This window comes from Lynx canadensis, chromosome F2 (genome assembly GCF_007474595.2).
Source record: "Lynx canadensis isolate LIC74 chromosome F2, mLynCan4.pri.v2, whole genome shotgun sequence".
Taxonomy (NCBI): Eukaryota; Metazoa; Chordata; class Mammalia; order Carnivora; family Felidae; genus Lynx; species Lynx canadensis.
In genome coordinates, this window is record NC_044320.2 from 69,316,360 (window position 1) to 69,388,448 (window position 72,089).

The 72,089-nt window shown below is 37.8% G+C and overlaps 1 protein-coding gene across 5 annotated transcripts; it reads right to left on the bottom strand.

Annotated features, from left to right (window-relative positions):
• Positions 1 to 15,960: 15,960 nt before the first annotated feature.
• On the bottom strand, positions 15,961 to 56,188 carry YTHDF3 (YTH N6-methyladenosine RNA binding protein 3). 5 transcript variants are annotated; one of them, XM_030303850.1, is made up of 6 exons: positions 55,858 to 56,055; positions 55,350 to 55,374; positions 51,881 to 52,026; positions 49,486 to 49,571; positions 38,487 to 40,085; positions 15,961 to 19,064 (listed from the first exon to the last, which is right to left on the bottom strand). In XM_030303850.1, the coding sequence occupies exons 3-6, from the start codon at positions 51,936 to 51,938 to the stop codon at positions 19,041 to 19,043; spliced, it is 1,767 nt and encodes a 588-aa protein (XP_030159710.1). In that variant the 5' UTR covers positions 51,939 to 52,026; positions 55,350 to 55,374; positions 55,858 to 56,055; the 3' UTR covers positions 15,961 to 19,040. The 5 variants fall into 5 exon arrangements, with proteins under 5 accessions (XP_030159710.1, XP_032447780.1, XP_030159708.1 ...); XM_030303848.1 differs by lacking the exon at positions 15,961 to 19,064 and adding an exon at positions 31,577 to 31,662; XM_032591889.1 differs by lacking the exon at positions 51,881 to 52,026 and having other exon boundaries at positions 55,963 to 56,188.
• Between the last annotated feature and the right edge of the window lie 15,901 nt (positions 56,189 to 72,089).

The following is a 72,089-nucleotide window of genomic DNA, read 5'->3' on the forward strand; positions in this document are numbered from 1 at the left end:
TCCGTTTGTTTTTTTTTTTAGTTCTGTCAGTTATTGTTTTGTGTACTTTTAGGTCTCCTTCATGAACCAATATTATTTAAAAACGTCTCTCAGATGCCTGGGTGGCTCAGTCCATTAAGCAGTTAAGCATCCCACTTTGGCCCAGGTCACGACCTCATGGTCCGTGAGTTCTAACCCTGCGAGCCCTTTGTCAGGCTGTCTGCTGTCAGCACGGAGCCCACTTCGGATCCTCTGTCCCCCTCTCTATCTGCCCCTCCTCCAGGCTCTGTCTCTCTCTCAAAAATGAATAAACATTTTTAATTTTTTTTAAAAGTCTCTCTTTATCTCTGGTATTATTCCTTTCCTGAGCCTACTTTGTCTGAATTTAATACAGTCACTCCAGCTTTCTTACAATCAGCTTTTTCATGCTATATTTTTCCATATTTTTGTCTTGACCTCTGTCTTTACATATAGTGTTCACTAGCCCTAGAATAAAGATTAATGTTGACCTGCCCTAATAAAACTTGTTAACAAGCCTCCAAAAATCAAGCTAACCCCTAAGTCACATATCCAACCTGTTAAAACAAAATTCAAGTATTTTTTTAAAGAAGACGACAAAATCCAGGAACTTAACCACTGAAGGTTACAATGACAATCAAAACCATTCCAGATAGGCCAAGTAGCAGGAAAATGTTACCTATAACCAGAATATAGATCAGTCAATAAGAACAGTTCCCCCAAATGGCAGTGATAATGAAATTAGCGTAGAAGGACATATTCAGGTACTGATACTGACTGCCTAGACTATACAGGCCTAATCAACCACATCATTTCATTGAGTCTTATCTCAGTATGGATTATTCCCAAGAATGTTCATATGAGATATATAAATGTCCTATCTGACTTCAGCAATGGCTTTCCAGAGCCTATAGCCTCACAGAGATGTGTCTTTAATATACTTAGTCAGTCACCACTCAGGTGCCCAACCAGATAGTTATGTTGCTAGTCATGGCTCAAGAGTCAGTAAAAATAAAACATAACTGGCCCTTAGGAGTTTTGTCTACAGCAACAGAAGGTTCTTTCAATTTAGGCCATTGTGCTGACCTGACCTTATCATAGTCAGTCTTCCAAAATTCTCTTTGGTCTAGCCAGCTGCTGCCATCCAGTAGACACCATTAGCTTTACATTTGGCTCAGCTCTCAGAAAACCAGCTGCTCTTTGTCGGAGGCTCCAATCAGCACTGTTGTTAGCACTAGGTACCTTTGGTTCAAGGACATCCTGGGGCTCATGGGCCCCAAGAGTAGGGTGGCTGGAATAGCCTGCTGCACTGCCTCTATCTTTGCTTGCTGCTCAGATCCCCAGCTAAATGTAGCATATTTTCACGTTGTCTTATGTATTGGGTTCAACAAAATGTCTAAATGAGGCAGTATTGCCCCCAACTCGCATAATCAAAGAAGGAATTGGGCTCCCATTCTGGTACTGGGGGGCAGAAGGTAGATGACTTTTTTCTTTACTGTCTCAGGGGTCACACTTTGAGCCTCATGACACATTGTTCCCCAGAATTGGACTGTTTCCTATATTTTATCAGAATTAACAAGCCACATCTGTGCTCTCATGTAAGTTAGTACGTGCTCTACAGTCACTGCTGCCTGTCCTTTGTGGGGCCTACGGTGCACACGCTCCAAGATGGAACTAAATTCAGCCAACAATGACGTGAACTCGGAAGCACATGCTTTCTCAGTAGACTCTCTCAAGGAGAGCCCAGTCTTGGCCAACACCTTGATTGCAGCCTTGTGACAGATCCTGAGGCAGAGGTCTAGTTAAGCCATGCCAGATTATTGAATCAAAGAAACTAAATACGAAATTTCTGTTATTTTAAACTACTAATGTGTAGCAATTTGTTAGCCAGAAATGAGTAACTAATACAGGGCTTGTCTGCAGGGCCTCATCAACACGGTGAAACTAAGCACTTTGAATGGAGAGAGATTTACTTCATGTCTCAGCCTACCCGTTGGTGGCAAATGACATGAGAATTCACATACTCTTATTGCAGTACCATAAATGTGTATTGAGACCCCAGACAAGTAAAGGCAACTGATCTTGATCTCCTTATGCAAAAAGACTTTGAAAAGGCATTAGCAATGCTCAAGGTGCCACTGTTTTGTTTTGTTTTGTTTTTACCTTATCTGGAACAGCCAGGGCTATAATAATCAAATCCAGTGGCAATAACCCACCATAAGTATCCAGCTTCCACTGGCCTCTTCAATGACCACAATGAACTGTTGTAAAGAATTGCATCCTGAGTACCCCTGCTGCCTTTAAGCCCTTTAAAATTCTTTACTTCTATATTGTAATTCTATATTGTTTGCTGTATAACATGGATGGAACTAGAAGCCAGTCAGTGCCTTCTCCCCCTTACCGCTTCCCACTATCATCTAGGGACAAGCAACTCTTCTCAATTGGGAAAACCCTTTTGCAATTTATAAGCATTTACAGTACAAGCATGTAAGACATCAGTGCAAACTATGCATTCAGCAATGAGAGCAACAACAGTAGTGCCTAACAGTGATTTCAACAGCCCAATCCAGATGATTACAGTTACTTCCACATTTCACTCCTTCAAATCTGGCCAATTGAATATGTAGCTCTCACTGCTCAAAAGAACCTGATAAGAGGTCAGCTACCACCTTGGCATAACTGGGCTAGGGCCAAAAAGTGCAAAGGTGCAGCCCATCAACCCCATCTTCACATACTTGCCAAATAGATGTCAGATTCAGGTGTGGTTTTATGAGCAAGTGAACATGTACATGGAGGGCTGTGTGTATCATTGGTTTCGATGAGTACATGAGCCTTGTATTAGATGATGCAGAAGAGATTCATTCTAAAACAAAGTCAAGAAAACAACTAGATTAGATCATGCTGAAAGGAATTAATATTACCCTGTTCCAAATTGTCTCCAGTGGGAAATGATTGATGAAGTGAGAAGTTCTTGAGAAGGCCATGTAGTTTGGTTTTTTTAGATGTCCTTTGTTAAGAGCATAGTTCTAAAATATTTCTTCATATTGTTTTGATTACATTTAGTTATTACTAGATGACAATAAATGCTGTGGGAAGGTTTACCCCCATTTAGGAAGTGTTGCTTACACTGCCTTTTCTTGGTTAAGCCATCCCAGGGCCGACAACATCCTAAGGAAAGATAAACTCTACATCCTAATCAGGGGCATGACAAAGGAACTGAGGCCATTTTTTAATGACTTTCATGACCTTTTTAGGCTTGTCGGAGATGTACTGTAAGAGGTATTTCCTCCCAGATATATATATAACTTGGTATGCTGACTTGTTGGTCAAGGTTCTGGCTGTGGGGATCTGGAGAATCATCTGACCTCTTTGCTCAGCTAGAGGTCTCTTTGCTCAGTTTGCTAGAACAGTGCATTCCATTAAGAACAGATTTTGCTACAGTTATATGGACACATTTTCACTGACTCATTTCCTGGGACAACAAGCTTAGCTATCAAGAAGAATAGACCTTTAATTTGTTCTTGGCGGTGGTGGGAGGTTTGAAACACAGATTAAAAACAGAAAATAAAACAACACATTTCTCTTGCTGATAAAAAAACAAAGTGTCAAAAGAAACAGAAAGCTAAAACTAAGAGCACTTTCAGCTTGTTGTTGGAAGAAGACAGGCAGCACTGAATTTTTACTGGATCTATTTCTGACATGTATTTCGCTCACCTAGATGCATCACTTTATCACATTAATGCAACACCAACTTCCAGAAGCGTCTTCTAAACAAGTGAACTCTGCCAGTAGGGTTTCTATCTTTACGGAACAATTAGGTTGATCAGTGGTTCTTGCCATATCTAAATACTTCTCAAGAAGCAGAAGAAAATGTTTGATTGTACCTCATTAAACAAATGACATAAAATTAGATGCTTGGGAATATTACCAGATTTGGGCAGAGATCATGGATTAATTTATTCATTCAAAATTTTGTGCTGACAAGACTCTACTAAGGGACAAATACTTCTTACGATTTTGAAATACAACATAATAAAAAGCAGTAGAGGAGAAGTGCCTTTTAAAAAGGGGGAGCTGGAGGGCACCTGGGTGGCTCAGTCGCTTAAGCGTTTGACTTCGGCTCAGGTCATGATCTCGCGGTTTACGGGTTTGAGTCCTGCATCGGGTTCTGTGCTGACAGCTCAGAACCTGGAGCCTGCTTCAGATCCGTGTCTCCTCTCTCTCTGCCCCTCCCCCACTCAAAAATAAATAAACATTAAAAAAAATTTTTTAAAGGGGAGTTGGTAACAGGGGTGACACTGTTAAAATTACAAGACCACCCACTATCTCTGATGCAGGCTAGTGATGCCCTCAGGAGCAGCACCAACTTGACAGTTCTGTGCTCCATGCTGGTCCGATAAAACTCACACTGTCAGTAATATAGAAACTACCTATGCAGTTGGTTTGAAAATGCCGAATCTTCATTGTGAATTTTCTATAAGTGTGCTTGTCCTCATATGGTGTCACCACTAGATTCACCTTTTAGGGGAGTCATTAGTGGACCATTGGAAACATACCAGCCTTTAATATTAGGCCCTAATCAAGATTGTTCATCCATATTGCTAGCTGAGACATAGTACAGGTGTAATTTGATATGGAAGTCTAGAGAATGATGTCATGCCACACAAGAAAATCCCGGTGTAGAAGGCATCGCTGCATTTATTCAACAAAGTGTCAAGACTACCATAATAGAGAAAACAATCTCCATCCTCAAACAAATATGTCACCTCTTGTCGAGCACCTGTATCTACCTGTCATCATGCTGAGCCTTTGCCTAAGTTCACTCTGCCCTGCAACAATCTTGCAATAATGACATCAATATTCCCACACTATTGGTGGAGAAAGTCAAGCTAAAGGAGGTTAAATATTTTGTCCAATATCACGTCATTTTGCCCCAGGTATGCCTGACATCAAGGCCTCTACTGGTTCTATTGCATGAAATAGTCTCAAGTAGAGAAGAGGACCACTAGTCAGTGGTCACAAAGGAAAACCATCAAAGTCAGACCGAAGAGTCATGAAAGGTTTCAGGGAAGCCCTAATGCTGGGAATTCAATCTTAGAAGATCATAGATTTAGTCATTTAAATTTAAATTAGTTTGGGGCACCTGGTTGGGCATCCAACTCTTGGTTTTGGCTCAGGTCATGGTCCCAGGGCCATGGGATCGAGCCCCAAGTCGGGCTCCGTGCTGAGTATGGAACCTGCTTGAGATTCTCTCTCTCGCCTTCTGCCCCTCTCCCCAACTCGCGCTCTCTCTCTATAGAAAAAAGTGCTTTAATTTAAATTAGTTTGCTCATTGTAAGTATAAACTCTTGGTAGATAGTTCAAACAAAGAAAGCTAGAAGCAAAGAGCCAGATCTTTCCTCTTTCCTCCCTCATACCCAGCAAGTCTAGCGCCATAGTTAAGAATTAGCCATTGTTATGAATGTTATGAAACAATGAAGACTATGACCTTGGAGTGGGAGGGGCCTCCGAGGCTGAGGGTCCAGTTAGGAGGCCCAGCGAAAGTAGGCAGCACAAGAAAGACAAAAGCATCAAGAGCAGACGTAGGGCACCTGGTAGCTTAATCAGTTAAGTGTCTGACTTTGGCTCACATCATGATCTCATGGTTCACGTCATGCTCTCGTGGTTCGTGAGTTTGAGCCCCACATCAGGCTCATGCTGTCAGCCCAGAACCTGCTTTGGATCCTCTGTCCCCCTCTCTCTTGGCCCCTCCCCTGCTGCTGCTGCTCTCTCTCTCTCTCAAAAAGTAAATAAAACATTAAAAAAAAAAAAAAAGCAGAAGTAGATCACAAACATGGATGTGACCTAAAGAAGAGGGCGGAGAAAGCCTGAAACAAACTTTCTGCACCTCTGTCCCCTAACCACCATCCACCACATACTACACACATGCACATGCACGCGCGCACACACACACACACACACACACCCCAGCTCTAGTATAACCGACCTCCATTCTAATGAATGCTGTGAATCTTAACCCTTCCACATCTCAGGTGTCACCACATACAACCGAAGCAGGTCAGAGCACTGGGGATTATACAAGCAATCCTGGGAAGACTTTTAAAACAACAGAAGTCCCAGGAAGCCAGACAAACACGGTCCGGGACAATGGCCTGTGGAGCAGCTGACCCTGATGACCTAGATTTACACTAAGGCAGCAGACTCACTGCTAAAACTACCACTGTAAAGTCATCATTATTTTTCTTATACCAACTACCTTTATAGGAGTCCTGGGGATGGTGAGTTCATTGAAAAGGGGGCAGACAGAAAAAGAGCTTCATATTTTGCAGCCCCCCAAACTGCATATACATCCTCCAATATGATAAAGGTTTTCCTGCATATTGATATTGAGATGAGAAAGACTAAGTCAAAATATTAAAGAAAAACAAACAAAAAAATTCCACCAGGGCAATAGAAAATGTAATCGAACCTCAATAGCTCCCTCTGCTGTCATTTTGGGTTACTTCCTAAAATATTTTTGTTTAATCTTTAATTTTGTAATTATTCTATTTGGAACCACATTAAGCTGGGGGGCATAAAAGCCAGTTGACAAAATCCTTACCACTTTACCTTCAATTGAAAGCATCCCTTCTGGGTCATGAATAATGACCATTTTATGATCAAACCTTTCCTTCGTGGTAGAGGTGTTAGTGTCATTTAAAGAAGTGACTACATTTCTGAAGTGAAAGGTGATATATGTGCTTCAATAACAAGGAAACATGAATCTCTAAAAGTAAGACTAATTTTTAAAAATAAGAATTTTTAAAGTTTCACTGGTGTCGGCAATTTTGGGTCACGTGGAAGCTGAAAAGATGGCTTTGAAGACGATTTACAGTTGGACGCAAAGAAGAAACACTGGCCAAATTTTAGGCAAAGTTCTTCCACGTGGGGATAGCCAGGACGGCTGGAGAGAGAGGAGGGAATGAGGAGGAAAAGCTGTCGCATTGAGGGCTTCAAGAGGCCACGCATTGTGCATTTCATTCTCTAACAAATCTGGGTGAGGATATTTCTCATGTTACAAGGAAGACAACAGACAGGTGCATTTAGTTGTTTGGTCCGTCAACAACCAAGTGAAAGGTTGGGGCCCAGATTTAGAAGTGTTTGAAGTGGAAACTAGGAATTCTGGGCTTGAAGTCCTGGTTCTCTCACTCACTGGGATCTTAGAACTAAGTCAGAGCCTCCTAGCCTGTTCCTTTATCTATAAACGGTGATGGAATCATCTCCCAGGTCCTCCTCCAGCAGTCAAAATGATCTCCAAGTAAGTCACACTCGATCTCCAGTGCATTATTTGACCCAGAGAAAAATCTGATTTAATGAGAATTGAAAGCAATTCTAGGAAAAAGCAAGGAAGGAAAGAAGGGAGGGAGGCAGACTTCAAAGGAGCATAAAGAGAATACTAACAGTAAGTCAGGGAGTGGCACCTGGGTGGCTCAGTTGGTTAAGCAACTGACTCTTGGTTTTGGCTCGGGTCCTGATCTCATGGTTCATGAGTTCAAGCCCCGTGTTGGGCTCTGTGCTGACAGCATGGGGCCTGCTTGGGATTCTCTCTCTCTCTCTCTCTCTCTCTCTCTCTCTCAAAATAAATAAATAAACTTAAAAAAAAATAAAGGTAAATGAGGATGTTATGAGGCAGTCAACTTGCTCCTTGATAAGGAAAATTATGTCACGTGGCTTCTTTTCAAGCAATAATCAGCAGCACCAACTGTTTCCTACTCTGTGCCTCACGTGTTCACAGGCTGACTTCCGGTTCCCAAGCAATGAAGACCGCCATTGCAGCATTGATGGCAATGGTTGCATTCATCACAATGTAAGAACCAGCTTGGAGGAGTCAATGACTCATTCAACCAGCAGCTATTGAGCACTTTACATGGCAGGCAGTGTGTAGGGCAGGAAGGAAGACAAAGGTCCCTTAACTTCGTGAATGGCACACTTTACAGAACAAAGACCATACACAAGTAATTTTAGATAAGTTTCTTGAAGAACACACAAGGCAAGAGAGCAAAGTGACAAGAGTAACTACTTCAGATATGGCGATCAGGGACATACTTTCTGAAAGTTATTTTAGCAGAGAAGAAAGCAAATATCCAATACAGGTGGAGGACAGAAAAACTCGAAGGTAGGAATGAATCTTAAGTTTTATGGGAGGACAAGAAAGCCAGTGTGGCTGGAGCAGAGTGACAAGGCAGAAAGAAGGTGGGGACCCCAGCGAGAACCCAGGCTGGTTAACAACGGGAATGAAAATACAACTGAGGAAAGCGGAGAAGAGGAATCACTGATTACTTGGCAATTTCTCCTACTCTGGTTACCACTGGCTGCGCCTGGAGCGTATTAAGTACAATTAGTGGCACTGAACAAAGAGCAGAAGAAAAAGGCAGTGAGAGGATGCTGACTGGATGAGGGGGAGCGGGTGCTAGAGCAGGGAAGGAAGGAAGACCAGGCATAAAGACAAGCATTTCCTTTCAGATACAAGTATCCTCATAAAAACTCCTCACAGATACATAGCAAAACTAATTTTGTGGCACAAATCAAAACTAATTTTTAGTGTTAAACCATCCGTGTTCTTACTGTTATAGGCAAGGAAGTTATCGGATAAGGTGAGGAAAAAGGAAGTTAAAGAGAAAAGTTCAATGGTGACGAAAAGCTATGAATCAATACATCCCTTGTGATGAATATGTTGAGATGTGTACTTGACTTTATGTTCATAGATCGTAAAGGAAAAAGACTGGTGAACGTCTGTAAGAAGGTAAGGGGGTCTGGGAGTGTGATGCTGGGAAGTTGCCAAGATACAACTCCTTGAGAAGTGATTTGTCGGACCGTGTTAAGGACACCTGTTTACACAGAGGAATATGAACACCCCAGACCATCAGCAAAGTGTGTCCCAGTAGAGCAGTTCCCCAAAGGAGTCATCAATGCCAAATGTATATTCATAATCATACTAAGACTTTTCCGCCTTCGTTCTTTCGTAACGGCACAGTCCAGTTTTCCAGAGGATTACGTAGTGATACTGCAAAGATTGAACACAAAAAAGATGAAAACCCAGATGCTCTTAGATGAAACAGTAAGTTGCTTTAAAATGTTTAACTTCCAGTATGGTAAATATAGATAGGACCCACATGAACAAAAGCTCTTTGGGTTCCTCAATAATTTGTGTGTAATGGGGTACTGAGACTACTGAGTACCGCTGCCAAACCTTTAATAAACTTGGTATTATTATTATAAATTATGAAGATTGTGTGTTACAGATAGGACACTTACTGGTGATAGTTGTATTATTGATATATCAGGAGTGTCCATTAAGTACTGGGAAGTATAGTCAGGTATCAAAACCATTCAAAAACCCACTCTAAGGGAGTAAATAGTCTGTGTATCTATAGTGGGCCTGTGGAGTATTCCTGAATGGTGTAAAAAAAAAAACCTACAATAATGAAACAACTGAGGTTTTCCTTGAAAATAGTGTAAGTTGGGGCACCTGGGTGGCTCAGGTCCTGATCTCTTGTCAGTTCAAGCCCCACATCGGGCTCTCTGCTGTCAGTGTGGAACCTGCTTTGGTGTGTGCTTTCTCTCTCTCTCAAAAATAAACATAAAAAAATGGCAATTTCTGCAAGAAAGAAGAAAGAGAAAGAAAGAAAGAAGAAAGAAAGAAAGAAAGAAAGAAAGAAAGAAAGAAAGAAAGAAAAGGGAAAAAGAGAGAAAGAAAAGAAAAGAAAAGAAAAGAAAAGAAAAGAAAAGAAAAGAAAAGAAAAAAGAAAATAGAGTAAGTTCATTGTGAATGGAATTCATTGTGAATGGAATAGGGTTTCCTCACCAAGCTATAAACATCAACTAAAAAAGGAGAAGCTAGGTACCTATATGTGAACAAAACTTAGTATTAATGTGTCTTTTTAAAATTTGAACCTTCGTGAGAAAGCTGTTCAAAGGGTCTTCTGGAAAATCTTTTTAATATCCAGTTGAAGGGGCACCTGGATGGTTCAGTTAAGTGGCTGACTTCAGCTCAGGTCATGATCTCGCAGTTTCATGGGTTCGAGCCCCGCCTCAGGCTCTGTGCTGACAGCTCAGAGACTGGAGCCTGCTTCCGATTCTGTCTCCCTCTCTCTCTGCCCCTCCCCTGCTTGAGCTCTGCCTCTCTTTCAAAAAATAAACTAAAAAAAAAAAAAAATTTAAATCCACTTGAAAATAAATACAGATGCAAATGAGTTTATTTCTACTATATATGTGCTATTGGAAATCATTCCATTGGTTTTTCATTTGTTTTTAATGTGTTTCAAATATTGCCTGGAAAGCAGTAAAAGATAAACAAAAACAAAATGAAAAAACAAGCGTATCTGGAAAGCCTAGGTTACATAATTCCAAAATAACTCTTTAATGGCTGACTTCCTCTTCCTTAGGCATTTTTGTTTTGGGCCTTATTAAAAGAGAGAAATGGGGGGAAAACCATCCATTTATACAAGCTTTTAGAAATTAAACATGTGCCTTTCCAAAGGAGAAAAGATTTACTTTCCAAAAGAGAAAAGATTTACTCAAGGCAATTCCCAAGACTCGACAAGGTTTCAGTGGCTGTAATTGTAGACACCAGTAATTGTTACTGGGTATATTTCTTCTCTCCCACATTTCATACGGGAAACATGCCTTACAGCTTAGATATTTGAAATACATACGTAAGTGCTAGCACATTATATTTTCTAAGTGGTATGAATACTTCTCTTTATTACATTTATTTGCAAAGATATCATAACAGCTTATCATTACACATGTACACATGCAACCACAAGCAGAAAATGGTTAACCTGTTTAATGTCGAGGGAAACAAGTTTTGGGACTTAAAAAAGAGTAATTTAGGTTAAAATCTTAAAAATGAACAGTGTTAAATAATGGAATGGATTCATAAGAAGTGATACAAACTTCAAACATTGTAATTTAAAACAGACGTATACTTTAATTCACAGATTATTTTATATACGTCCAAGACTTTCTGATTCAAGTTCCCTGATGTGTTTCTTCTACGAACCATGCCTTTACCTCTAACGCATCACCTAAGATTTCCCACTGGAGTGAGAACTGAAAACCCACTTGCAAACTTCCACATTTTTGACTTTCCTGACAAGTTTTTACAGTTTTCTGATCTATACCTAATTAGACAACGGCACCTCTATCAGGTGTTTCCAAACTGTCAATTTAGTTTTCATAGAAACAACTCTTTCAGTCACATGCTGTTTTGTTTTTTAATCAGTTTACATATTTAAATTGCATAATAAAAGAAACAGGTACAACTGGAACAGGGATGCAAGTATTATGGGTGGTCCAAGCACTGGGTGCCTTACAGAAGAATGCAAAAGTCAGTTTGTACAGCAAGCCCAAGCAGAAAGAATAAGCTTCGTATATTAGTTGGAGATAACAGTCTTAATATTAGCATGCAACAATATGGAGTTTTATTTGTAACCTTTTTACCTCAAGATATAATCTTTCTTAAAGAGTTAAAACTGCCATCTTATTTCATGGATGTCAAAATACCTCTTACTTCCAAACTGCACCATACCGTTGATGAAATACGGAAGTAACGCATCCACATTGGTGTTCGCGTTCTGACCTGTTCATGCATAATGAACAGCTTCATGCATAATGAAGCTACTACTTACTAATGATAAAGGCAATTTGTACCTTGGCCCCCACAAAATGGAGGCTGCCCCCAGTGGCCAGGCTGTCCCAAAACTAAACCTACATCAGCCTGCACTTAACCTTAAACAACCGGCAAGGAAACCTAACACACACCTATCACAAGCCTCCAAGTCACCTTCTTAGCTAGCTCACCTTACCCGAGAAAACAGGAGCTGCTAACCAGTCATGACCCGTTTCTGCGTTGCCTGTTCTAGCACTCTATAAAAACTGGCACTTGCACAAAATCCTTCAAGAGGAGTAGAGAGTGGAGTGGAGACCCCTCGGGAGGCACTGTACTCACCAATCCACGGATTATGTTCCCTTCAAGAAAGGACATCAAACTCACTGCTAAATTTAGTAGTTTGTCGTTTGATACTAATATACTTAAATGGTATCAATATCAAGGACCATTTGTAACAAAGCAAAAAATTTCTTCTTAGGATATAATTTTCATCTTTGGCTTCATTTTTCTTCTATTGTTTATGGCTGTTCTCATGTTGTTGTTCTCACATTTGCTTTCCTTTTGGCCTCATCTGCCTTTGGTTCTGCCCCACGGCTGAGCACTAGCCAGATAAACTAACTCTATGTTGTTACATCTTACTTATTTAGAAAAAGCGTAACTGACAAGTCACTGAAAACTGGAAACCAAGAGTTGACTTAATGAGTATAAATGATAATTTAAGCTTTTATTCAGGAAGTGACTGCTCTCAGGATCTCAATGATATAACAGTATGAATTGAAAAGTAATCAGCTTTCTACCAACTTTAAGCTGCTTGTAAGTAGTGAAGATTACCCCTGAGAAATCTTCAATGACAATCAGTAAATTCTAAATTCTCCCCAACAAATAAGAGCATAGAACTGTTAACATTTGAAGCCTCGCCACAGGCCCAGGGATTGTGCTAAACACTTTTTGAATGTTACTTCATTTAGTCCTCCTGAAATAGGATCTATATTTTCTTTATTTTTAATTTTTTAATTGATGAGGAAAATCTAGGCTTGGATCTAATTTAGTGGACCCAGGATTCAAGGACAGGTCTGTAGGCCTCCAAAGTCCATGCTCTTGGCCAGAATATGATGCAGCAGCCTCAGAAGTATCTCAAGGGCACCTGGGTGGCTCAGTTGGTTAAGCAACCGACTTTGGCTCAAGTCATGATCTCACAGTTCATGGGTTTGAGACCCATGCTGGGTTCTGTGCTGACAGCTCAGAGCCTGGCACCTGCTTCGGATTCTGTGTCTCCCTCTTTCTCTGCCCCTCCCCGGCTTGTGCTCTTTCCCAGAAATAAATAAACGTTTAAAAAAACAACAACAAAGTATCTCAAAAGAATTCCATCAAAAAACAGATGCCAAGCTATTTAAATCACCCTTCCTTTTTAAAGGAAAGAACCACTGTAACCATAACTGTTTAGCTCCCAACTCAGGGCTTTCAGCCCAGCCAAATCTGAATGACCATCCATTCTTACCTATACATGTAAGACCAAGATATTTTGCCATCATCTAAATCTCCTTTATTAATACACCTTCAATCCCCTTGTTAAAAATCATCTTACATGCACATTTAGAACTTAGAGCAGATAGGAGTCTCCATTAGATTCCTCCAATATGCAACTGTTCTGTAGAAAAAAGCGGAAGGGGAAAAGTGGGAAAAGAGTTCTAAAAAGATACAAGCAAAAAAGAAAATGTATTGACACAGCCTGCTGGGATGAGGCTAAACAGTAATTAACACATTCTCATGTTTCTCTTCAAAAATACATGGAGAAGAGGGAGCACAACTACCCACTCAAAGGTGGACTGTGATTCTTTCCAAGGAGTACAGAAAGGAGGAAAAAGAGTGACTTTGCAATGGATAAACCCAACACTACCTTGGCCAGGTGACCAAGGTCAACATCAACAAGCCTATGTTGGGGCTATGCCTCTTTGATATGTGATGGAAATGGCAATTTCCCTATGGGGTTTTCCTCCCCAAAACCCATAACCTCGATCTAATCCTAAGATCACAAAATAAATTCCAGAGGGGCACTCTACAAAATCTGACCTGTACTCAATAGTGTCAAGATCATCAAAAACAAGTCTGAGAAACTACCACAGCCAAGAAGAAGCTAAGGAGACATAGCAACTAAAAGTAATGCGCTATCCTCGATGGCATCCTGGACTAAAAAATGGACATTTGATAAAACTTTAAAAATTTGAAAAAAAGTATGATGATAATGTATCAATGCTGGTCTATGAATTGTAACAAATGTACCACACTAATGTAAGATGTTAATAGGGAAAGCTGGCTGCAAGGTGTATGGGAACTCTGTACTGTCTTCCCAATTTTTCTGTAAAACTATTTTAAAAATATAAAGCATATTTTTATTTAAAAAACACCCATAAGGATAATATACAATGACAGGATAATGAAGAGGGAAAAAAAAAAAAAAAGACTTGGATTTCTTTGGAACACATAGTCTCTTGTCTCTTTTTATCAATACTATGGAAAAGATGAGGATTTTGTACCAAAGAACTTCAAAAATCATTGAAGGAAAGTAGTAGTCATATACACAATGTATAAAATCTAATTGAGGTGTTCATTATTTATATTCTGTAAATAAAATTATTTTTTTAAAAATTATATCAGTTTCCAAACTTAGTTTCTAAAGACCAAACATTCACCATTGCTAGAATAGGTCATAGTCTACAAAGCTATTTACATCATAAATCACAAAACTTCAGAACTGCCAAGAACCTTAGATGTATTCTATACCAATCTCCTGGTAAGTGCACTGAAAGAAAGAAATGATTCGCTCAGGGTCAATCTACCAGTTAGAAATAACTTGAAGTCTGGTCTTTCTTTCAACTTCCAATTCTAAGACATTCCCTTATAGGATTAATTCCATTCTGATTACAGAGGTGTCAGATATATCCAATGTTTTAAAATGACATTCAACTATCTACATCCCTACGTGTGTTCTATGTAAGGGCGTGGGGAGGAGTATTTGGATAGGCAAGTGGGGTGGCAGGAAGGGATGGGGAACTCATCAGTGTTATGAACTCCACACGTACATCTTCCTTGCATATTGTTTTACAAAAAGTTTGTTTATATTTAGTCCCAAACGGTAACTCAAATTATAGAGTAGACAGATTCTGAACTTAGTGCAGTATACATGAACTGTATTTAAACTGCCACTACCACACGTAGGTGATATTAGTTCTACTTCTCACTACTGCACCAAGAGGAATGAGAAAAGAATACACCTCAAGATTATGCTATCACCAAGTACTGTAATTAGAAAGCTAGTGACTTTGAGTTGGCCAGTTAACTTCTGACTGCAAGAATATTTTGGTTCCAGGGTGCCTGGGTGGCTCAGTTGGGTAAGAGTCTGACTCTTGGTTTCTGCTCAGGTCATGACCTCACAGTTTGTGAGTTCAAGCCCCACATCGGGATTTGCGCTGGCTGACAGTGTGGAGCCTGCTTGGTATTCTCCCGCTCTCCCTCTCTCTCTACCCTTCACTGCTCACGCTCTCTGTCTCAAAATAAATAAACTTAAAAAAAAAAACCAAACAGGATATTTTAGTTTCTAAAGTAGACTTACAAAATCTAGTATCACTAAGCAAGATAAAGCCAGGCTGGTAAGAATTGGGGTAGCCTCAAATATAAATATGCTGATGAAATGCAAACACTCCCTTTAGGAAATGACTGGTAAAAAGGAGGTTCCAAATGATGCCACAGTGTGGGACACCTGGGGATTCTGTAAAATTGTGCCCTCTTCACAGGCCAACAGCGCATCTGGAAAGTTTTAACAGCACAAAACTAAACTCTTTGGTTTCCCCCATCGGGACAAGTACCTTAGATAAAGAGCCCAGCCAATAATCAATGCACCATCCACATTCATCACAGATCGTATCTACACAAGCTCTATCTATCCCAAAGGATAACACACAGACTGTTGGAAAAGCATTCCTTGGTACCAAGGATGGGGGGTTAGGGTTATTAGACAGCTGGTACCACTACTTGCTCCCATTACATGAAAACAAATAGGCCTCTTTCTCTTTTGCTCTAAGTTTAGTACTAAGAGCATGTAATTCAATAAGCTCACTGGAGCAGATAAAGATTAGGATAAACTGTTATCCTCTAATTCCCCCACTTAATTTAAATGGCCAACTAAAACGAGTGATACAATCTATTTGTACTTGAGAGACGTGTCAATCAGGAAACCCACAATAGGACGGACAAAAATGTTGTTTTCTGGCAAGCAATATGTATTTTTGAAGATAAAATGGAAAAAACACAGATATGAGTGAACAATTTTTATTGAAACCCTCAAAGATTAAAGAGGACCAAATGGTGAGTTTGGGTACCATAACAGAAAATCTCACCTAACTGTACCATCATTCACAGGAATGAACAAACCCAAACACGACAAAATTCAAATTCTCATGTAATTGCTACAAGTGAATGTAAATGAACTAATCATTTTATCATAACCTTTCTTTAATCATACGAAAAAGAAGGGAATTTACATGGCATAACAAAAGATATGCAAAACTTAATGAAAACACAATTCTCTTAATTTCTCAAACTTATTTTTATAGGATGCAGAATGCACTTGAAATGATTAAATGACTTAAGCTGATTCTTTTTTATTGCAAACTGTTTTAACATCAGCTTAACCCCCATGCATGGTATTCAAAAAGAACACAGCTTTTGAATTAGAAAGATCACTCGAGTTAAAATGAGGAATTAAGTATTGAAATTAGGAAAAGGCTGGGGTTTCTTCTGAAAGGAATCTTCAAGTACCAATATGTATAGAGAAAGAATACTAATTTTGGTTACATTTTCCCCCTTACTGTTAAATATACAAACTATAATACCTTTCAAAATAAAATACCCACGTAAGATAACTTTAATAAGAAACATTCAAACCAGATTTTGGAAAAATCGGAAGCAAGAAATTGACTGGGCCAATAATGTCTTAATTTGTGATTATTCAAACATTTGATGATGTGTCTCCTGCTGCAGAGCCCAGGTTCTCTCCCTTTTGGTCCCTACAGTTAAGAAATAGTTAGTTGTGCTATTGAGACAATCTGTGATCATTTCATTCAGAGAAAAACCTTTTTGCCATACACTGACAGACCAAGGAGGAAGAGAAGGTAGGTGCTCTGAAGAAAACAATTACCAATTTTGAAAAGACAGAAGTGTTGTTGTTGTTGTTGTTGTCGTCGTTTTTCCAAAGGAATGCTGCACCCATTTCACTTCGTATTAGAAATCCAGGTTAAAGGCACTGGGATGTACTCCTCACCTTGAATAGACTCCTCGATTACATCTGACAGCTGCGTCTGCTACTGCAATCAGCCTGCTCGCTGAGTGAGTGACACTTCTTACATAGAAACCTAATGTAAATTAAACAAGTTTGAATCCACTTATAATGTAACTAGTTTTATAAAAATATTCAGAGTTGCTAATAAAGCACCAAGAAAAAGAGAACCTCAGAGAGAGGACTCAGACCCTTTCTACAAGGTCACCCCTTTACAGTTTTGTCTAATAGGACCTCCAGAGTGACAACAGTCAGCTTTGACACGTCCTATCTATATAATCTTAGGGATACAGAACATTGCTGTGGTGACTATACCCAAATGCCAATTTCAGTATAAATAGTTAAGAGACGTGTTACGAGATTTCATGGCTTACTCTTAAAAAGGTAAAATAGGTGCAATTTTCCTTTAAGAAAGTCTTTTATTCTGTAACATACCACTAATATTTTGATGTTCCCTTCAGTAAACACTGATATAACTACACTGGGACTACGAAAGAACTGTGAAGTAGCTACGATTATCTACAAATACTGTATTTTTTTCACTTGAATACAGTATTTGTACCTTTAAGAAAACATTGTACAAAAAAATTATATAAATGAAAGCCTCAAAGAAATATCCGTCACTAAATTTTTGAACTGAAGTGACCAAAGACCACTGTAAATGAACACATTTCTAAACATGATGTAAACATAAATGGAGTAATGCAAAACATCAAGGTATTCAAATCTACTATATTGCTATTTTCACCCTTAATGTATCTTTCTACATAGTTTCCTCCTTTTGGAACAGTAATATAAGGGGCAGTACATTATCTTCATAACCTTATGCCATCAAATCAGTTAATACAGATGCTTGACACGTTTAATTATACAAAATCAATTTGTTTCAAGTTACAAAATTAATGTTGATATGTAATTAATGAAAAAAATAAGATGTTAAAAAGATAACTATAAGAATACCCAGATATATGCTGTATTCCCATTTATATAGATCTGATCAATAAAACATCAACACATTCACTTAGATACTGATTTAATCCATGGATCAAGGCCATATTTTCAAAGTATTTTAAGGATGCCAGGACACTGCAAAAGCTGGAGAAAAGAGTTGAGGAACAGTATATGCTTGCTAAACAAGAACTATTGTTTATTTAGCTAGTGAATACCTAGAATAATAAATTTTTACTTCATGATCGCAATCAGGCTCGCAAACACCCAGAAATAGGAATTAAGGGTTTTAAATGTAGTTATAAAGGTCATAAAAAGTCTGATTAGACTGAGGTACATTTACTCAAAATTTTGAGATTCATTAAGTGGTAGCAAACAAAATAATTCCTCAGACAAATGCACATTTTTCAGTATACATATTATTGGGGGAAGGAGGGGAGAAGAATGTGCATTAACTGGTGAAGTCCACCAAGCTGCATATCAATATTCTGTTACACCAAACGGTTTGAAGACAAGGGAAATGTTCTAATATAATTTCAGATTATGATTCATTTGGCTAAAATAGAGCTTAAGGTTGCTTTGCCATATTAAAAGTTTACTACAATAATTTTTCACATAAACATTTAGACTTGAACTCCAGGACTAAATATGGCATGATTATTTTGCTTTTAATCTGTCAAATAGCTAAAAATTGACAATTTAAAAACTACAACAAAGAAAAAGTTGAAGCAGTGTGACTCTTACATCATTGAACCACTTCTAATGGTTAACTGTTAGTATTTAACAAATTCAAAGAGTTAATGAATCCTTGCATTCATTCAGTCTTCTGTGCCTTAGCTAGGATGCATAATTACAAAAGACAGCAGATACTGGTAAAAGCTTCAGGACAGAAAGTGCTTGACGAAGTTACAGTTCTCAAGTGTGTTTGGTGAGAGTATAAGGGCAGATGCGCTGATGAAAACCATTACAAGAAGAGTCAATTCTGTGTTAGAGTTCAAAGATGTCACCTTAAGCAGAAAAAAAGCTTTAATAACGTCTTCTTTGACTTATTAGGCATTTCCAGAGTCTACATCATTAGTGTTGTAATTCTAACAGGACATCTTCATACGGTTATTGTTTGTTTCTATTTCTCTCCTGAAAGAAAAGCACAGAGAATTTTAATAAAATACTATCATTATTTAAAGACTGAAATTTTTTGTACTATAATAAAAAGTTATGCAAATACTAATTTGAGTAATTAAAAAAGATTTACTACCTATGCATACTATTGAGGGAGGATTACTACAAAACATTTTAAAACAAAGGATTTCAAACAAAAGACCTATATCAAGAGAGCATGACCTTCTCCACGCCCTATTTTCCCATGAGATTTTAAGGTGAGAATATGAACATCTTTCTAGCCTTTTCATTGAGTTTTTAATGGTGAGGTATTAAGGCCTAAAAGGCCTCTGTGGCAATTTGAACTATTGGCTAGGTAGGGTTATGAGGAAAAGAGATGCATTAAAATGCACTAAAATTGGATTAAATTAAGAATTTAGTGTTAATTAAAAAATACTTTGATTCACAAACTTCCTCTATATCATATTCTCATATTCATCATATTGTACTTTTTTCGTATCAAGAAATCTTTTTTTTTTTTTTTTAACGTTTATTTATTTTTGAGACAGAGAAAGACAGAGCATGAACGGGGGAGGGTCAGAGAGAGGGAGGAGACACAGAATCTGAAGCAGGCTCCAGGCTCCGAGCTGTCAGCACAGAACCTGACGCGGGGCTCGAACTCACGGACTGTGAGATCATGACCTAAGCCGAAGTCAGATGCTTAACCGACTGAGTCACCTAGGCGCCCCTAGAAATCTTAATATTTATTAATCATCATTATTAATTCCGTTAAGAAGTTGGAAATCCCTTGAACAAAAGTTAAACTGAGTTATGTTTTCATTTCGTTTACTATCCCAATGTATATCTACAGTACTTCTGTCTGTGAAATAAAGAATGACTGGCATTTTGTATGCCTGTTAAATGTATGCATCATGTAGCTTGCACCACCTTGTAACTCAGTTCTCAAATTTTAGCATTAGAATAATCTGTAAAACTTCTGGAAACAGACTACCGGGCCCCTAATGTGTGAAGCTGAACCTACGAGTTGTAGTTCTAACAGGTTCACAGGTGATCCAGACACTGCTGGTCCAGAGAACACACTTTGAAAAAGACCTGTGTTTAAACACATTATAAAACTTTTTTGTTTTCACTACTCCCATTTTATTTTCCATGAGTAATACATGCTCTATAATAAACATGAATATTCTTTGCAAATGGTCAATTAGTTTCCAATCCTGTGACACCATCAGAAAACTGTATTTTAAATTCCAAAGAGAACTCTGTAAGTTATCTGTTACTAAATTCCTTTCTTTTTAACTTTAATATATTTCTAGAAGTTAAATAACAGTATTTCATACAGAAAGCTAATAAAATAAATGCCCTCCTATATGGTAACTACAAATAAAATCATTTCACACACACATTTCCAGTGGGATACTCTAAAAGTAAATAAAACTTGGGGTGCCTGGGTGGCTCAGTCAGTTAAGCGTCCAACTTCGGCTCAGGTCATGATCTCACGAGTCGTGGGTTCGAGCTCTGCTCAGGCTCTGTGCTGACAGCTCAGAGCTTGCAGCCTGCCTCTCTCTCTGCCCCTCCCCTGCTCTCATTCCCTGCTCTCACTCTGTTTCTGTCTCTCAAAAATAAATAAAAATGTTAAAAATAAATAAAGTAATTAAATAAAACAAAACGAAAGCACAGAGCTAGCTAAATCCAACAATATGAAGGAAAAAAAAGGGACAAAAAAGAGAATATAGTACCAGGAAGTGTCATCTGATTGTAGAGAATCCTTAAAGCTTTTTAAAAAACATCCTAATCGGGGCACCTGGGTGGCTCAGTCGGTTAAGTGTCCAACTTCGGCTCAGGTCATGATCTCACAGTTCCTGAGTTCGAGCCCCACATTGGGCTCTGTGCTGACAGCTCAGAGCCTGGAGCCTGCTTCGGATTCTGTGTCTCCCTCTCTCTCTGCCCTTCACCTGCTTGCTCGCTTGCTTTTTCTCTCTCAAAAATAAATAAAACATTAAAAAAATAAAATAAATAAAAAACAGCCTAATCATAAAGTTCAGTTCTAAAGAAAACAAATAGATTGTGTGAAAAATTTTGAAGCCTGCTTTAATTAGCCAGATATAAAAGCTACAGAAATTTATCAACCCCATGAAGAACCTTCAAACTACAGAAAAAAAAAAGTCACTATTTATTTTTTATTTTTTTTAATTTTTTTTTAACGTTTATTTATTTTTGAGACAGAGAGAGAGACAGAGCATGAACAGGGGAGGGGCAGAGAGAGAGGGAGACACAGAATCGGAAGCAGGCTCCAGGCTCTGAGCCTTCAGCCCAGAGCCCGACGCGGGGTTCGAACTCACGGACTGCGAGATCGTGACCTGAGCTGAAGTCTGACACTTAACCGACTGAGCCACCCAGGTGCCCCAAACAGTCACTATTTAAGGATAAGTTAGACAAAGGGAAATTTAATTCAAGGGAGATGATCAGCTATAGCAATAAGGATCGTGTGTTATTTAAAATAGAAGTTAGAGATACTATTTCAGTTTCAACTGTAATCAACTATGCACTTTAGCTGAATCAAATTTAAAATATACAAATTACATACGTATTACAAGATAGCTATGTAGTAATGCGTAACTTCTAACTCAGTGGCCAGGAAAAGAGGAAAATAAAAAAAACAAAACAAAACACATACATCAATACAACAGGACAGAAGGGTTGAGGGGAGAGCCTGAATGAACTAGATTTAATTAGAAAGTACAAAATAAGACAGCAGAAATATACATTTATAATCAAGCATCAAAAACTCTGTTCTTCAATGAAAATATAAATAACAGTTCAGATTTTTCAAAAATCCAGTTATACATGATTTACAAGAAAACAACCTAAAACATAAAGTCACAAAGTTAAAAATAATGAAAAGACATATGACAACACAAACCAAATAAAGACTGATACAACGATATCAGTACCAGACAAAACTCATTTGAAGGCAAAAACCACTGTTGGGAGACAAAACGGTCACTCGATACTAAATAACAGATATTTTTAAAATAAGCTGCAATAATATTAAACTAAAAAAACAACTTTACATATATTAAAAGTTGTCAGAATTATAAAGAAAATTTGACAGGTTTCTCATTATAGCAGGAGAATTCAACACACTTCTCTAAGTAACTGGTAAAGCACATATATTAGTAAAAATACAGAGTGAATATACATGCTACAGAAAACCAAACCAATTATAGGGTACACACAGAACAACCACAGAAGGGGACTACATGCTAGACCAGAAAGCAAATCTCAATAAATACCAGGGTCTATGTCATGCACCATCACATTTTCTGACATCAGTTTTAGGAGCAAAACAGATTAACAAAAAACCTTAACCACATCTGGAAATTCTAAAACCACTCCTAAAAAATCTCCAAAAAAAATCATAATGGAAATTCAAAAATGTTTACATCAGTACAATAATGAAAATGCTTAGTCTAAGTCCCAAAAAACACTTAGAAATTTACACATGTAGAACTTTAAAAAAAAAAGAGAAAGTCTGAAAAGTAATGAGCTCATCATCCAACTCAATCTGTTAGGAAATGAGTAATAAGCCCCCAAAAGTAGAAGGAATAAAATAGGATAGCAGCAGAAAATAATGAAACAGAAAACAAGAATAAAGAGAACCAGAGAATAAAAACTGGGTGTTTGGAGGGGGAAATCTATTAGTGTTTGGGAGAAAAAAAAACTACCAAGAGAAAAAAAATCTCTGGAAAGACTGATTTAAAAAGAAGATACATTACTAGCAAAAGACTGATACAACTAAAAAATAAAAATACCATTAATGCCAATATGAAAAAAAGGCTTAAGACAAAACAACCTCCTAAAAGTACAATTTATATACATACAATTTTCCAAACTAAACTCAAGAATAAGTAGAAAACCTGAAGAGACTTGTAATAAAGGACTTTAATCAACAATTAAAAATCCACCCCCAAAAAACCCCACCAGTCTCACATGTTAAGTGTGTGTGTGTAATTACACCCCAACATTGGGCTTGAACTCACAACCCCAAGATCAAGAGCCACATGCTCTTCTGACTGAGCCAGTCAGGTGCCTCCAAGCTCATATAGTTTTAGATGTGCATTTAATTAACTGTCCCAGAACTGATAACTCTAAACTTACACCAACTATTCCAGAGACTAGAAAAAGGGGGAATATTTCCTGACATATTTTGAGGTTAGCAATACTTTGATACTAACAGTATCAGGAGAAGCATGAAAAAACTGTCTCACGAGGATCTCCTAAGGGCCGTTTTGCTGGTAATAGACTGTAGGGGAGCAAAGGTGAGAACAGGAAAGCCAGAAAGGCTAGCACAGTAATAATCCAGTACGATAATAGCTCTTAGGCAGGGCTGGAAGATGCAGAGCTAGTGAAGAGCTTGGATTCCAGATACATTTTGAAAGCAGAGCTGACAAGTTACTTACTGATAGACTGATTAGACGTGAAGTGAGAAAGAGAAGTTTCACAAATGAGTCCAGCATTGTTGGCCTCAACAACTGGCAGGGCAGTGGTGCCCTATACAGAGATAGAGAAGGTTTGGGGCAGGCAAACAGCGTTATATTAAATTTAAGATGCTTATTAGACAACTGTGAGAAGATGTCAAACAGGCAACTGGACACATGAGTTTGGAGATAAGAGGAAAGGTCCAGGGTGGGTATACAAATTTGGAAGTCCTTAGCATGGAAAAAATTCCACCAACAAAACGCAGGTCTTTCTGAATATGGTCAACACCACCTCGGCTTTAAGACAACAAAACAAAACAACCACATTTACATTAACAAGATCTAGAACTGCACCTGACACTGTTAGTATTAAACAAATACTTGAATATAATGAGATATCTATGGGCATGCTATCAGCTATAGACCACTAGAAAAATGAGACTCAGTGATGCTGAGCTATCAGTGATAGCTGGATAGAGGGAGAAAGGAAACCCAAATCATTCAAAGGAAGCCATGGTCCAGTACACCTACAGGACTATGTCTTTAGTGATAGTTCAGAAGAAGGCACTTAAACATATACACTCTTTAGGACACAATCCCAAAGTGACTCACAGAATTTTTATTCTTAATGATTGACAATTCAAAAAATAAGTTGTAGAGGAATGCCCTTCTCCTCTCCTTTTCCATTAACAGAGCTAGGCCTCAAACAGGCAGATTCGGAGATTAGAGGGCTTTGAGTCTGGTATAGGGCTTCTTCCCCACCTTGAAGTGAGTAGACACTGGAGACCAACATATGATCCTAAGGTCAAGATCCACAAGTTGGCATGTGGAGATGAGCTCCAGGAGGAAGGTTACTTGCCAACCCATGTCTTTTTGTTAAACCATGAGTTTCACAGATGAGCTAAGACTTCTGTACCTAGGAAACAGCTTGAAAACAAAATTTTCTTCAGTTTTCTGAGAGAGGCCAACAGCTTGCCTTTAACCTTAGAGATAAATGACTTCCTTTTAATCACTGGTAGGTTTATCATTATAAGCAATATTTCAGTAACCAGACCTGAGGTTTAAAAAGCCACAAGGGAAAAATGTGTATCTAAGACGCCACACCATCCAAAAAGTAAATGAGAAAAAGCACTAGGAACACAAGTAGAGTAACACAGAACTGCAAAAGGAACCAGTGAATACCTGGAAGGGAAAAAAAAAGAAAAAGCAGGCAGGCAGGCACTTGAGACCCAAATGCAAAAAGACAAACACCTTTGTTTACGTTAAAAATCTAATTTTCAAACTGAATATTTCAGTAGATGAATTAAAGGGGAAAATGGTCACAGCCTCATTTAGAAAGTAGAATATTAAGTCTAAGAAATATCTCAAATTACAAATCAGAAAAAAAGAGCTGGAAATCACAAAGAAAAAAAAATTAGAGAACTGTAGGGATCTAAGACAAAAGGAATATTCTAGAAGTAAGAAAAAGAACAAACACAAGAGCTGAATAAATAACAAAAAATTTCACAAATTCTTTAATACTCTTTCCTGCATGAGGTGGAGCTTGCTTTTCCTTCTTTAAAGTGTAGACTGCAAATGTCCTTCAACTGATGAACAGATAAAGATGTCTCACACACACACACACACAATGGAATATTAGTCATCAAAAAATAAAATTTTACCATTTGTAACAACATGGATGGAGCTAGAATGTATTATGGTAAGCAAAATAAGTCAAAGAAAGACAAAGATATGATTTCACTCTTATGCGGAATTTAAAAAATAAAACCGATGAACATATGGGAAGGAGGGGGAAAAGAGAAGAGCAGTAAACAAGAGACTCTTAACTATAAAGAACAACTAAGGGTTGATGAAGGTAGGTAGGTGGGAGATGGCTAGGTGGACGATGGGCATTAAGGAGGGCACCTGTGATGAGCACTGTGTGTTGTATGTAAGTGAGGAATCACTTTAATTCTACTCCTGAAACCAATACTGCACTGTATGTTAACTAAAATTTAAATTAAAAAAATAAAATAAAGTGTGGGGCTAGACATACTGACTTGCTTCTAAGAACACCGTATGCAAAAGGAGAAAAGGGACATTTACATTAGAGAAACCTAGCAGATACAACCTTAACCAAGCAATCAAAATTAATATCACAATAAGTTACATACGATCAGATGAGAAGGACGTATCACTTACGTAGTACTCTTCCCATAAACTCAGTCTAATCATGGCAAAGCATTAGGCAAACCAACATTAAAAGACACCTTATAAAACACCTGACCAGTACCGTTTTCAAAAGTGTTAAAGCCATGAAAGACATAGAAACTGTCATAGCTTAGAGAAGATTAAGGAGACAAAAGCTGAATACAAAACTGGTTTTCCAGATCTTGAATAGAAAAACTGGGAAAAGTGGGGAAATCTGGAAAAGCGTATGTTTCGATAAACATACTATGATTATGTAACATGTCAATATTAGGAGAAACTACATACAGAGAAACATCCTATATTATCTCTGTAACATTTCTGTAAATCTAAAAATTACTTCCAAATGTTTAAAAAATCAGAGTGAAAAGTTAGAAAAATACAACTCCCAAATACATTAAGTATCATATTGGTGCAGTAATATGAAATAAATAGGTATTCTACAGAGTACTGTTAATTTTAATGGTTGCCCAGCTTCTCTTTTTTATTGTTTACGAGAGGGTTAAATTCTGCCCCAAAGTTAAAACCAGTGAATTATCAGACTTAAATAAAAAAGAGGGGCACGTTCCAAAAAAAGACAAGATTTTAGATGTACAATGACTGTAGTTAAAATATGTAATAGATTCAATTCTTCAGAAGGAAAATTAATTATTTACCAGAGTTAAAATCTACTCATACTGGTTTACACAACTGAAAAATTTCACACTAGAGAGTAGAACAAGGGCAATAACAGATGGATAAAAGCCCCAGCTGTTCAAAAGCCTGTACATTTGTCCAGATCCATTAAAGTGTTTTAATACTGAGATAAGCTTCTGACCTGCACTGTCCCAAAAACATGATCATTTTGCAGTAAGAAAGCAAAACACAAAAAATATAAAGGAAATAGATCAATTCTGTACTGTAAAATAAAATCAAAATTTAAAAAAAAATCATCAAGGGAAAAGAGAATGATTATGCTTTGGAGGCTCTGTTCTACAAAGCCAAATCTTCGATTTTTTTAATGTTTCCATGTACGTGAGACTTAACATTCTTGATCCCCTGCATGACCACACTATAATAAAAAACTGCTTTAAGAGATTCCAGTGCCCAAGTTTGCATTTATAAAATAAAGAAATATTTCAGGTTTGAAAAAAAAGAACAGATGCAGTCTAATAATTTATAATCAATTTATCCGTACCAACCAAAGATCAAGTAATCTCAAAGTGTACTATAAAATGAAAGAGTTAGGAGTAAGTTCAAATAGTGAAAAGTGGTGGACAACAGTCATAGCATACGTTAGTTTAGGTCCAAATGAGAGTAAGAATATGATTCTAAGAAGCCTTAGAACTAACTCATGTGTTTGAACTGTGATTTAGTTTCAGCAAAATAACATCACTCACTACACTAGCTTTTTTGTTTATGTGTAGTCTTATTTTGGTTTTAGAGTTTTCACTTAATTTCACATTTAAGCCACACTATATTAAAATTAAAATCACACACAAAAAAGAAGCATAAGAAAAAATAAAATGGTCTCTATTTACAGACACTGTGACTGTCAGCCAGAAAATCCTAAGGATGTTCTATTAGAACTCCTAGAACTAATAGATGAATTTACAAAGGTCAGAAGATACAAAATATTTCTATAAACCAGCAACAAACAACTGGAAAGTAAAACTGAAATTACCAATTACATTAAAAAAATACCAAAATTAAGTTAAATTAAATATATATACACACACACACACACACATACATACACACACACACACACATAAAATAAATTCTTCAAGAGACATGTAGGTCCTCAATACTGAAAAATATAATACTGAGAGAAATTAATTATGTTTGTCCAAGCAGATTAAATTCCATAAAGAAAGGGCTATTTATCTTTAGTGGCTTACTAGTAACCCTTGGTATATATCTGCTGGAATGAATAAGGGATCCCAGTTAAGAAAAAACCATACAGGAACTAAATATGTGGTGATATAGGTTGACCAGAATACAAGATGTAGATGTGTGCTAGTAGATTCCTCACACAAAATGGCTGATCTGGGGACCCAGGAACAGAGGGTCTTAAAGCCAAATAAAAGGAATCCACACACAATTCTATTTTGGAATCAGAGTTTGGTCTGTTTACAATAAAATGAAAAAAATAAAATTAGTACATTCCAGACTTTTAATTCAAAAGTGGAATTGTTAACTAGTAGCTTTTTGTTACCTTAGTTATTTTATTATATATCCTATTATCTTTCCTCCATTCCCTTTTGTTATTTCAAATGCAAAACAGAACACATCAGGATTGAATATGTAATGTCTAAGAGTTGAAATGCCTTTCTATAAGTTCAAAGTTTTCTGTCAAGAGGCAGTGAAGTGAGTTTCACTCAGAAATTAGAGTGCAATATAGCAAGTCAATTTCTAAATTAAGAAATTGCACATACAATTTTTAAAATAAATCATTAAGTAAACTGGAAAGATAATTCAACAATTTAAGTTACTTCCTGAAACTTAAACAAGATAATTCGTATCACCTAAACACGTATGTTCATGAAGTAATAATGTATTTGCTGCTGAAGAAAAATAAGTGAAATACCCATCAAATTTAATGATGACTGTTCATACTGTAATAGGTATGAAAGAAGTATCTCCCAAAGATCTAGCATGAACCCAGTGAACTATAGATAGTTCATTTACTAAACTTCTAAAATTCTTAACCAGCACTGGAACAAAAATACAGCCACTATTAACTCTCCTACGGCGCAAGAACCTTAATCTGAGAAAAAAATAAAAACAAACCAGTACTCTAAAACGTTAATCAGAGCACGTCGTTTCCCCAACTCTGGCTTACAAAGACTATTTACCAAGTGCAAAACACAGTATTACTACACTTAAAACTGTATCATCTTGACTATACAAAAATACCACTCAATATTTTATCAGAGAATTACTTAAATACGTAATATAAAAAGTTTATAGTATTGGGGTGACTGGCTGGCTCTGTCAGTAGACCCATGAATCTTAACCTCAGGGTCGTGAATTCAAGCCCCACGTTGGGCATGGAGCCTAATTAAAAATTTAAAAAAAAGCTTATGGTATCCAGTGTGACACATCTTGTGCCAAAAACTATTTTCCAAAGAAATATTATTCCTCAAATTTTATAGTAAAGATGAAAGGAAAAACAAAATTTTGTTTCTGTTAATCATAATCAACTCACTCAGTATAAAAGAAGTCCATCCATAAAAAAGTTTACCAAAAGGTAGATGAGAACAGACTTCAACTAATTCTTGATCTTAAAGAACTATAATTCGATTAATGGCAAAGCATTAAACTAAATGTTCTACTTGAGAAAAAGATGCATAGAACTGTCAGAGAAATGTTCACTGTTGTCACAGGTAGTGTTACTGTTGAAGTGACTTCTTCTATATTAACAAAAAATTTGGTTACTTCGAGACAGACTATCATCTCATCTCAGAATCAAAAGTATTCCCATTATGAAAAATATTATTGGAGGTACTAAAATTTGCTCTTTCAAAATAACTAACAATATACAATGGTATACATGAGCAAAATGCATAGAAGATTCTAGAAATTAAAACAATTTAATAGGGATTTTATTATCATTATGTCCTGCTTGTTTTGGCATAAACTGCGGGTCTTCATCTGTTTCTGAGAGAACAGGTAAATGCCTTATTTAGGAAGTCACCTCAAAGTTACAGGCAATTGAAAACTCTAATTTCTACAGGGAAATAAAACTAAAAATTTCACTTGGGATTAGGTTTCCTGATAAGGATTTATAACCAAAGAATATCTAGTAGGATCTAAATGACTCACATTCAAGTACAGCAGAAGTAATATTTCAATAAAAAGATTATCTAAATAGTCAAAAGTAGATTCTACTGCTGTGCAGATTACTCATATTTATCTGTACAAATATACTCAGAACATTATTAGTTCTTTGTTTTCTTTCTCTTATTTTGCAATTAAACTAGCTTTATCATTAGAAGTAATATATACAAATAGCAAGTTCAAGTAAAAAGTAAGCTCCTGTACCCACCTCTAGCCCCTTCTAAGTTCCTCCTATGGGTCGCCACTATAACTTTAAGTAGCATACTAACACATAAGTTTCTTGTTCTTTCAATGCAAACACTATCAATTCCCATTGTATATGATAAGTAATGTATTACAGTGGACGTGTTATATTTTCCTTCTCTTCCCCCCCCCTTACACTAGAAGCCACACTATTTTTAGTTTTAGTGATTGTCTTTATGACGTTAAATAATATGCTTGAGGCACAATTGCTTGATATATCATCTTTAAACAATAATCTGTTACCTTCAGATGAGAAAAACAGTGCATTTATTTACCCTTCCTCAATTCTTTCTCTCCTTCTATTCCATCTCATAACATTTTGTTCTAACTATAATTAAATCTTTTATATACTATTGTCCATTTCTACAAATGGGAAAAATAATCAGCAGCATTTATTATGTAACTTGAATAACTGAGTACAGAGTTCCTAAATAAAAAAGTACAGCAATTTAAACCAATAAATAAAAATTCAATGACATTCAAACTTTCCCAAAGGAAAGAGATTCTTCAAAGCATTTACTCCTTCAACAAATATTTAATCAGCTACTATGTGCCAGTCATTAGGTGCTAGGGATTCAGCAGAGAACAAAAGCAAGCCCTGCTCTCACAGAACTTATGTTCTGTGAACATGATTACTTAGAAACGTTTTATTTTCTTTTAGTTAGAATTTTATTTTCTTTTTAGCTTCCTTCACTTCTCCAAGGTCAGTGGTTCCCCACTGAGGGCTCATTTCATCTGTCAGGCTTTAAAGACCACAGTGGAGATGCTTATAGTCCTGAGATACACTACATACAATGAAGACCTGTCTGATACATAGACTCTGCCCCTGCTGAGAGATACTTGTTCTAGTATAACCAGTTACCAGGTATTATCTTTCTTGAATACCTTTTTCATTCTGCTAAAAAACCTCTTCAGGTTACCTTCTCATGAAGGATATGCGGCTACTCTTGTACACCTGAAATTCTCTTTAGCTTGCGTTTCCCCTTCACTGATATAATGGGACACTGACCTTAAGAATATAATTCTATATACCCCATTCCCCTCTACTCTAAGATTTTCCATAGGAGTATCCAGAGTTGTAGATGGAAAAATTCTGATAGTCTGATTCTCCTTCCCTTGTAGAAGGCAGTTTGTCTTTTGCTCAGGAAGTTCAAGATTTTCTCTTTATCCTATCTTTAATTCTTTTCAATTGGAAATAATGCTGCTAGTCACTCAGCTTGAGCCCATTCCCACTGAAAACATACAACCTTTGGCTCTGGGCATTTTTCTCTAACCATTCTTCCCTTTGATGGTTTTTTTCCTATACTCTTTCAACACTCCTTTAGAAAGACAGTGGGCGTCCCCTCTTTCCATCACTTGTTTTTACCTTTTGTATTTTTCATCTCTATTACTCCACATATGGAAATTTCTTTGATTTGAAACTCCAGATAAACTAGCTCTAAAACATGAGCATTTATTTTACTACCTGCTTGCTTGCTGTATTGTTTTTATTTTGACATTCGTATTTCTCATTTCCAAAAACATTTTCTGGCTTTCTTTTCTTTTTACATATGAATCCTAAGAACAAAATAAATTTTGTTTTATATTTTAAATTATCTTCTGTTCCTGAATCCTTTTAGTGAGTTTGCCTTGGTTGTTCTGCCATTAAGCTTGACTTTAATAAAATATTTTGCTATCAAAAGTATGTGTTAAAATAGTAAGAATGAAGAATGAGGCAAATACTATGATAATTAGCACGGATTTCTCTTCCAGTTTTAAGTTTCACCAATATCCCTTAGTTTAAAAGCGACAGCATGACTTTCTCAGTATTATACAACCTGACAGGATGTCTAGCAGGCTCCTCCACTGAGTGCTTTGATGGCAAGACAACCTGGGGAATTCCTCTGTTGTCAAAATAACCACAAACAAACAAACAAACAAACAAAAGTCAATTAAAGACCCAGTGATGAGAAGATGGACTTAGCCTCTTAAAATCCTTCTTTTATCATAAGTAGGCCTAAGAACTTAAATAAAAACATGAACACTAGAAAGAGAAATGAAAGTTATAATAACCACAGACCCAAATGTAAAATTTAAAACTAGTAACTCCCTGAAAAAGCGTAAGAAAAAATCTTCCCAAACCAGGGAAAGGCAAAGATTTGAGGTCAGATTAGTATAAGCTTTCTAAAACTGTTCTTACTATTTAAAATTATTTTGGCTAATTCTATTTAGGCTATTTTAGCTTCTTTACCAGATCTTATACTAGAAAAAAGAAAAAAAATGGCAAAAAGGACAGTGAGAATCAACTTATAATAGTATGGTGGTTATATACCCTTATCCTTAGGAAACAGACACTATACTTTTTGGGGGGTAAAGAGCCATGATATAGGGAACTTACTCTCAAATTTATGAAAAAAGCAAACAGGGAAGAACACTAATAGGTGAATCTGGATAAAAGGCATGTGTGTGTTTCACATATTATTCTTATTCTTCCAAATAAATTAAAAATTATGTCCAAATAAAAAGAAGGAAAAAGATTCACACATACAGCTGCATGTAGCTACAGTTCAATCAATTCTACTCTATCATTATGGCACCAATATATTTTGGTTATTTTCCTGATGATAAACATTTAGGTTGTTCCCAGTCTTTTTACTATTATCTACATTATTGTGTGTCTTCTGATGTATTTAGGAAGTTTCTCTTAGCTATGTATGTGTGTGTGCGTGCATGTGTGTACACAAAGAACTGAATTATAAAATATATGAAATTTTGTTCAGCTTTACAAAAAAATGCAAAATTACTTCCCCACATGGCTGTTATCAATTTAATGGTCCTATCTCCAGCTGTAGAAGAGCTTTTGTTGATCTACAGTCTCATCCCTGATACTATCAAATTTCTCAATTTCACCAAATAAATGGATATAAAAAATTTTTTCATTATACTCCTGATTTGTATTTCCCTAATAAGACTGAGTATCTTTTCATATACTTTTTAGCCATATTTGTTTCAATCTATCTTTTGCCCATTTTTCAACTGGGTTCATCTTTTTTCTTAAACTGATTCACAGGAGTTCTTTCTACATTCTTGATACTAACTAATCTTTGGTCATTTATGTCCAAATTCCTCCTAGGGCCTTACATGTCTTTCTACCCTCCTTAAAGCATCTTTTGATGAACAGATTTTTTTTTTTTTTAAGTAGACTCCATGCTCAACATGACGCTTGAACTCACGACCCTGAGATCAAGAGTTGCATTCTCTGACTGATGAGCCCCTTGATGAACAGATTTTAAACTGGTCAAATTTCATCAATCTTTTCTTTTATAATTAGTGCTATTCTGGGTCTTAAGAAACCCTACTTTACCCAAAGACTGAAGAATTTGCATCTGGGAAAATGTGACCTCCACATATCAGAAGCTTTGAAGAATTTCAGCAAAACACAAGACAGATGGGGTCATGTTAAAAGAGAACACTAAACAATGACTTGCAAATCCTTTTCTTTAACAAATAAAATGGGCATAACAAGTAAAAAAAAAAAAATTCTAGCAAAACACTACTAATTTGTCCTTTTTGATGGAGCCAAGGAGAACCTACAACGGAGGGGGAACACATCCTTTATCACTGGGTTGCCAAGCGTATTTAAAAGCAGTTATGCTGGAAAGCTAAAGTGTAAGCACAACATTATCTAAGAGAAAATCTACAAATGAAAATTTACACATTCCTGCTGGACAAGGGATAACAGCACCAGGAAGAAAACTGGGCAAGGACACGTGATACCCCAAATGCAAAACAGTCAATAAACAGAGAAAACAGTTTCCCCGACATGGCCGTTTCAAACTCAAAGAAAAGTTAAATTTCACCCACTAGCATATTCATTGTACTGGCTCTCCCTTCTCACTCTTCACAGGCTGATGAATCATTTGACTGGTAAAGTTAACAATCAACAGGATTCTCCTGTCTCCACATTTGCAGCAGGAAGAGAATGTGAAACTAACACTAAACATTAAAAGGAAGAAAGGAAAAAAAACAACAATAACCCTGTTTTGGAGCAAATACCTGACCTGGATGATCCTCTTCCAGGTTCAATGATGACAGAAAAAGGTCAAAATGAGTCTTAAAATATCATTTCACAAAAAAGGATACTAATAAAACTACAATGAATCAAACTAAAAAGCTTCTGCACAGCGAAGGAAATCATCAACAAACTAAAAGGTAGCTTACTGAATGGGAAAAGAGATTTACAAATGACAGTTCCAATTAGGAGTTAAGGACATGAATGAACATTTTTCCAAAGACGTGGCCAACAGACAAGAAAACATGCTCAATATCACTAATCAGTAGGGAAATGTAAATCAAAACCACAATGAAATCTCACCTCACACCTGTCAGAATGGCTAGCATCAAAACAAGAAATAACAAGTACTGGCGAGTGTTTAGAGAAAAGGGAAACATTGGGCAGTGTTTGGGCAAATGGGAATTGGTGTAGCCACTGTGGAAAACAGTATGGAGGTGCCTCAAAAAATTAAAAATAGAAACACCATACAATCCAGTAATCCCACTTCTGGGTATTTAACCAAAGAAAACAAAACCACTAATTTAAAAATATATATAACACCCCTAGGTTTATTGCTGCAATATTTATAATAGCAAAATATGCAAGCAATGCCAAGTGTCTATCAATGGATGAATGGATGAAGAAAGATGTGATGTATATACATACACGCACAATGGGACTTTACTTAGCCGTTAAAAAAAATGAAATCTTGCCACATGTGGTAACATGGATGAACCTAGAAGGTATTATGTTAAGTGAAATAAGTCAGACAGAGAAAGACAAATACCATATGATTTCACTTATATGTGTAATCTAAAAATCAACAAAGTTGGGAGGGTGGGGAGGGGTATAAGAGGTGAAGAGGATTAAGAGGTACAAACTTCCAGTTATAAGTACAAAAGCACAGAACAAGGTATAGTGAATATGGTAATAACTCTGTATGGTGACAGTAACTATACTTACAGTGGTGAGCATTTTGTAATGTATGTAAATGTTGAATCACTAAGTTGTACACCTGAAAATAACACTGTATGTCAACTATACTTCAATTTAAAAAGAACTATACTGAGTCCAAATCACGGTTGCCAGAAGTTAGATATGGGGGAAGAATGTTAATATGAAGGGATAGTACAAGATAGCTTTCCCAGGATGATGATATTATTCTGTATCCTGATCATGGTGATAGTTATACAAATCTATAAGTGTGTTAAAATTCATGGAACTGTACTTCTCAAAAAGTGAATTATACTATGTAATTTTTTTAAAACTTTTATCTTTTTTTAAAATATTTATTTTGATAGAGAGCACCAGCAAGGGACAGGAGAGAGAGAGAGGGAGACAGAATCTCAAGCAGGCTCCGTGCTATCAGCACAGAACCTGACGCAGGACTTGAACTCACGAACACCGAGATCATGACCTGAAAAGAAATCAAGAGTCAGATGCTTAACCGACTGAGCCACTCAACTACCCCTAAAAAACTTTAAAAAGGATATATACACAAAGTTATAGGACCTTTATTTACATTCCCCCAAAACTAGAAACAACTCAGAAGTGCTTTAAAGGATGAAAGATAAAAACACTATGGTGAATCCACACAGTGGAATGGTACTTAATAATTAAAAGGTACAAAGAATTGATATATAAAACACTGATACACTGCAAAGATATGCTAAGTGAAAGAAATCTTAAAAGATTACGCACTATGTAATTTCGTTTACATGACATTATGAAAAATGCCTTATAGAGACAGAGAATGGATTGATCAAAGGGGGAGGGAAACACTTGACTACAAGTCAGCAAAAGGGAATTTACAAATTTACAATTTTACTGTAGGTAAATTTTAAAAAACTAAACAAGTTGAAGAGTATATGGAAGGGGCACCTAGGTAGCTCAGTCTGTTAAGTGTCCAACTCTTGGTTTCAGCTCAGGTCAAGATCTCACAGTTCATGGGACAGTGTGAAGCCTGCTTGGGATTCTCTCTTTCCCTCTCTCTGTCCCTCCCCCACTCACTCTCTCTCTCAAAATAAATAAACTGAAAAAAAAATTATCAAATATGTCACATAAGGCTGAACAACAAAAAAAAGATTCAAAATAAGCATGTCAAAGATGGATTATATACCATCAAAAGACTGGCAGTAAACTCTGAAACAATTTAAATGTAAAATTTTTAAGTTTAAAAATTAAGTTTAAATCACTGTGGTATATACGTGATTATAAAAACAATATGTAACTGTCATAAATAATTCCTGAGACAATTATATTAAAAAAAATAATAAACTAGGGCTAAATTTGCAGACCGGGTAGGTAAGAAATGTGGAAGACATACAAGGGTGACCACCCCTTAGTGGTGGGAGAGAAAAAAAAAATTGGTAAATATTTCCTTGCCATGCATCTTTTTCCCCTGAGCAATCTCATCCCACTTTCGTGGAATCAACTATTTAAGAAAAGAAAGCTCCCAAATGTGTGACTCTCACATCTAACTGCTTAATCACAGATTTCACAGTCCATATTTCTCAAAAACACCTTAAAATCACCACCTCCTCAAAAAGAAACCTGCATCCTACTTTTCATACCCCAAATCAGTTCTACTGATCCACTATTGGTCATGGCAGTTACAGTACGACCATTTACTCACCTGCTGAGCTCAAAAGTTCAGAAGCTACTTTTGATCCTCCTTTTTCACTCTTCTCCCACATTTAACCGGAATCACTAGCACCAGAATCACCTAAGGTATCTATTAAAAATGTACACCAGCAGGTCCTTTATGAAATACAGTTGTCCCTTGAACAACATGGGTTTAAACTTGTGTGCATTGGCATATATGTAGATTTTTCTGTTAAATACAGGACTGTAAATGTACTTTATCTTCCTGATGATTTTCTTAATACCATGTTTTCTCTCACTTACTCGACTGTAAGACTACAGTATATAATTCATGTAAGATACAAAATGTGTGTTAATCGACTGTTTATGTTATCAGCAAGGTGGCTTCCTGTAAACAGCAGGCTATCAGTGGTTAAGTTTTGGGTGAGTCAAAAGTTACACACAAATTTCCAACTATGGAAATTGGGGGGTGGGGGGGGCACCCCTGACCTGCACATTTGTTCAAGGGCCATCCATTGATCAGATTTTCCTACAGCGGAAGAACCGCTGCATTCCAAGAAGCATCCCAATAATTTAAGCAGCTTAAGGTTTGCAAACTACTGTTCTAGAATTATTATTTCAATATTATTCACCAGTGAGGAACGTTTGCTCAAATAGTTCCCTTGTCTGCAAAGATTAAGAAGCCACAGATATTTAAGTTCACACATAGAAACAAATTACTGACATTTGCTACGTAAGAGCTTTCCATAGCAACCAACATAATTTCTTAGAAGAGCTTCTAACTTGGGGGACCTGGGTGGCTCAGTCAGTTGAGCATCCAACTCTTGACTTCAGCCCAGGTCATGATCCCAGAGTTGTGAGATTGAGCCCTGCATCGGGCTCCATGCTAAGTGTGGAGCCTGCTTAAGACTCTTTCAACCTTGGCCCCTCTCCCCTGCTTGCATGCTCTTCCCGTATCTCTTTCTCTACCAGTCAATATTTTTAAAAAGCTTCTAGTAACTTTACCCTTGCGGCATTTGAAAAGAAATTTGAATGTACTGTCTATGGAAAAATCTGCTAGTTGTCTACTATATCCATTCTCTCTTTTCCTCCTAAAAATAGGACCCCAATTTTCTTCTGCGGTTTGGAACAGAAAACATTCCCCAGCTGTCTTGCCTTTGTGCCCCGTGACCAAATTCTGGCCTACATGACGCAAGCAAAAACAGTGCATAACTTCAGGAAAGTCTCACGAGTTTCAGAGAGGGTCAATAACAGAATAAGAAATCAAATTCTTCAATCAAAATCTCAAAGTCCATGCATTCCCAACTCTAAACTGCCTTCCTAAAGTCAGATCCTTCCTATACTTTATACAAGTGCTTAATTTAAATGTACAAATTATGAAAATGTTTCAGGAAGGGAGTGCCTGGGTAGCTCAGTTGGTTAAGGGTCTGACACTTGATTTTGGCTCAGATCATAACAGATCACGGTTGGTGAATCTCAGCCCCCTTACCGGGCTCTGCGCCACCAGTGTGTGGAGCCTGCTTGAGATTCTTTCTCTCCCTCTCTCTGTCCCCATCCCCTGCTTGCTCACGAGCTCTCTCTCAAATATTTTAACAAATGGTTCAGGAAGGAGTTTCGGGGAAAAATCTGTTTTCTCACAAATACAAAATAAATTATATTCAAACATTTATTTAAAAGCTGTTTCAAAATCCTAAGCACGTTTTTGCATAAAACTAATGTTTAAAATTAGTGATTAGAGTCCCTCACCAGTTCCTAAATTTGCTTAGTTATAAATGCAGAACTTACTAGGCTTTGATGAATACAACTCAATGACCTTTATCCCCTGAATATAAAGAACAGGCAAATTCAGAGTAAGGATGACACTTAGGAAGGAAAGAGAAAAGGATTTAATGTGCCTCTGAGGCCCTCAAGGGAGTTTGCAGAGTTCTGTTTCTTAAGCTGAGTGGTTGGTTTCCTTCGGAATAAAGTTCCTAAACTCAAAATGTAATATTAAAAGGCATTAAAGAACACCCATCCATATGTACCACCCCAAGAAAAAGACCCTACATACAAAAATCACTGTACTCTTACCCTACGCATGGCTTCCTCCTCTTCTTGACGCTTTTCATAATGTGCAAAGTCATCAAAGATTGAGGTGGTATGCTTGAAAGTAGCAATTATTTTAAGCACTTGCTTAGCTTTTTCTAGGGGTACCTCTTGAGTGTCCCTTGAATTGGTAACTGGTTTGTTGTCATTATTTTCTAAGCGAATATGCCGTAACTGGTTATTGGGAACATCTTTGACAAAGATCCATTTAACTTCAAATTTGCCCTTCCACTTATCCTGAGACCAGACACCAGCATATGCATTATAGTCCACAACAGACTTCATTTCAGCCACTCCACAAAAATGTCCACTGCCATTCACACTGAAGAGTAAATAGAGTGGGCCTTTCCCATTCAGGGAACGGTAAGCTGCATCCAAACGCTTATTACCATGCTCAGTACTACACCAGATAGAGTACTTAATGGATCGGTGTATGTCATCCTCAGAATAGCTTTTAATTATAAACACACGTCCATTCTTCAGGTTCCAGTCAAAGTCTTTGGGATTATAATTGTTTATGGCCTTTAGCTTTTCCAGCACTGGATGCACTTCTACACTAGAAGGTGACGCACTGACAGGAACAACACCTAAACCAAAGTTTTCACCGCCCACTCCATTGTTCTGGTTGAATCCAGCTCCCCTATTCCGAGGAGCTACCCAGCGATTCTGCAGCTGTTGCTGTTGGGGCTGCACTTGGTGAGGCTGGGCCTGTGGCTGAGGTCCTTGTTGCTGCTGTGGTTGTGGTGGCTGAGGCTGCTGTTGAGGCAGTTGGCTTTGCACCAATGTTGGTGGTTGAATTAATGGCTGAGGCTGCTGGATTATAGTTTGAGGAGGCAGAACTGGTTGGGTTGGTGGAGCCTTTACCACTGACCCCTTTTCATCCCAAGTTCCAATATTCATGTTGTGTTTTATAGGAGGTGGTGGCACAGCAGAACCCCCAATTCCCACATTGCCCTTGGGTTTAAGTTTCGGTTGAGGTTTGGCAGGCTTTCTGGCAATGGCAGCCCATGAGGTCGGTTTAGGCGCTGCACTGCTAACTGGGGGCACACTATTGGTTGCAATGCTGGTCATACCACTGCTGCTCAAGGCTGTACCTACAGTTTTTGTCACTGCAGCTGTCAGGTCACCACCAATTTTCAGTCCAGTCATGCCTTGCTCAATACTGCTAATGCCAGGCACCTTACTCAAAGTATCATTGCCAAATCCAGCCTGTCCATCCGTAATAGCTCTCCCAAGAGAACTAGGTGGATAGCCATAACTGCTACTATAAGCAGAACTTTGTGTTGATTGTCCCTGAGATCCACTTGTCCCCCATGTAGAGAAATCAGCATTACCAGGAAAAAAGTTAAATCCATGTTGACCAAGAAATGGAGGGGTATTTCCTAATGCCCCAGGTTGACTAAACACACCATCTGGTATATAATGATGTTCTCCATTACTCATTTGTCCATAGGTTGTCAGATACGGCATAGGTTGGTCTCCAGCCGTGGACCATGCTGCTTCCCCAAGAGAATATGGAAATCCAATGGATGGAGCATAGTAACTAGGCATGTATGGATCTGACATTGGTGGATAGCTGTTACTCTGGAAAACAAAAGATCATAATCAGGAGCGAAGTATCCTCTTAAGACCAGGCGGAAAAAAGGACTCTCAAAGATTAAAAACAAATAGTTTTAAATAAATGAAAACCAAATGCACTTCTTCCAGATAAAATGAAAATTTCAAACCCAGTTTTATCAAAACAAAAATGTGCTGGTATTTTTATTTTAAAATATTCGTTATAAAATTTCAGGGTTTGGGGGAGGGGAGCGAGGAGGTGGGTAGGAGGAGGATTATTTCTAAGAGTCAGATCCTCTGGCACAATTTGAAAAGATCATTTCCACAAAAATCTGATTTATAAACTCTGCAGACACAAATTGATCATTTACAGCCAACTTTATTTTAAACAGTTAATGTATCCAAAAACTTACATGCAAAGATCAAACAAATCTGGAATCTATGCCAAATAATAGAGGAATTTTAGAATACAGAATACCTATCTATATGATGGAATCCAATTTAGCAGTTACATTCTGTACTTTCACTAAGAAACAATAAAAGAAGGGTGGCCTGGGTGGCTCAGTTAAGTGTCCAACTTTGGCCCAGGTCATGATCTCAAGGTTCATGAGTTTGAGCCCTATGTCGGGCTCAGTGCTGACAGCCTGGAGCCTGCTTTTGATTCTGTGTCTCCCTCTCTGTGCTCCTTCCTCGCTGATGCTCTCTCTCTCTCTGTCTCTCAAAAATAAACATTAAAAATTAAAAAAAAAAAAATGCTCACACTATGAGAAGAAAAAAATGACAAGATTATACCTATGGCATGATCCAAATTTGCTTCTTTTTGTTTTGTCTTGCTCATTTTGAAAAAAATCAAAACAAAATCCTTACTGTGGTTTCTAAATGGTGGGATAACAGGTGCCGCTTTTTAGACTCTAATTTCTGAATTTTACCCAATAAACTATCACCTTCCTAATCAGAATTTTAATTTAGAAATAGTGAGTTCCTGCAATTTTTTCCAGAATTACCGCAATTAAATCAATGTTTACTTGTGAATAGTAACTAATGATTCATTTAATGATTTGCCATAAAAGAAAACACGAAATTCCATTTAAAGAAAAAAACCTCAAACTTGTTACTAGCCAATGTAAAAAACAAACATTTTAAGGATTTATTTTAAAATTGGTTTAAGCCAAAAACATGTCTGATAATAGATTTTCACCCTTTGGTTTAGGTATGATTTTTTAAAGTATTGAACAGACCTCTGAATGTATAGAATTAAGCAAAATGCAAGAATTAAACTAATACCTAATCAGGACAACTGGAAGTCACCTTGGGAAGATGAATACCATTCTGAAGGCTGACTGTTCACTTAATTTACATAGGCATTCTTATTCAAAGTTCCTAGAGCAAAGTATTTAGCTTTTTTTGTTGTTGTTACTCTCTTCCACTCAAGAAAGTATTTCCACCACTTCTCTACCACCAAGAAAGTATATCAATATAAACGTGTGACAATAACATCATAGATACTACCTGGTATTCACATGACATTCTTTTAAGGGCCTATCATTGGCAATTGACATATTTTATTATTATGAAGTTACTTGTGACACACTTTGCAACTGTCAAAATTGTCCTCTATGAGAAAGTTAACTTACTATTTTGTCTTCTGCAATGATTCCAATAAAACTGATATAAAAATAAGAGAGGGGTGCCTGGGTGGCTCAGTTGGTTAACCTTCTGACTCTGGATTTCTGCTCAGGTCATGGTCTCACAGTTCATGAGTTTGAGTCCCGCACTGGCCCCTGCAGAGCCTGCTTGGGCTATTCTCTCTCTCTCTCTCTCTCTCTCTGTCTCTCTCTGTGCCCTTACCCTGCTCATTCTCTCTCTCGAAACAAACATTAAAAAAAAGTACTTAAGACAAATAAAAGTTGCATTGAAATTACTAATTATGACACAGATTTATTGAATATTTCCAGCAATGCTTGGTCTTAAAGACAAAAAAACAATTCTGTCACTTAGTACTATTTAAAGAAAAAACAATGACTCTTAAAATATACTTGATATAAGTATATTTTAACTACATTCGGAACGGGAAATAAATGGGTTACTGTTGACTAATTTAGTTGAGTATATTCTTCAACTGTATTAGCTAATTATTACCTATATAATGCTCAGAATATTAATATGAAAGAAATGAAGAACATCTTTGAAACCACAACAGTACTGGCATCGTCGTACAGACCAACACTGGAAATACTGACTGCTATATTTAATACTAGAGAAATTTTCAGGAAAGCTCAAAATCACCAACAATGGTTTGCAAAGAAAAACTTCTTGAAAAAATTAGTAATGATTATTAAACTTGGTAGCCATGAAGATCACACACACTCACGTGTGTATAATCTGATCACTAAATTATTTATTAAAAATAAAAGCACTCATAGGGCTTCACACTGACAAGGACGTCCCCGTGACATAAAACTCCAAAAAGCTTAATAAAAATGAACAGGTCAGCCAATATAACATGCATAATAGATTAAAATATTTTTTAAGTTATCTTTTTTCAGCTTAAAGTTACTAAAACTATCCTTTTATTTATTAGTTTATTATTTACTTCACCCAAGCACTTATTGAATGCCTGCTTCTGAAAAACACAGATACATTCATTCTAAAAGAAAACCTACAGTTAAAAAGACATAAAATACAGGAGAGTGAATAAATTCCACATTAGGGAAGAATACTAGAGTGTGCTGAATAGGGAGGTAATCAGTTTCAAAGTCTTAATTTAGAATGTTGGCATTAAATGTGGACTCAGTAATTCCTTACCTATTGTGGGAGTGGAAAATCAGACCAGGTAGAAAGTTTTTAAAGTTGAACTCTTCATAATCAAATTTTTTGCAAAATTACACCTCTAACTTATGTTGAATATTCTTATTTCACCATCACAGATAAGAAATTTCACACAGTTACATACCAAGTTCCTAACTTATCTGTAACCATAATAATTCAGAGGTTAGCAAACTAAAGGCCAAAGGGTAAATAGGCTGCTAGCTTAGGGGTTTTTTCAGAGTGCAGAGCATAGAGTGGATCTGATCCCTGGGCTATAGTTTGTCCACCCTGTTTTAACTGATGGTCTCATCTGTACTCATTCCTAAAAAACCAGAGCCAATTTTCTTTGGAAACTGGGGAAACAAATTTCGCCAACTCTGTTACCTGTGGGGCTGGAACAGGCCCAAACACTTTTAGGTGTGGGGGCTTTTATTAGAGATCTTTTCCATTGTTCTTTTAATCGTAATTTTTACTACTTCACCTCTCAATTACAGACTTTGTAAAAACGGCAAGTTTAAATTACTTTAAAATGCGTTCGGTTAGTCACGAGGGCTACCAAACAGACAGCTCTGGCTAATAAGCAGGCACACTGCTGTCCCCGATCTGATTATAGAGCTGTCCAGTGTTATTTCCACCACCTACACTTCATCAGTATAGTGGGTAACTGGCCTGCTTTCTGCAGTTTATCAAACACTAACCATTTATTTTTCCAATTCTTTCAGCAGTTTTAGCCCCATGAAAGTACTTAACCAGATTCTAAAGGCAAGGCTTCATTTTGGGTTCTAGTAAGAACAAAACTATAGAGGGGCACCTGGGTGGCTCCGTCGGTTAAGCATCCGACTTCAGCTCAGGCCACGATCTCACAATTTGTGGGTTTGAGCCTCACGTCGGGCTCCATGCTGACAGCTCAGAGTCTGGATCCTGCTTCGGATTCTGTATCTCCCTCTTTCTCTGCCCCTCCCCTGCTCACACTGTCTCTCTCAAAAATAAACATGAAAAAGAAAAAGAAAAAGAAAAAGAAAAAGAAAAAGAAAAAGAAAAAGAAAAAGAAAAAGAAAAAGAAAAAGAAAAAGAAAAAAAGAGAAAGAAAAAGAAAACTATAGGAAACTTTCAGAGTTTAAAAGATATGGTCAACACATTTTGAATTAGTAGAGCTTCAACAGTAATATTAAAAAAGATGTTCTGCTAAATTTAAGATAAGTTTTTAATTGCTAGCTAAGTGGAATATCAATTAGAGGAATGTACCTTGGTAGTGAAGAGGAACAAAAGTTCCACTTACTGATGATGGAAAAAAACAACTCAAAACTTACTTTCACCTTTTACTTCAAACCTGGTTATAATGAGACATAATCAACTGAACAGTTTATGTTCAAATAATCACTTGAATAATTTATTCATTATTTGTAAATTGGTCAGTTATAGTGAAATTTTACTATATTCTTTGATAAAGATACGCAATCTTTAAACCAAATGATGTTGAAATGTTTGATGTTTCCCTCACTATCAAAAAACTATTTGGAAGGGGAAAAATAACAATAGATAAATACAGGTGATGGCACAATCATTGGCTATAACGAAAGATACTTATAAGAAGAGATCCGCAGACCCTTTACCCACAGCATAAACTTAGAAACACAATCTGGGGAGGCCATTTAACCTAAGGTTGAAGTGAAGTCATGAGGTATGTGAACTCTAATCACAAACCAGGTACTCATCGGCTATGTGAACGTAGCCAAGTTACTTAAACTCTGAATTTTTTTCTCATCTACTAAAAGGAAATAAAGATACAGTGTCTAAAACACATTAAGTATTCAATCAACGACAGTTACATTTGTGACTACAACTTACCCCTTTAAAATGTAAATTAATCACCAAACACATGATATAATTTCAGACCTAGTCCATATCTTAAGAGTATAAACTGCTGTTGGGATGTAGTAGCTAAGGACACAGACTCAATTCTTTAATCTTGTACTTTCTGTGTCAGTGATCTCTCAGATCATATTTCTCTAACCCCCACTCTTTGGTGGTGAAATGGGAGTAACACCTGCTGGTCTTATCAGTTGTAAAGATTTTTAAAATCTACTCTGTTAACTACAAAGAGCTATATGGATATAAAGTATGGGAGCTTAAGCCTTTTACCTTTAGTTTTGTGGTTTGTTTTTTTTTTTTAATTTGGAAACTAAAATACAGGAAAGATTAAAAGATCTTCCTTAACACTTTTAAATCATTTCTAATTATTATTCCTTAGCCTTATGAAATAGATCAATTGTTCTTCTAGTATCTCTAAGAAAATCTGAACAAGAAGTTCAAGATCACTGCTCTGACTTGACACATTTTAATACAACTCAATTATAACCAGTCTTTCACTTATAGCAACCTAAGATCCATTTTAACTTTCCTTCCAAGAAAGAAGACTATAAATGTCTCATAAGTTCAATTAAAATAGAAAAGGCACAATTCACCAATAAAAGTACTTCTGTAAGGAGAAAAACAAAAACTTTTCCATTAAGAACCTGAGGTACTTCAAACTCCAGAAATCACTTCTGAATTAAAAAGTTAAGTGAAGGGGCACCTGGGTGGCTTGGTTGGTTAAGCGTCTGACTCTTGATTTTGGCTCAGGTCATGACCTCGAGGGTCATGTCTAGTATACTTTTAATGCTTATGTGTATTTTCTCCTAATACTTTAAAAAATATTATTGTGCTTTTCAAAAAGTATACTCTACACATATCTAATCATAAGGATGTCACAAAAAATGTTTTATACATGGTACCCAGTTAACCTAAATATCTCATCAACTGTAATTCTTTGTTCCTTAATTCTAGCAGATAACCCAATCCGTTCATTCAATACTTAATGCCTACTATGTGCTAGATACAATGCCAGTCATTGGAGACACAAAGATGAACATGGTCTCTGACCTGGAACACTTCCCAGGTCTAGTGAGGAAGACACATGTACACTACAACTTGACAGGTACTATAATGGAAGTACAACCAAAGCAAAACTTTCTGGGAGAATGAGAAAAGAATCATGAAGGGATAGACATGAGTCTGTGTATGTCTGTGTATAAATCATATACACAAATACAAAACAGATCATGAAGGAAGATATTCAGAAAATACTTATTTTTCCAGAAAATAATGAGTCCTATTTCCCCAAGCAAATTAGATGGAGAAAGCTGACCAAAGATGAGGGAAATGGAGCAATTTTAAGGCCATTCATATAATAAGCGTATCCACTGTTGTGAAGCTGTGGTTACTCTTTAACATGACAGTGACACAATCAGACTCGGACTTTAAGAGGACTGCTGAGTGGCAATATAGAACTATTAGTTAGAAAATCATTCCAACAGGCAGAGATAATGCAAACTTTAAGGGCAGTTTTCAGAATAACAAAATTCAAAATATTTTTTACTTTCTTACTCTCCATGCCACTTCTCTGATAAACATGCTTAGGAATTTATTTCCCCATATATAAAGCAGACAAGCTCAACCTTCATTTTTCCAACTTATTCTTCAAATTTGTATGCATAAATTCCATGGCATCTGTAACAGTACCAGTTAAACCTGAATTTTCCAATCAACTTAATCATCAGATTATTCTGAGGAACTTTAGAAGACTAATTTTAAGACCTGAAGGACGAACATTTACTTTCTAAATTATTATAAAAATTATCCCTTAAGAAACTGAGCACTAGAAAACAGAATACTCTACCACAGAAGGCCAACAACCTGTGTTAAAGTATCCCTAGGTTTGATACGAATTAGATCTAAGTATACAAAACAATTTAAATCATTAGCCAAAAACATTCACCACTTTTCCAGATAAAAGATTCATTTTTGTTATTTATAATACTAAAACCAGATGAAGGCATTTAATTTTAAAGATATATTACACATCTAACTGCAAAAATTTTTAATTAAACAATTACTCAGCTAGATCAGTGCAAGGAAATATAAATGCTTGCATAACTGTAATCTGTGAATAATTACTTGAGATATTTCACCAACAATTCTAGTTTTCACGAACCTGCTTTAAAAGGTCCATTTTAAAAAATTTTCTTTTACCTAGGTGTTATTATGAGTAACTTGAATTCTTGTACTCCTAAGATGAAATTGTGAAACTCCTAAGATTTCAGGTAATTTTCAATTTTTATCTCCAATAAACCCAGTTTTCAACATTCCAGTGTTAGTACTCTTTAAAAGGTAAATGTGTGCCCTGATTACAGATAATTATTTTTAGTATTACAGAAACATAATTGCTAAAACCTGTTCACTAGTACTGACTAGGAGAGGGAGGATAATACACCCTTACTGGCATCAAATTTTAAAACTTCTCTTTAAACAGCATATGAGGGGCGCCTGGGTGGCTCAGTCGGTTAAGCGGCCGACTTCGGCTCAGGTCATGATCTCACAGCCCGTGAGTTCGAGCCCCGCGTCGGGCTCTGTGCTGACAGCTCAGAGCCTGGAGCCTGTTTCAGATTCTGTGTCTCCCTCTCTCTGACCCTCCCGCATTCATGCTCTGTCTCTCTCTGTCTCAAAAATAAATAAACGTTAAAAAAAAAATTTATAAAAAAAATAAACAGTATATGAATATACATTCAAATTATAATAACAATTTAATATAAAACCTAAAACCTTCTATTTAAACACCACATTAAAACAAACCTTTGTAGGTATTTTTATCCCAACATAAGGAAACTTTTATGAGACAAACTTAAAATTGGGTTCACTACATAAATACTTTTAATTCTTAAAAAAATAATGGTTTTCTGAAACTTTGAAAGTTTTTTTTTTTACAAGTGCAATTTTATGCAGAATTCCAATATATAAAACAGACAAAAGAAGGAAGGGCACAGCTCTGGTTGCTGCATGGGTGGGATCATGGGTGCCCTTCCCTGGTTTTCCCTAGGCAGACCTGAAGCACCTCTGTGGAATGCCAAAAAAACCAATCCTCTAAGCCCCTGTGACAAATAAATTATACAAGATCTGTTACCAAGTAAAACAAGAGGATTCTTACTGGCTGTAATTTTCAAACATTTAAATTCCATTAAAACTCCTTGAAAACAGAGGCTGAACAAGTAAGTCAGAGATCTTCATAACTGCATCCTTGCTTTAGAAAATCATTTTATTATAGTCGAGTATGAAATCAAGTAGCAAAAAATTCAAATATTTAAAATTTAAAACAATATCAAAAATTTATCTGATCACGAAGACCTTTTTGAGAAAATATCTACTATACCTCATAGTATCAGAATTTCTCAAAATAAGTTGGCAAACTCAAAAAAAGTTGGAAACACTGCCATAAGAGATGTTAACCGAGATTACTGTATGGGCCCAAATATAATAGAATATCGTATATATTTCTTTTAAACCTTGCACTACAATTCAAAACAAAGATCTTCTTCTATTTTCTGGTGATAGCATTCTTTGACAACCTTCAGGTGGAAAGTAAATGTCTGTTATTGAGATCAGAAAATTAGATTATTTAAGTATGGAATGATTTTTTTCATTCTTTTATGAGCAGCCAAACTTTCATAGATTTTATCACCCATTTTTATTTTCTCATTTATTTACTCCCTCCCAACATAAGCTAGGAATGTAGATCAACAGATAGGAGGGGGTGGTTAACAAGAAATGACCAAGAGGTAGATCAGATTGAACATAACCATGGCGCTCCACAGTCCTGAAAATAATCCTACATACCACAAATTGGGAACTACTTCTTTTCAAATTTTCCCTACAACTGTAAAGGTCTGCAATAATATTTGGTTCCTTATTCTTTTACAATGTAAACAAAATCTAGAGGTTAAGATTTCAAGGTACATTTTTCATCTACTGTTTTTTAAGCAAAACAACAAAAGCAGTTTTCATTCCAGAATATTCTCTCCCAAGACACTAGTTAACAATGAAAGTTTCTTTTTTAAATTTATTGCTAGTGAGGACATATTTTTATTAATAAACAAACGGATGCAGATATGGTATACAGAGACCAAAGAATACTCTTGTTTTTCAATGCTGAAATCTAAATTATACCTATTTACAAATTCACAGGATTATTTGTGAAAAATCCAAACATAAAAGAATCTCAAGAGTCACCAGTTATTTGATTTTATGAAATTCTCCAAGCCTATAACATAGAAGGCGAGCATGTTTATAAAGTCTTCTATTCCCTACGTTACCTAGTTGTATTAAAACTTTAATTACCAACAAAACTCAAATTGGAAAAGAAAACACTATATTAACCAAAAATTTCAGGCATAAACTAGTCCTTTCCCACGAATGTGTAGCTAATTAAATCTTGTAATTTGCTTTGGCTATAAAGACATGGCAGCGACATTAGAAGGTTAAATTCAACGTTCAAAAAAAATCTAACCATACCGCATACAAATAATGTCCATCTTCAAATCTTTGTATTTCACACTCTAGTTTCAGCCAGGTAGAATTTCTAAAGAATTCTCCTGTACCACAAAGCTGCAACTGCTATTCACTATTATGCAGGCACACTAGATTAATACATGTTATGGTTAGCCTCATTCAATTAAGACATCGATTTGAAAAATCAATTAATACTAATGTAAGTTTAATTTCCTAAATATGGGACTGTCAGACTTACCTGATTTGTCTGGCTACTTAAGTATGGCTCAAAATCATCATCATTTACAGCATCTTTTTGATGAATCGAACCGTTTTGTACTGAAACTAAAAAATATGTTTATATTAGATGTGTGGTAATTACCTTTATGAAACTGACAGAATAACCTAAAATTTTCAGTACTTTTCAACCAACTCAGAAAAAGTTATCCTGAGTTGTTCTTTTCATTAAAAAATCCTCTTAGAAATTTAACTTGATTTAGATACAAATATTTATGTGTCACCAAAAACTTACAAAGCTTGTATATACCCAAGATTACATAAACTATATACACCTCCCATTACCAAAAATATAATGTAAACACCCCAATATCAACATGGTAGTAAGCAATTAAATTGTTGGAAGGGTTCCCTAATATTATATTTGAATCTAAAATAACTTCAAATAGTGCTGTAGATCATAGAATCCTGAATGTTCTCTACCTTTGTTATATCTTTATATTAGTCCAATAAAGGCAAATAAAGAGCGAAATTAACTTTCTTTGTAACTAAAGTCAGAGTAAATGTCTTAAAGAAAGTGGCTAAAGTTCACTGAAGCAGTTATCACAATGAATAAATTATAAAAAATCTAAAGAAAAGGGGTCTTAATTCTAAACCAAAATAGTATAAAGACTTTCACTTGGAAGCACAAATAAAGTTAAGACACTAAAGAGAACCATGGTTGTTCTTCCAACACATAAGAAAACCAGAGAATAGTTTATAATGCCTTATTTGTTCAGAGATTATTTCCAAAAATGCTCTATAAAACTGTCATTCTGACTGCTGTCTCAGAAGGCTTTTGAATACAGACTAGAAGAAGGTCCTGGGTTCCAATCCCAACTCTAACACTGAGAAGCTGAGTGATATCTAGTTAGTGACTCAGCCTCTCTAACTCTCTCTCTTTATACAAAGAGGTTATTATTAGTACCTACCTCATTGATCTGAGGATTCAATGACAGTATTCAATAATCTTGGATATTATTTGACATAAAATATTACAAGATCCAAATAAGACTAAAAATTCTTTAGGACCACATAAACAGAAGTTTTACAAGGCTAAAACTTGATATAATGACACTGTCTAAATGTACTATTCTACTTTTGAAACACATGCGAGATGAAAAAAGCTGAAAGTTTCTAACGGATGTTGACTAATCCCTCAGAAACAACAACAAAAAAAACCCTGCACTATGTGAAAATTTATTGCCTAAAAATACAGTGTCACAAAGTATTATAAATTAAAGCCGGGGGTATGGATTTAAGTTGTGTGTTTCTCTATAGCATCATTACATTTTGATTTACCCTAATTTTTCCAAAGAGTTTAGATAACCAAAAATGTAGTATTATAAGCTGACAGTGGCACGGGAGCAAAGATAGGTGAAATACCTTAGTTCTTTGCCACCCACTGAGTAGGGATGATCACTCAAAGAAATGATACTACTCTGTGAAGCCTTCAAAGTAGACCTCTTATGATACTACATTGCCCTCAAAAATCAAAAGAGCAACATGAAGGTCACCTTGATCCTGGCTCCACCGGGGTGGTTTAACTGTATTTGGTAAGGATTGCATTAGAGCCAAGGCTGAACTAAATATGCTCCCTAGAATTTAAACAGGTTAACAGCCACTAAAACCAAAAATAAAGAGGTGGTACCTTAGGTTATTTCTGCTGGGCTAATCATTTCAGCCCACAAGATTCTAACATACCTGTTCTCCTTTACCACCCCTTCATCAAAGGGGTCTGTCTAGTCTCTCTTCAAAAAAAATCTTCACTACACTATTGGACTATTACACTAGTACATACTATTATCTGACACAGCTACCCATTTCAAAATTACAACTATCTATTTCTTATATTCACTAGATTCTCAGAAATTTAGCCCATACTGCTCATATAGTAAACAAAAAAAAAGTACCCCCTTAAAATCCATCTAAATGTATATTACAGTGCTATTCTTACTCATTTCCTCTGTTCTATTCTTTCTCTTCTAATTCTAAGATGCTGAGACTAAGAACAAAATATTCTCATGTACTAAGTAAATATACAGTCTGTGCGTAAGTGATGCATGAATATGTCTAAAAAGTCCTAAAAGGTTATTCAAGGAGTACGTCAATCTAAGGAAAAAAATATTTAATCAAAAGTACTGCACAAATACTGACAAGCGATTTGCATTAAATTAGAATCTGAATAAGCTAGCCCTTGAGTTTCAAAACCATACCTTTCCTTAAGAAATTCAGCTGTCTTAAAGACTGTAGTTTTTGAACATTACTTAATGACAAACTAATGTCTTGGAACCTGAAAGCCATTAAATAGTAAAGAAATCCAAGCCAGTTCCATAGTCTGTACAAGTTCTTCAGGGAAAAAAGAACAGATGACTTACATGATTCTTCGCCTGTTTCCTCTGCTCTATGAAGCAGAGTCAAATCAAGATAGAACATGGGCCTTAGGAGCCAGGTGATTCTTTGCTCTGGTCCTGACTACATCAAGTTAGGAAAGTCAACAGATCTGTGCATCATGTTTTCCCACCTACAAAAACAGCGACAATACCATATACCCTCTATCTCCTTACAGGAATGTTTTGAGGATTAATAATAAAATGAAGCCTAAAATGACAATAAAGTGCTTAGCAATCATTTCCAGAGGGAGTGTGGGGAGAGGACACAAAAGAATACTGCATTTTCTACTACTTTTCTGAAACACTAAATAACAGCCAAATTCAACCTAATTCTTTTAACCTGCAGTTGTACCAAGCAATTCTGTCCCTCTGTTGGAAAGGGATGGGGGAGAGAGGAGGGCAAAGATAAACTCCTTTCCATGTACTGGTCTATTTTTACACTTAAAGCACAGGAGAAAGTTGGTAGCAAGACTACTAGGAGTATGGGATCTGACACTTTTATCTGTGGTGCCTGCGGGAAAAGGAGAGGTTCCCTTTTATCCTAGCAAGCAAAACTTCTACTTATTAATAAATAACAGTGATATAATATCAATTTTAAATTACAGACCGATATAAGTAAATAAATAAATAAAGGACCAATAGTTAACTAGCCTTAAATTTCTACTAAGCTTCAGTACTACCCTAGCCACATATAATAAAAGAGTTCTAATATTTAATATAAGGAAAATCTATTAACTAAAAAGAACTCAAACTTCCAAAAAAAGTACACCCAGAATTACAACGTATACTATGAAAGCATTTTTGCCTTACAAAGAGATTGATACAGAATTCCTTTCACATTTTAGCTGTTAGTGCATATCCTTAAGGATATGCAGGGAAAAAAGCCTTAGAAAATCAAAAACACTAAAGACAGGTGTTAGGCTAACACTGTCAAATGAAGATAATTCAGAAAAGAAATACAGCATCTCTGAAATTATATTAAGTCAACTGAAGAGGATTCTGCTTTCAGAACTCTGACAACTCCTCAGCAACATATATTTTTTCTGTTTGAGAAGGTCTGAATTCAAGTTTAGTACTCATATTCTTAAACCACTCGGGCTGTAGTTCAAGAAAAATAACTTTGCTTTCTGCTTCACAAAAGTAAACAGAATAACTGTAAAACACTTTTACTAGCTTGAAAACCAAGTCAGCTAAGGCACAGGAGTTTTTCTCAAACACACACATAGCTACTTTTATCAGTTCACTGGAGTGCTGCCTTCGCCTTGTAATTCTCCCTGCAGGGGCATAAAAATACAAGTAACGTATATGTGTATTTGTGCACTTGCGGCATGTACCATTTTAAAGCATCTTAAATGATTACCAATACTTTTAGGCCAGTAGAGTTTTTCCCTCCTGCCATGTCTTAGAAAAAGTCTCCCTGTACCTTAAAAATAGATGAGGTGAGGCAGGTGAAAATAAATCCAGCAAATAAAATGGCCACCAGAGCAGTGGACTCCCGTAATTGTCATTCCTCATAACATACAATAGGATTTACAGCTAGAATTACCACTTTCGTTTTACAGATAGAAGGGGAAATTCTGACCAAAAGGTGCAATGTGTTCAAGCTCACTTGGCAAGTCAGTAGCCACAGGAAGTATTAGAACACAGGTCTCCTAGTGATCCCAGTCCATCGTTCTATCCATGGATAAAACTATGAACGGGACAATAAGGGTGAAAAAAAGAAAATTTCTTAGAATAAAGAGCTATCCAAATAAATACTTTTGTGTGTCTAAATACATCTAAAAGAGGTTACACTGATGGATTAAAAAAATTTCAATAACCAAAAAATATTTATAGTCAATATGCAATAGTGTCATAGGTAATTTACAACTATAACATCAAAGATACCACCTAAGTGAAATGACTATATCACAGATTAGTTCAGTAATGGCTTACAATGCTGTAGATGCTTTATGTTGTTTTGTCAAACAAGTATGTACTTCATTGAACTTGCATACTTACCTTAGAGCAGGTAACACAAAACACTTAGCATTTCAAATAGCCTTGCAAAGTGCCACCTCCCCACAGATCTAGGATAAAATAATTTATGCTAGGCAATAATGACCACAGATTTCATATATCTCCAAGTCTATATACTTCCTCATGAGCAGACTAGCAAAAAAAAAAAAAATTAATGGATCATTCTTTTCAAATTTACAAATGAATATTTTAAAACATTTAAAATAAACAACATCGAATTGAAGTTTATGCTTACAACAGAAAATAATTCTAAAATTAAAATTTTACCTCTAAAAATTAAAAACTGAAATTTCTAAATACGTACATACTCCCCAAAAATACATCCTTAATCAAAAGAAATTCATGGTAAATTCATGGTATCTGATACAGTGCCATTTATCTGGTATGTACAAATTCTCAAATAAAATGCACTACAACTCAAAGAAAATTAACTGAGTTGAGTACTCAAAACCTATTCTTTTCGAATTTGCAAAGGCAAATAAAAACGCTAAGAGTATAAAGAACACCAATAAAGACTGTGAACTTGTATCTCAAAAGCTACTGTACATCTTATTTTTTAGGTAATACCATACTACTGAAATAAAAAACAGGAAACATAATTCTATTTAGTCTGATATCAAGGCCTATTACAAAATGTTATAAATATATAATTCACTGTAATGTTAATTGGCACTGTCCCAAGAAAGCAGTTATTGTTCTATACTTACTAATGTCACATGATTAATGTCATAATGTTTCAGTCAGTTGACTGTATTTTCCATATTAAGAGGCACAAAATACACTTATTTTTTTTTAATGCTTTACTTTCAATAGTACTTTTTTTTTTTAAAGACTAAATCATATCACCGTAGCAGAAACCTCACAAACTATTTCCTTCTCAGTCCTTTCTAAAATACCAGCTTGAGTCACACCTTGCCACCAGGACTGCGCCTGTTCAGTTTTGATCTCTCTGGTGTTACTGCCTCATTGCAACTGACTTCAGTAGAACCAGTGATTAACAGTACAATTTTCACTAACGTGACATGGAATACAACTTGAGTTGCATTCTCCAGTGTAACCTAGCAATGTCGAACACCATGTCCACTTATCTGCACACATTTGTAGAAATTTTTGTGGCAGAAGTTACATAATACAGATAAATTGCAAAATTAAAGACATGTCACCACATTCCTAGTACCTCCTTAACTGAGATACAACTAAGAAAACTGTTTCCCCTGCCACTCTGGTTTCTATGAAAGTGGCTTCAAAGCAAGGGAACCACAGAAGTTTGGGACAGCATTTCGCTGCTTTAGCCATGATGAATATTTCTCTAAACATACATTTCAAAACACACAAACCAACCAACCCCCCAAAATGGTGCAAAAAGGCCCTCTCCAAGTTTAGAAGTCACATCGAACCAACATTAAGAAATAAGAGAAAAATAATTCAAACTCACCTTTATTTCCTTGCCCTTTAGGTCTCTGCGCAGCAAGACGGAAGGTGTGATAATGAGAAGAAAAAAGAGAGAGAAAGTGTGTTAATCAAAGACATTATCAAAGACAAGTTATTTTCAACAATCCGCGTAGGAGTAAAACCCACCACATCCTCCATAGCCTCCAATTTCCCAACCACCCCCAGTCTTTAAACCTCCCACCCGCCACTCAAAACCCGTCTCCCAGACCTCGCCTGGTCTCAGCCCCACGTCGGCCGCCCTCAGATGTGCCCTAAGGCCCCCTAGGAGCGGTCCTTCCCCCACCCACCGCGGCCCCGCGGCCTCCCGCCTCGGCCGCAGGCTCGGGGGCAGGGCGCACGCCCCGGCCCGGGCGGCAAGACCGCAGCAACTTGAGCCCAGAGCACCGTTATGGGGCCGGCAGCGGCGGCGACGGGGAGGAGCCCGAGCCCCACGCGAGGGTGGAGCTCCGGGGCTCGGGCCTTCGCCGAGCCTGAGGCCTCTGCTCCCTCACCTGATCCACGCTAGTGGCTGACATTCTTCACCGCAACCCGAGAGCTGCTGCTGCTGCCGCCGCCGCCGCCGCCGCCGCCGCCTGGGCCTCTCCCCGTGCACTCACAGCAGTTGGCTGCCGCCCTCGGCCGAGTGACTGATCCAGCCGCCGCCGCTGCCGCCGCTCGCCGAGAAGCCAGAAAGACGGCCTCGCGCTCGGGAGTCCGTGGAGGGGGCCCTTCTGCTCGGCGTGCAGGCTGCTCTTCCCCCTCTCGCTCTCCGCTCCTCGGGTCCACAATGGCGGACAGACTCCCTAGTCTCACTTCCGCTCCGAGCCTCCCTGACCTTCCGCTCTCCACTCTGACGTCCCTGCTCACCTCGCTCTTCCTCCCCCACCCACCCGCCCGCTACCGACCGTGGCTCCGCCTGCGCGTCGCCACGTCACCGGAGACGGGGACCGCGGGTCGGCCCCTGGACGCATGCGCCGGGGAGGCAGTGCGCCTGTGCGGCCGCGAGCGCCACCTTCCAGGGTCGCTTCTGCGGCTTCTTTTGGTCGGGCTCGCATGCTGCGGGGCGCGCGGCGGGCGGCTGTAGCGGGAAGCCGGCCGGAATGGGATGCCAGCGCACTCTGGGCAGGAAGTGCGGCTGGCAGGGATTGCGGAGCCGGGCCGGAGGCGCAGGGCCGGCGGCGCCCTCCTTATGACGGAGAGGACGTTGGTGGGTTGCAGCGTCGCAGCCACCGCCGCACCGCCCCGGGTGCGCGAGCAGCGGTGGCAGGGCCTCCGCCAGAGCCTCCTGAGGCCATCCACGGCCACGTGGGCGGCTGGGTGAGTCAACCACCCTCGGGACAGAGTTGCTGGGCCTTCCGCAAGAGTTCGCACGTGCAGCGAAAGTGGCCAGGTCAGAGCTCTGGGCACTAACACTTAAAAGCAAATAGGAGGTGCGCCGGCAAGTGTTGGTTCTCACCAAAACCCAGGCACATGCTCAGAATAACTCACGATGCTTCCATAACCTCTGGAGTCAAATTTACCACCCAATTCCTACACTTGTGTTCCCCTCCGCTAATGTTAAGTTGATTTTATCGAAGAAGTTACCTCGGCAAAGGTACGCATAGTTATGCGAAGCTTTTCAGTCGAAACTGGTAAAGTTACTCTTCTGCAAATTGGCAAAACGAAAGTAGCCGATTTGCAAGATTTTGAAACTTATGTTGAAATAATGTCTTTGCAATAAAGACAAAGATTTCTTGCCTAACAGATATAATGCGGACTCTAAAAAAAGAAATATTTTAGATTAGTAAATTCTTTCTTTACTTAAACGCCGTCAAGTAAGTGATAATTGAGAAAGTATGAAATTGTTGAATGATAGGATTCATTTTGTGTTTTACACTACAACGTATTTTAGAGGCACTGAGAAACAGAACTGGAACTTATCTTGAGAGTACTGCTTCTTGTAAATCACCAAGAGCCATTTTTCATATCAGGTCAGCTTCCCATGCTCTCTTATTTTGCCACAGGTCCCAGGGACTCAGGTGGAATTTCAGCTCAGGTTGACCACTCTTGCCATTTCCCAAGACTTCTCCCACCCTTCCAATTACTCTTCTCAATCTGCGGTGTACCCATTCTTCATTCCCATACAGAACTTTATGGCGTGCAAGAGTTTGCTGCTACATGCTATGAGGGGGGAAAGAATATACAAGAGGAAGCTTGTGAAATCTTACAGGCCTTGTCCTTAATTATCTTTGTTGAAAACAATGGCTTTGGAATCCAACCCACTGGAGTTTGAATTCTCACTGGGCTAGAATTAGTTGCATAACCTTGGGAAAGTTACTGAAACTTTCTAAGACTTAGTTTCCTAATAAATAAAGGTCAGATATGTACAATTCCTGGCAAAGAGTGAGCTTCCAACAAGCATGGCCAGTTTCAGATTCCTTTGCTAAACAATTACCAGAATGGTGGGAATAGCTTACGTTCATTGAGTGAATGTTCATTATATGTCAGGCACTGTAATTATTTAAATCCTCACAGCATCTTTGTGTTTGAGTTCTGTTGCAAAAACTAGCACACAGTAGGTTAAGAAACAGAATAACACAGCTAGTCACTGGGAGCCAGGATTTAAACACAGGCAGTCTGGCTCCAGAGCTTGTGCTCTAGCCACCATAAAATACTGCCTAATGACATGATGTTGCATGAGCTTTCTGTTCTCTTTCATTTCTGCTCTTCAACAGTCTCCTTCCTTGCTTATTGCGCTTCCTAGCACTGAGGTCTGAACTTGCAGAATGGAGTGGTAACTACCATGAAACATAAGCCCATTTAATTTAGTATTAAATATTATTGTTTGAAGTACTTCAAGGGAACTACCTTAAATCATCTCTTCCAGAAGTATGCAGATGAAATTTTCGAAAATTTTTGGAAAATGCTGCTCTAGAGTTTAGATTCTAGACAAAATTTGACTTTTCTACAAGGCCACCAGTATATATCAGGCTCTTGGTAAACAAAACACTATTCAAAGCTTGGAAAGGAGTGCGTAGGCTAGGGTTCAGCCCCCATTTACCCGTCGGCCATCCCGGTGCCCTATCCAGTAGACTTCTGCTTCTCTATAACTCTAAGTGATGGCCCTGCATTTCTGCATGACTTTTTCTATCAGTTCAGATTAGGTTCAGCTGCAGGTGACATCAAGTCCAAATAATAAGAACTTAAGCTAGAGGTCTGTTTTTCTCATATATATATATATATATATATATACACACACACACACACACATGCATATGTATGTGTGTATATATATGTATATGTATACGTATGTGTATATATACATATGTGTATGTGTGTTTATACATATAAATCTGGACATTGTCAGTCCAGGGCTTGGGCTGTTGTCACAGTGTTAGGTATCCAGACTCCTAGCCTGTTGGTCCACCGTCCTCACGATAACACTGTGATCCAAGATGGCTGCTCAACTTCCAGGCATCATATATTCCTACCAACAGAAAGCAAGGTAAAGAAAAGCATGTCTCTCTCCTTCATGGACATTTTGAGAAATTGCATTTCCTACTTCTGTCTACCTCCTACTATCTAGAACAGTCTTATGAAAACAGCTAGTTGAAGGAAACTTGGAAAACATTCTGGGTAGCCATGTGTCAGAGAGTTTACTACCAAGGAAGAAGGGGATGGTAGGTCATGGGAGATAACTAGTTAATACCAAACTGTGTGCATAATTACCCAGATTGACTTCCTTAGCTCGTACTAGAGTGTTGATTTGAGGGTTACAAATAAATTTTAACTGAGTAGGCATTTGCAAGTAGGCAAACACAAGAATAATAAGAATCAATTGTATTTAAAGTGACAAGTATAGGGGTGCCTGGGTGGCTCAGTCGGTTAAGCATCCACCTCTTGATTTCAGCTCAGGTCATGATCTCACAGTTAGGAGATTGAACCCTGTGTCGGGCTCTGCACTGACAGCACAGAGCTTGTTTGGGATTCTCTCTCTCCCTCTCTCTCTCAAAATAAATAAACTATATATATATATATATATATATATATATATATATACACACAAATAAAGTGATAAGTATAGTGATTGACACAGTGTAAATAATAATTCAGAGTTCCTTTCCCTTGTAGGTACATACTATGATATTGACTTGTTAAAATTTTATATGAGTACTGTGGTTCTCTAAGTTAAATATATTAAAAAGCAATGTGCAGATTAAATATGTCATACGTAGTTGAATCATAGAATGTCAGATACAACTTTCTAGCCTATGAGAAAATCAGATTTAGCTTAAATGTTTTAAAATTAGAACATTTTTCCAAAACACAAACAATCCAATTAAAAGATGGCCAGAGGACCAAAATAGACATTTTTCCAAAGGAGATAAAGACATGTCCAACAGACACATGAAAAGATGCTCGACGTCACTCATCAGGGAAATGCAAATCAACACCACAATGAGATATCATCTTATGCCTGTCAGAAGGGCTAAAATTGAAAAAAGGAGAAATAACTGTTGACAAGGTGTGGAGAAAAAGGAACCCTCATACACTGTTGGTGAGAATATAAATTGGGATAGCCACTGTGGAAAACAGTATGGAAGTTCCTCAAAAATTTAAAAATAAGAACTACCATATGATCCACTACTGGGTTTTTACCCAAAGAAAATGAAGACACTAATTCAAAAAGACATACACACCCCTGTATTTATTTTAACATTATTTACAATAGCCAAGATATAGAACTAACCTAAGTGTCCATCAATAGATAAATGCATAAAGAAGATGTGATACATACACACACACAAAAATACATGGGATTATTATGCAATTATTAAAAAGGCTAGATCAGGCCATTTGCAACAACATGGATGGATCTAGAGGGTATAATGCTAAGTGAAATAAGTCAGACTGAGAAAGACAAATACGTGATTTCACTCATGTGGAATCTGAAAAAAAAAATGAATGAACGAAAAGAATCAGATCTATAAATACAGAGAACAAACTGGTGGTTGCCAGAGGGGAAGAGGGTAGAAGATGGGCAAAATGGGTGAAGGGGAGTGGTAGATACAGGCTTCCAGTTATGGAATGAACAAGTCAAAGGAATAAAAGGCACAGCATAAGGAATATAGTCAATGATATTGTAGTAGCATTGTGTGATGATAGATGGTAGTTATGCTTGTAGTGATAGTAAGATGTATAAACTTGTTAAATCACTGTGTTGTATACCTGAAACTAATGTAGCATTGCACATTAATTATACTTAAATTAAAAGTTAAAAAAAATAAAATTACAACACTTTTGTCAATACTAAATCCACCATAAGCTCAAAGACTGACTACATGTAATTAAAAGGGATTTGTGCTTCCCGGAATTTCACATAGATATATCAAAAGATTTTAAAAGGAAAAAGATTCATTTGTAATGTGAAAATGTTGAAGAATTCCAGTTTTGCTTATAAGTGTTTTTTTAATTGGAAACTTCAAATGGAAAATTTTCATATTTCTGATAAATCTAACAATTAGATTTGGATTGAAAAGAGTATAAAAGGACAATACTTGTAAATGTCATTCAAAAGTCAGAGTGGTACAGTCAGTTAAACTTCTGACTTCGACGCAGGTCATGATCTCATCATCCATGAGTTCGAGCCCCACAGCTCTGTGCTAACAGCTCAGAGCCTGGAGCCTGATTTGGATTCTGTGTTTCCCTCTCTCTCTGCCCCTCCCCCCGCTCACTCTGTCTCTCTCGGTCTCTCAAAAATGAATAAAAAAATTTTTTCTTTAATCAGAAATGTAACTGGGTTTTTAAAACAATGAATATGTTAATTAAATCTTGTTTAATAATATTGAGTGTATAAAGCTCCTGAAACTGACCAAAGACCTCTTCTTTATAAAAATAATACTGTTTCTTATTGACAAATACTGAGTGCTTTCTATGATTGTAGCACATTGTGAGGCATTTTTGGGGAAATGCAAAAAAGACATGAATCTTATACTCAAGAGAGCTTGTCTAGTTACAAAGATAAAATATGCTACAATAATACTTAGTTCGATAGTGATTTACAGTTTGTGATTTACATTCCTTTTTTCTTCTTCTTTTCTTTTTTTTTTTTTTTAGAGAGAGAACATGCACATGCGCAAGCAGGGGAAAGGGGTAGAGAGACAGAGAAAATCTCAAGCAGGCTCCACACTCAGCAGGGAGCCCGACCCACAGCTTGATCCCATGACCCTGGGATCATGACCTGATCTGAAACCAACAGTCGGATGCTCATTCAACTGAGCCACCCAGGCACCCCTGTAATTTACATTCATATATGGGGCATAACCTCAGTCCTCTGAGGTAGGATAGTTAGTATATAATTCATTTGCAAAAGAAGAAATTTAGACTTAAGTCGTAATAGTAAGTGATAAAATGATTCAGCTGGAATTAGAACATAGTTTTTCAGATGGTTAGGCCAGTTTTCTGAACAAGTTTAAGGCGATTGTTTGGAAAGGCCTCCGCTTTTTCCAAAATAATAAAATTCACGAGCTGAGTGCCATAGGAGTATTACGAGAGCAGTAGATGTTAGGAAGTGAGCTTTGAGTGGATAGCATTTACATGGACAGTGAAGAGGAAAAATGTAGATGGTGGGAGCATGGAAGCAATAACTCATCAGTGGTATAATGGAGAGGTGGAGAACAAGAACCCTGGAATTTGCTGACTTATAGAGAAGTACTGATTCTCTCCAACTGACCTTAATAGGACTCTTGCTCCTTCATCTACCCCACCCCCAATAGTGCAATGGGACTAGACAAGAGAGTTCTCTCCCAGGCCAATGAGATGAGTTACCACTGATTTCAGCCCAGCAGGTTGCATGTGGAAATAAAGTAGCTGCCCCCCCAACTCCAAACCAAAGCGCTCACCTCTCCCTTATGGGTATGGCCGCTCACTGCTCTCAGACTGCATTTGTGACAGTTTTAGAGAAGAAAAGGATGGGGTTCCTCAGGTATAAGATAGAGTAGGCTCAGTAGGCTACTCAGTGGGTTAAGTGGCCCAGTAGGTTAAGTGTCCAACTCTTGATTTAGACTCAGGTCATGATCTCACAGTTCATGAGATCGAGCCCTGAGTTGGCCTCTGTGCTGACAGCATGGAGCCTGCTTGGGATTTTCTCCCTCCCTCTACCTCTCTCTCTGCCCTCCCCCACTTGTACCCTCTCTCTCTCAAAATAAACTTTAAAAAAAAAAAAGAGAGATACAGAGGGGCCGGTGCTGTGACTACATCTATTTCTGCCATTACAATAGTGACATGGGTAACTGGCAATGGTCCACACACGTAAATACAGAATTACAGACTTGATAGCTGAAGGAGGGACATTTTTTGAACTACTCATCAACACCAGTGGAACTAACAGATTTGAGGGTCACAGTCCCATTCTTTTGTATGAAAGCGCTCAATTTTGTGACCCTCGTTCTTCCAGGCAGGGGCAACGTATAGAATCATGTTTTTATTTCCAAAAGGCTTCTCCGCCTAGTTGTCCTGTCTGGGTTCCTTCAGGGTGCTATAACAAAGTACCACAGCCTGAGTAGTTTATAAGGCACAGAAATTTATTCCTCACAGTTCCAGAGTCTGGGAAGTCAAGATCCAGCCTTCAGTATGGTCATGTTCTAGTGAGGGCCTTCTTTCTGGTACATAGCTGGCACGTTGCTGTGCCCTCACTAGCAGAAGGGGTAAGAGATTTCTGGGGAGCGGGAGGGAGTATCTTTTACAACAGCACTAATCTCTTTCATGAGACCTCTGCCCTCATGAGTTAATTTCCTCCCAAAGGCCTCACACTTCCTAACACCATCACATTAGGCGTTAGGATTTCGGCAGATGAGTTTGTGGGAGACGTAAACATTCAGACCATAGCATGCCCTTCTTCACCTGTTAACATTTTTCCATTCTTCAAGATCCAACAGTGAGTTTTCCTGTAAGGCCTTTGATGTTATCAGTCAAAATTAATTGCCCCCTCCTCCAAAACCCCAGAGTACCTTGTAAACAACCAACTATCACATCAGTCTGACTCATAACTACGATTGAGTGCCTATTACATGGCTAATGTGTACCAGGTCATTTACATACGTTATGTAATTTAGCCTCACTGTGGTATATCTCCATTTTATACTTGAGACAACTGGCATTTGAAAATATTAAGTAATTTGCTTAAAGTCATTTGGGGTAGTCATATGTTCGTTTGTAATGTGCCAATAAAACACTCAAGTTGGTTTGTAACAGTGTAACAAGAACTCCCATGACGAGGTCTTTGAAATGGAGACTGTCTAGGAAGGCTTCACAAGGTCAAGGAGGCTGTACGGAAGTGGTTAAGAGGGCAGACTCTGGAGTAGGACCTCTGAGTGTGTATCCTGACTTCAGCATTCACTGTAGCCTTGGGCTAATTTCCCGCCATCTCTGCTTAGGTATTGCCTGTGCCTCCTAGGGTTCTTGAAATGATTAAATGAGAGATAATTATGTGCAGTGTTTGGCACTGTCCTGCGAACACAGTAAACATCCAGTGAACATTAGCAATTATCATTATCACCATCTTCTTTATCATCCTCCTCATCATTAAATGTTAAATGTACCAAGCAAGATGTGTGATAAGAGCTCCAGAATTTTACTAACAAAATCTGGGTTCATATCCCAGGAATGCGTCTTCAGAAGGCAGGTGTCTAACACAGGTGTCTAACACTGTCAATTCCAGTTTCTTAATTTCCAAAATGGAGAAAAACATATTAGGGTTGTTTTGAGCATTAAGTGAGAAATCATGTTCAAAAATACTTGGTGAAACTGTTAAAGGTTTTTGCAACAATAGTATTTATTATGAACTGATCTGTAAATATTTTGAGCATTTTATACACTGCTTGCACCACTTAAGTTTTAAAAATTACTAAATCCAGAAGTGTATGGCTAATGATGAAAAGCTGGAGATCTTCACTAATACCTGTTTTTCTTCTCACATAAAGCGATGTTAGTGAGCAGGTGTTAATTCGCTTGTATATGAAATGGTGACCATCTTGCTGAAACTGTGACAGTTCAGTTTTGTTTTTGTTTTTGTTTTTAAGTAAGCATACCATAGGGCTTGAACTCACAATCCTAAGATCAAGAGTCATACACTCTGCTGACTGAACCAGCCAGGCACCTCTGTGACAATTCATTCCTAAAGTACTTAGAACATACTTATTATGGATTGAATTGTGTTCCCCAGAAGGATACATTGAAGTCTTAATCCCCAGCACCTCAGAATGTGACCTTATTTGGAAATAGGACCCTTACAGGTGTGATTAGGTAAGACAAGGTAGGACTAAGGTGGGCCTTTAATCCAATATGATTGGTCTCCTTATGAGAGAAACAGAAATACATAGAGGGATGAACGAACGCAATGTGATGACAGAGGCAGAGATTGAAGTGTTATGGCTACAAGCCAGGGAACACTGCCAGAAAAACACCAGAAGCTGGGAAGAGGCAAAGTGATTCCTTCTTACAGGTTTCAGAGGGACCTTGGCCCTGCTGACACTTTGTTTTTGACGTCTAGCCTCTGGAACTGTCAGATAATAAATTTCTCATTTTTTAAGTCACCCAGATTGTGGTACCTGGTTACAGTGGCCCTACGAAACCAGTACAATACTTTATGAATCCCTTTTAAGAATGTCAGATGAATTTAATTTTTAAAAAATCAGACTTATTTTGGGGAACTAAAAAAATTCATAAAAAACTGAAATATAATAAAATACCGTCTTGGACCAGTGGTCTACATGAAGCCAGAATTCTGTGACAGGCAATGAAAAAGAAAGCGAACACATGGATTTTTCAGTCATATATATTTGGCTTCAAATTCTTGCCAAGCCACTGAATAGCTGTGTGAATTTAAGTTATTTAACACTTGCTCAATTTCCTCATTTTAAAAATGGGATCATCGTGCCTATGTCACAGGGTTGCCTATGATACAGTGTCGTTGAGAAGCATTTGTCCAGCATCTGGAATGAGCAGGCAGTTAGCCAGTGTTCTCTCTGAGGAGATGCCAGGGGATTTTCTATACAGCACCATGGTGATTGCACTTTAACTCATTCCCAGATTAAGAAATGCAAGTAATCCTGGGGCGCCTGGGTGGCTAAGTTGGTTGAGGGTCTGCCTTTGGCTCAGGTTATGATCCCATGGTTCATGAGTTCAATCCCAAGGTCGGGCTCTCTGCTGTCTGCGAGGAGCCTGTTTCAGATCCTCTGTCCCCCTTTCTCTCTGCTCCTCCCCCACCCCCCTCTCTCAAAAATAAATAAAGGGGCCTCTGGGTGGCTCAGTCAGTTAAGTGTCCAACTTTGGCTCAGGTCATGATCTCATGGTCCATGGGTTTGAGCTCCACGTCAGGCTCTGTGATGACAGCTCAGCCTGAAGCCTGCTTCAGATTCTGTGTCTCCCTCTCTCTCTGCCCCTCCCCAACTCGCTCTCTCTCTGTCAAAAATAAACATTTAAAAAAATTAATTAATTTAAAAAAAAAGAAATGCAAGTAATCCTAAATTTCCCATTAGTAACCCACTAGAAATAATTCATTCAGGAATCAAGATTTTCCTTATGAGTATGAAGCAGAATACTAATCTTGTGATACTTACCAGTATTCATGCAGACCCTCTCTCTTTCCTTAACATTTTCTCCTGTCTTCTTGGTCTTTCCTAAGCAGCAGCTAGGCTCCTTTATTTGTACTCAGGAAAGGAATGTGGCTGCAAGGGAGTTGGGGGTATTCTCTTCTGCCTTTTGAGTTTTAAAAGCAGGCCTAGAGATAAAAAGAAGATACTGATGAATAGACAAAGAGTGGGGAGATTGCATCAGTAAGAACACAGCTTCCTCTCTCTCTTCCACAGTCTGTACCCTGGCAAGCAAGAATCCGCAGGCTTGAAAGGAATTTCAAGAGATGAGGCGTGTTGCTGGAGTCCAAGAGAAAAGTGCTGTCCCTGCCGAGTGACAGGTGTAGCTCCATGCCCCTGGGCTTACCTCTGGGGCGGGCTCTGTGCCCTCTGCAGTCCCGAGGAAGCAGAATGAGTCCCACAGGCCCAAGGATGGAGACAGGTAGAGGAGAAAAACCCTGCTCAAAAGAGGCACAAAATAGGAAAGGGAAGTCTCCAGAGAAACCCTCTTGGACTAATTCGACGTGGCCAGGTGGGTATTGATGTCTTAAGTGACTGAGGGAACAGATGACACTAAGGACAGATGAGCTCTCATCTCAGTATCTTGGCTTTATGCAAATAGTAGAGAAAAAGAGGGAAAGATACTGAATAGACCAAGACAAAATTTTTGCCAGCCTGGTAAAATGATGCCTTGAACTGGAAATCCAGTTGAATTGTAAAAATTAAGTTACGTCTCTCACACTTACGAGTTTGTCGATGAAGATTCTGGCCTAATGGACCTGATTTATAGAGCTGGCCTATACAGCTCAATTTTACTCAATTAATGTTTATTGAGTGCCAATGGAGCCAGGCAGTGGCCATGGGATGTCTATGGCTCAGTACAAGGTAGGTACAAAAAAAAATTGCAGGTCAAATAAACATTACCAAAATGGAAGTAAGTACACAGGATCAGAGACTGAAAGTATTTAAGCTATATGTTGGTACAGTAAACATCTCCTTGGGGAAATTATGTTTAAACTGGAACATGAAATATAAGAAGGGATACACTCAAGGCAAAATGAAATCGAGAGAAAAGCGGTAGAGGGAAAGCAGAGGGAAGAGCTGTTTCAGAATTGAAAGTGAAATCCAGCACAGCCAGTGTGAATAGTGGGCATACGAAAGAGTAGCCTTGGACTTGAAGAAGTTTTGTTTTTATTGCATTATTTCTTTGCGAGGTAAGTCGACTGGAAAATAAGGTAAGGTCGCACACTTAGGTCTAAAACAAGAGGGAAAGTCTAGCCACTATTTAAAATAGCATTCTATCACAATGTGCCAACTGAGTTTGTGATGACTGATAGCTTTAGAGTAAAAATGTTTCACTCCTACACCTTGTGCCTATTTCTAGACATTATCGGTAGCTTTATATTATGTCTAGATGGGAGTTCTCTGAAGGTTTTAGAGACTATGCTCTTGTAATTATGTCACTATCTTTCACAACATTCTATGGTGTTTACAAGTATAAACAAATTCAGAACTTTAAACCACTTCCATTGGAATTCATTACATTTCAAATGTTTTTTTTTTTACTTTTTTTTTTTGAGGGGGGTGGGCACAAGTGAGCAAGGGGCAGAGAGAGAGGGAGAGAGAGAAATAATCCCTCAAGGGGCAGGGAGAGAGAAGGAAGCAGGGCTCTTGCTCACCTGAAGCGGGGCTCAAGTTCACCTGAAGCAAACTCAAGCTCACCCAATGTGGGGCTCAAACTCACAGTCAGAAGCTTAACCAACGGAGCCACCCAGGCGCCCCTCAAATGTTTCTTTTGATCAGAATATAGTAAGTTGTGTATACTTCTGGGTCGGCAGTCACCATCAGCACATTTATTGTGTCATATCTGTGTGGGTTAGAAATTTCGAGCTTAAAATGCATTCTTGCATTAAACTAATATTATAAACAGTGACTTACACCAGGATATGCCTCCTGTAATGGCGAATTACATTTTTCTGCATGGGACTTTTGATTTGGCTCACCTGTTATTGTTTCACACAGCATCCATCCTCTTTCTGTTTCTGTTACTCCTATTCATTTCCCCTCCACACTGCACAAAGTGTCAGTTTACCAAGCTCCATCTGAATCTCACCAGTCCCACCAAACCCCCTTCCTAGTTTAGGCTGTCACCATTTCTCACATTGACTAATGCCTCTGAACTGCCTGCATGCTTTCTCCCACCAACGTCCTTCACCCTGCTGCCAAAGTTTCAGATCTTGTTGCCATCCCTCTCCCCTTCAAACCCTTCGTGGTTTGCCCTCACCTAGAGCAGTTGTCTCGAAGCTTCACTGACCCCAGAAAAACAGTTTTGAGCATTCATCCCCAATACAGTCAAATTCATTCATTCATTCATTGTAAGCTCTACACCCAACATGATGCTTGAACTCATGACCCTGAGACGAAGAGTCCCATGCTCTACTGACGAGCTAGCCAGGTGCCCCCCAGCCAAATGTATTGTTTAATAATTTGTATATTTGTGTCACTGTACTAATAATAGGTGTCACATAAATTACCTTTTAAGAAGAATTTTTGAAGATAGAAACTAAACTACATACAAATAAAAACGGTAACTTCTTCCACACTGTAGTGTACTATATTGAATATAACTCATTTTGTACACGTCTATCTTATGTTCTTCCCTTTAACTCCTACCAACTCACACACACATGTGCTCCTACCTCCTGGCCTCAATATACCACGTAGAATTCTTTCAACATGCTACATGCACTCCTGACTCTGTATCTTTGCACAGATTATTGCTTCCGCCGGGAAATCCCTGTGTGCTCCCTTTCTCCCTAGCTTTTTCTTTGAGGAACTCCTACTCATCCTTCAGGGGCTCGTTTACATTACTGTCTTCCAGGATACCTTCCTTGATCCTATTAGGTGAGGTCAGACACTTTGTCTTCTCTAGCACCTGGGCATCCCTTGTATTGCCCATGTCCCTGACTGGTTCTTTAAGCTCCTTGAGGATAAGGACCAGGGATTCCATCTGGATGTCAACTTCGCCTAGCATATTGCTCATATTGGTGGAAAGCAAGCTGGTCAAAAGGTGGTCTTGTAACATTTTCTGCATCTTTAAGAATTGTTACCTATTTTGCCTTTTCTTTTAGCTCCAGGAAAAGGATTGTACTTTTTAAAAATGTGTATTTAATTATTAGAGAGAGAGAGTACATGCTCACGTGTGTCTGTGCGTGTGAGAGAGGGAGAGGGGCAGAGAGAGATGGAGAGAGAGAATCCCAAGCAGGCTTGGTGCTGTCTGCATGGAGCCTGACGTGGGAACTGAACTGTGAGATCCTGACCTAAGCCAAAACCAAGAGTTGGACGCCTAATGGACGGAGCCACTCAGGCGCCCTGGATTGTTTGTTTTTTCTTCTAATTTGTTTTTAATGTTTATTCACTTTTTTTGAGAGACAGAGACAGAGCATGAGTGAGGAAGTGGGGGAGAGCGAGGGGGACACAGAATCCGAAGCAGGTTCCAGACTCTGAGCTGTCAGCACAGAGCCCGACGCAGGGCTCGGACCCTCGAACTCTGAGATCATGACCTGAGCCAAAGTCGGACGCTCAACTGACTGAGCCACCCAGGCGCCTCTGGATTGTTCTTTTTTATACTAATTTATTTTCATCTAATTGTAACCGCTCTGCACTATTCAAAAATTTGATATCCAATAATTGGTAAACTGTAGAAAGGTATGCATGATATTAGATTACAGAAAAATAACACTTATGTTTTATATAGAAGAATCTTGGAGAATATAATCTCAGGTATTAATAAACATTTTATTTTGAAAATAGGCTTGTATTATTAAAACACTTCCTGCTCATTACAGAAAAATCAGAAACCACAAATAAATAAACTAAATTAAAATAAAAGAGAAGTAAAATTTCATCATCCTAGAAACAACTGCCTTGTGGGAGAGAATGGGAGGAGAGGAGAAATGTATAGGAATGGATTAGTGACTGACTAGGAAAAGGGTAGTCTTGACAAGATTTTGGGAGGGAGACATAAAAGGTCAAACTAGGAGGGATATTTAAGCCATATGCTGGTACATATAAGGTAAAACTAGGAGGGATAGTTTGAAATAAATGAAGAGTTTTTTTTGAAGTAGCTAAACCAATATTCTCCCATCTCAGATCAAAGCACAATTCATCCCTTCGGTTTGCTAGTTCCCAGGGTCCCTGGGTGGCTCAGGTGGTTAAGCATCTGACTCTTGATTTCGGCTCAGGTCATGATCTCACAGTCGGGAGATGGAGCTCCACATCAGGCTCTATGCTGAGCTTGGAGCCTGCTTGGGATTCTCTCCCCGCCGCCCCCCGCCCTTCCCCACTTGTGTGCACTCTCCCCCCTCTCAAAATAAATAGATAATAAACATTAAAAAAATATTTAATTTACCCCAAATCTCAATAAATGAAGCATGCATTCCCAAGCCTTTATATCCAGTGCCATTTTCTTCTGATACTCTATTGCAGCCCCGTTACGCTCCTCAGGCTCCCCCCAGATTTGTCCCTAACATCCTCTTGACTTTACATCTATGCACAAGTTATTTATTATCATGAATGCCACCAATCGTGGTCTGACAAAATATGCTCCCCTTTCAAAGCTCATCCAGAATATTTTCTTCTTCGTGGAGTCTTCACAACCAACCCCTATCACCCTCCTACGAGGAATCTCTTCTCCTTGACCCTCCATAGCACTGTGTATTTTGTTAATGGCCTCTACGTTCTGGCAGTGTGGAAAGGGGGCAGAGCAGTGAATTTGCGAGATGTGCCACACTTTGTAAACTTAAGAGCACTGTGCAAATCTATGATGTTACTATTGTTTCATCCTCAGAGCCAGTTTATATAAGCGCCTTTAGGGCAGAGACTCTATCTTATGCAACTTTTCGTCCCCGCTTCCTAGCATGATGCCTAGCACATAGTTATTTAATTAATACTTGTTCAGTAGCACATAACAATTCTTTTCTGCCTTTCCCTAGTACTCATTCTTCAAGAGTGGCCTTGGGTCATAAGGAAATGCTTCTTGTCTTTATGAACCCATTATCCACAAATTTTACAAAAGATTCTGTGCTGATCATGAGCGCTAAGAAATGCACCTTCCCCACTGGGTTTGTGTGCAGGTGCAGGTGTATAAAGTTGTTTATTTCCAGGCATAACACTTTTGATGGGAAGATAATGATGAATTTTCCTGGGCCCTCTCGGTTTAAACCAGTGTACAGATTTGTGGTGGCATGGGTGAGGGATCCCGATGTAAGGCCTTCTGTAAGGTCTTCTGTAAGGCCCTCAGAATACAGGCAGAGCTGGCCAAACTAGAGAGAGGTAGCAGACACTGGTTCTGGGGGCAGCACCTTCCCGATACCTGCACTTGCTTTGCTGTATCTGCTACATGTTCCCTTATACCTCAGATCGTGTTTCGTAGCGCCATCAGAAGGATTTTCCCGGCCTTCAGGTGTCACAGAAGGCAGGGAATTTCTTCCATGCTGGCATTTCAGATTATCTTGTCCCTTAAGACCTTTAAGGACAGGTGGAGTCCAGCATAAAATGAAAATGCTTGGATCTCTCAGTCTACCAGCTATTTCTAGACCATATTGGACTACCAAACAACATAGATTAAAAAAAAAAACAACATTTTTTAAAGTTTATTTATTTATTTTGAGAGACAGAGAGTACAAGTAGGGTAGTGGCAGAGAGGGAGGGAGAGAGAATTCCAAGCAGGCTCCACACAATCAGTGCAGAGCTGGAAGCAGGATTCAAACTCACGAACTGTGAGATCATGACCTGAGCCGAGATCAAGAGTCGGTCGCTTAAACGACTGAACCATCCAGGCGCCCCATAAGTTTTTATTTTTAAAATGAATTCTCAGGGAGGAGAGTTTGAGATAAATCATCACTAGATACAGAATTACACTGTTAGATTTATTCGTCAGAAAACTTCCTTCATAGATGTGCATTCATTCATGCATATGTACTTACAGAAACGTGTTTGCTTCTGCAGAGACTATTCCTTTAGATCAGCACACATTTACTGTAGTCTTATTTTGTGCCAGACTCCCTTCCCTCTCAGCTCCTGAGGATAAAGAGTTGAATGAATTGAAGCCCTTGTCCTATAGAACTTAGATA

Coding starts and splice junctions, on each gene's coding strand:
- YTHDF3 (XM_030303848.1), bottom strand. CDS start 51,938: ATGTTCTATCTTGATTTGACTCTGCTTCATAGAGCAGAGGAAACAGGC. Junction 49,572..51,880: donor GGAAACAGGCGAAGAATCAT/GTAAGTCATCTG, acceptor CATATTTTTTAG/TTTCAGTACAAAACGGTTCG. Junction 31,663..38,486: donor AGGAGGAAGCCATGCGTAGG/GTAAGAGTACAG, acceptor TTTTGACAACAG/AGGAATTCCCCAGGTTGTCT.